We start from the raw sequence: 72,089 nt of genomic DNA on the forward strand, positions 1-72,089 counted from the left end.
ATTATCACATATTCAATAAAATCGTCTACAGGAGAAATCCTATAGCAACAGCTGGATCCTGGCTGATGTGGAAAGCTATGCAAATATAGCACGTATGCTCTTTCCTTTCAGCCAACCATGCTGAATATACAATGTTTGCAGGGAGCCAATATCATGAGAATTACATTCGTACAGCAAGGCATGGAAACTTAACTGAAGCTTTCACTTGTTGAGCATGCTGAATGTAATAGTGAGGGTCAAGTATTTTCAACAATTGAAATTCTAAGCCCTCCACATGGCTATATTTTATTATTTTCAAACTAGGGTGGTCATTGGCATCGGATCGAACAAATGAATTTAAATTAAAGAGAAATGAAACGAGATGCCTAGAGCATTGCAAGTGCTTGATAAGGGACACAGTTGACCACATACATTATTAAGGCCTATCTTGTGGCAGAAAGGGCAGCAAAGAGCAATATTATCTCCCCTGATTGCATCTGCAGATAATTATCCTGTAGGCTTGTTTGAGGTGACATGAGTAGAGATGGCTTGAAGATCCCCCTACAGAGTCATGCAGAAGAATTTGCACAGCATCTGTCAGACAAAATCAACCAAATTTGATGCTGGCTTTTTTGGGGAGATGCCCAGGGCAGTCTTGGCCTGTTATCTGAGAAAGATGCATTTGTTGCCAGTAGATTCTGAGGACCAATCAAAGTCCTGGTTTTGACTTTAAAGCCTTTCATAATATGGGGCTGGGTTATTTGAGAGATCACTTCTGCTTGATTACATTTGCTCAACCCATCACAAGAAGTAAGCTGTAGTCCCCATCTATGAAAGAGTTTTACCTTGGAGTTTTTCTGCCATGCCACCTGCCCTGTAGAGCAGGGGTGTCAAATGACATGTTGTCATCACAACTTTTTTCCCTTCACTAAAATGGGGGTGGCCAGCGTGTGATGCATTTGACCCATGGGCTGCGAAGTTGACACCCCTACTGTAGAGCAACATATGTCCAGGTGAGATTGACTCCATCTTTAACATCCTTCCAGAGATCCCTTAAAACATGGCTATGTCAGCAGATTTTCTTCCAGATTTATGCAGCCTAAATATGGTCCTAGTTTTACAGCCTTTTTGAGTAAATTCTTTTGCAAAATTCACCCAATCTTTTCCACTATGGATAGATTATAGGGGAATCTATGGCAGTATTCAATGCTATCATCATTCTTTCTTTAGTAAAAATGTACTTAATCCCTTTTGTGGTTTATTGCCAATTTCACGAATGTATTCAATAGTCTGGGGGCAAAGTGTATCTTGCCTTTCTTGTTGATTGATACTTTGATTCAGTTTATGTCCCATCTTTCTACATAAAACACCTAGGGAGGGAGAGTGGTCTTAAGACGAATAATAAAAATAAAATGCAGCAAAGCAATTCATGCATCTACAAGAAAATGATATAGAGAGCAAATTAAAACAAAAGAAATAAGCATTCAACCATAAAATACCAAATGAAGGCCATTAAAACATCTTATGGTAAACTGTGAAATAATAAAATCAGTGTATTGAGGGTAGAACTGCATTTCACTAAAAGTCTGGCCAACCTCTTACTGTACATTTTAAAAAGTATATTACAGGTCTGAATGAATCTCTAGAGAATATTAAAAGGTTCTGCTCTTCAAGATTTCAACTAATTTCCCTAAGAATGTTTGGACAGGGTTTTAAAAGCAATGCACAAATTTTTAATCGATATATTCTCCTAGTTTGAACATACAGGGCGAGTTATCCAATACCTGTTGAAATATTTCCACAGATGAAAAGTCCAACACATCTCAAGATATTCTGTTCTATGTTGAACAGTTCTTGCCACTAAAAAATCTGGGTTTTGAGCAAAAGAAATGCTGCTGCTATAAAGAATGAACACAGTCCTTGGCTGTGTCAACAGAAGCAAAGCATTAAGATCAAAGGAAGTCATTATTTGTCTTGGCTATGTACTGGTCACACTACACTTAATATATTTCATCTAGTTGTGAGCAACATATTTTAAGAATTACTGTGAGAAACTGGACCATGTTCAGAAGAAACAACTCAAATGATAAAGGGACCTAGAAGGAGAAATTTAATCAGTTGGAGTTGTTGGGTATGTTTGGTTTGCAGAAGAGAAGATTACAGATAGATATAATAAGACTCTGCAAGTACTTGAAAGGCTATTAATTAGAATAATTTTTCATTGTTGTTCCAAAATATAAGAAGGACAAGAAATAGATTGAATTACAAAGAACCAGATTTTTTAGTGGCAATTGTTGGTGACTGCAGACTGCCAGCAGTTTGGCAATTCGAGTGTCACCAGCTCAAGGTTGATTCAGCCTTCCATCCTTCCGAGGTCGGCAAAATGAGGATCCAGCTTGTAGGGGCAATATGCTACTACCTCTGTAAGCCACTTGGAGAGGGCTGTAAAGCATTGTGAAGCAGTATTTAAGTCTAAGTGCTATTGCTATTCCTAATTTTATTTATTTATTTATTTATTTATTGAATTTATATTGCTGCCTATTTGCGCATCGTGACTCAAGGTGGCTTGCAGAATACAAAAACCACATTTAAAACAATAAAAACTAACAAAAAGAATCAAATAAATTAATATAGTACAATATAACAAAATCACCCCCAACTCCCATTCTCCCACCCCAATGACAGATCACATGAGCCATTTAATGGGCTCCATTCTGCTCTGGGTTCCCCAGGCCCCCTGGCAGAACCAGGTCTTCAGCACCTTCTGGAAGAGTATTAGAGTGAGGGCCATTCTAATCTCTGGGGAAATGATGTTCCAGAGAGAGGGAGCCACCATGGAGAAGGTCCTTCTTCTGGGTCCCACTAGTGGTATCTCCCTCAGGGATGGGACCTGCAATATTCCCTGCTTCCCCCCTCTGACAGGTCAGGTAGATGTGACTGGCATTTACCAGGGTTACAATCCAGGGTGGGATTCAAATTTTTTTTTTTTTAAACAAGTTTTATTAATTTTCAAAACACACAAGTCATCATTTTCCATTACATGTTTAAACCTTTTTCCATTATAAATTTAACAAGTCAGGTAAACTATAATTCTATTTTAAACCATTTCCATATAAACATACAAAAACCTCTTATCCAATTTCCCTTTATTTCTCTTCACTCTTATTCAATTTTATTATTATTATTTCATCTGCTTCTTTCTGACTTAGTTACCATTATTCTCATTCTGTATTTCTACAAGGTTTTATTAATTTTCCCCCCAAAAAAACAACATAATCACACCACACACAAAACATATAAAAGATCTTTTTGGAAAGTAACTTGGACCCAGGTATCTCTCTTTTCATGGACTTAAATTATATTCAGGCTCATCTTACATATCATTACTTATTTTATTTACCATTCTAAGTCTTCTATATTAACTTCTCCACATATTTCACTCTTCTTGATTCTATCTTAATTAATCATCTTAATTTGAGTCATTATATTTATATCTTTTGTCCATTCTCTATTATACCTTTGTCTCATTCCTTTTAAAAGAAAGAAATTTCTCCTGAAATCACTAATCAGAGTATGATGCCTTTCTATCTCCCCACTAAATTAATCAAATTAATCTTTAAAATACCCAATCCGATTTTGCTTGGTACATTCTAACTGAATAATACATCTAAAACAATTAAATACATAGTTAAACAATAGATTAAAATATTAAAAACAAAATACTATAATGAAGGTTTTATAATAACATCAATACCATAATCTTAATAAACTCTTTAATTAAAGTTTAATATTCTAAATCTCCCCTCATATTATATTTTCAAACCAATCATTATTAACATTCCAACATTTTAATCTCTTATCAACTCTCAAGCCATTTAAATTTTCTATTTCTGATACAATACTACAATATCATCTTATGTACCTTGCAAAATCTCTTTGAAGAAATTATACTTATCCTTTATCTCTAAAAAAAAATTTTTTCTCATTTAATTTCAAAACTTTGTAACTTTTCTCCACCTTTTCTCTTTCTTTCTTCCCCCAACAAACCTTTCTAGCCCCCCTTCTAGCCCCCCTTCTTCTAGCCTCTGCCTTACTGGCTTCCCTTCTCTGTCGCATTCCTCTTCCCTTTTGTTTACCATCCTTATATTGATTTTGCACTTTGTTTTTCCCTTTCTTAAATGTTTTTTTAGATCTTAAGTCCTTTATTTCTCTTCTTTTTCCTCTTCCTTCCCTCTTGGTCGAGTTCTGAGATTTATTAAAGATGGCTTCCTTTCTTTGTTCTTCTTCTGCTGTCTTCATCTGTTGTAATGTTTGTTGATAATTAATAAGCGCCATTTCCAAAAAAAGGAAAGCTTCTTTCAAACCAGCTTTACCATTTTGTTTTGCTTGCTCATAGTCTTTTCTCAGTTCCTCGATAGAAGAAGCCATTATAAATCTTTTCTTTTTCTTTCTCTTACAACAGCCAGAATATTCCAAAGGAAAAATAAGACAATCCCAAAGTTCTCAGTCAGTCCAAACCAAGACAGAGTTCCCACTCTCTCCTCCTGGGGTAGTATCAATTAAAGAAAAGGAAAGTCCAAATCTGTTTCTTAAAGTCTTATTACAATATATTTTAGTCTTTCAATCCTTAAGGCATCTCCTCCAACAAAGTCTTAGCATACAAATATTTTTTTTTTAAGTCCCCTCTTTTCCCACTCACCGCTTAGAGCCAGTTTTCACCTAAAAAAAATAGGTTTCTTAATGTTCACTTTTTATTCCGTAAAAAAAAGAGGGTAAGCTATCCTTTCAGCACCATTAAACTGCCGCTTTTTTCCTCTTCTCGAAGGTATCATTCAGAAAGTCATGCTTTTCAGGAGTTTTGTTAAATATGTCTTAGAGTCCTAGGAACCAAGAAAAACTTTCTCCTCTCAAGCACTTTCTCCACTTCCTCCTGCACATTCTTACCCGGCTGCCAGCTTCTTTGTGGCGGCCATTACGGACCGCCGCTGCACCGTCCTGGGAAAAGGGGTTCTGCCAGCCGGGAGGGGTCTGCAACACCCCAAACCCTTCTCCAGATCCCCCTACCTTCAGCTGCCCCTGCAGTGCAGCCTAGCTCCGTACCCGTCTGGGTCGGAGCCCCAAAAACGGCTAGCGCGGCAGGGATCGCGCAGCTTCGCAAATCCCTGCCGCTCGCGAAGCCGACAAACCGGAAATCCATGGGTGGGATTCAAATTTTTTAACAACCGGTTCTGTGGACATGGCTTGGTGGGCATGGCTAGGTAGTCATGTGACTGGGTGGGTCAAAAGAATCTCCTTTTAACAATGCTCTTGAAGCAGGAGGTTGGACTAGATCGACCTCTGAGATCCCTTCCAGCCCTGGATTGCTGTGCTGTTTCAAAGCATCCTCTGAAGCTGTATCTAGTGCCAGAATTTGTGGTCCTTTCTTCCTCTCCTTTCTCTCTCTCTCCCTCTTTCTCTTTCTTTCTCCCTTTCCTCCCTTCTTTCTCCCATCTCTCCCTCTTTCTTTCTTTCTTTACACCCCCACGCCCTGTTTTGGACCTAGGAAGCCTCCCTGGAGCCCCCTGGGAGCCAAAACAGGGCATGGGGGGAGGGCCACACGCCCGCACCTCATTTGGGGCCTAGCAAACCTCCCTGGAGCCTCAGGAGAGCCAAAACGGGGCATGGGGCAGGATTCACCATGCACGCACACCGTGCCCCATTTTGGGCCTAGGAGGCCTCCTTGCACTTACCTGGGAGCCAGAACCAGGTGGGTGGGGACTCCTGGGAGGGATGAGGTGGGGCCAGCTGGTCTTCAGAACTAGCAGTTCACCGAACTGGATGTAAAATTAACATCTGGTTCACCTGAACCAGCCCGAACTGGCAGAATCCCACCCCTGCTTACAATGCCTATGGAACTCTTTGATATCAAGTGGTTAAATAAAGGGTTTTAAGATAGACATGAGCCCAGCAACGAAGACTTTATCAGACTACCTAACCATCTAGGCAACAGCAATTAGGGAAATGACCTTGTTAAGAATTCAAGTCATAAGTTCCATGAACTAAGACTTTCTGGGCAGATCTTTTGAAGTCTATTGTGGCAAACATCTTGAAGTTGCTTGTCATAGCTATCTCTGCATATAGACCTTGCAAACAGCACCAACACCTAGTAAAATGTGTACACACATTCAGGCAGGCAAAGCAGCACATATTTGCTCGCAGCTGTATTCAGAAGTGGGCAAGACTATACAAACAGTATACAGGTGTATGGGAATGTATTGTCAACAGCCTATCTTTGAATGCTAATGCTGGGCATCTTTTGTCCTTGTGATCTGTTTTGGTAGATAAAATTTAGATTACAAATACATGGCAATGACAAATAAGAGTTATTGTATTTCTTTGCAGCCATTTAATAGTTATATTTAATGGTTATGTGAGTTCTTCCACTTCTGCAGCCCAATATGAAAGTCTAAGTCATTCAGTTGATCTCCATGGTCAATTGGATCTGAGATCATTAGGAAGGTCCTGGCATGGAATTGTTGTGGCTAAAAGGGTCATGAGTAGCTCTCCTGAATTATTTCATAACAGCTGTTTAAAATGGGCTGTTACTTGAGACCTCTGCAGAGCTGTAAGATGATCATTCTAAAAGGAATGAATTAATATTACACCCTTACTTACACAGAAACATTCACACCATGAATATATGGCATGTGTATAAATCATGCAACAGGAGAAATAAAGGTGAAACATCCATCCATCCTATCAGCTGCTTCCTAACTTCTGTGATCTCAAGCACAGAAGTTACAATAGGCTATTGTAAAAAAAAACATGTTTTATGTCATCCTATATTAAGCCATCCTGTTCTTTGCTCTCTGAGAAAAATATTACTTAAAATATTTTTCTAATCTTGAAATGGTAATAAATAAATAATAATTTCAAGTGTTCTATGCATGTTTACCTGTTCTTAAAGAGGTATGCCCAGAAGTTTTCTTAGGAGAGCAGCAGAAACAATGCAGAGCTGGTAATATTAAATCAGTAAGAAAAATGTCATTCCTATTACTCTGCAGAAACTGGTTATAGCAACTTTACCCAACCTGGCAACTTCAAGATCTGATAGATTACAATTATATATCATCTCCAGTTAGTGATGCTAGCTGAAGAATATAGGAGGGATTGTCCTTCTTATGGGGACAATATGAGAATGCATGGCTTTGAAACATAGGGTTCTTCAAGGTATTAAACACTTCTATGATTTTTTTTAGACATACACAGGTAGCCACATTACAGAAAATACAAAGCAATCATTTTTCACTCTTTTATTCTTAGTTTAAATGTAATGGCATACAGTGCTTGATGATTATTGACTGGGCTGAGGAGATTTCCTCCTTGCCTGAAAACAGAAGCAAAACATATTTTTTTAAAAAGCCATCTTGCTTCAAGGTTTGAAGCAGTTACATACATTATTACTATACATATGTACATTACAAGTATATTGTATATAAATATAATGTATGTAATCTTGTAACCACAATAAATATTAGGAAGAGGAGTTTTTTTTTTGTATGTTTGTTTTAGGCACACAGCTTAGAAAAATGCAGAATCTGCACAGTTTCGTAAGAGTCTCAGAGCGACTCATGCTTATATCATTTTCACACTGAAAAACCAAATACAGTATGTAAAATACAGCCACATCATATGCAGTTCCCCAGAGGCTGAGGAATTCTGTGTTTCCAGCATAATCATACTTGGTAGTCTAATACTACTGCTCTATACAGCTATTAAGTGTAAGAAAATAATCTGCAGGGTAAATGTTGTTTCCTTTTCTTAAAACTCAGCAAATAGCCTAAGCAACTGTGATAGCTTAAAAAAAGTATAGGGTATCTACAAAACATATGTACAAATAAGTGCAGTAAATACAGGTTTGGTGAATTCTTTGGAACTAATTTTTCCAATACACAGAAGGGGACTTAAATTGTGGGAACAAAGGAAGAGTTTCCAATTACAGCAGTAGAGAAATATGAATTCACTTAAAAAATTGCTACAAACTGAGGTAACACCTGTACTTTAAAGATAGAAAAATTCAAATTAAATGCAAAAATAATTTTGTTTTAAAAATTGGCATTTTTTGACAAAGCTAGGCCATCACTAATTTATAGATATGTGCATTCCCTTCAGTACAAATGGAAACCAGAAAATCAAGCCAAAGGGAATTTTTTTCAAGCTTTCTGTACCACATGTCATGATATTTTGAAGCTTTCTGTACCACATGTCATGATATTTTGAAGGATGCAGTCATGGGGCACCTGAGATTGCACTCTAGGAAGGAAAGTTGATCACTTCTCTTAAGAGAACAAATGTTCAGTAGCTTAATAGAAGCAGAGACATCAATACTGCTTAGCAGCTACAAGTCAGACTCTGGCATATCTGACATGTTTGCCATTATGTAGCCAATACCATAACGACCGTTGGGGGCAGTGTCCACTACTGGAGAGCCAGACTGTTTTCGGTAAATGTTTTTGCCAAAGGTTGGAAAAGGCCCCTCACTTGGACTCTTTCCATGTATCAGGCTGGTATCATCTCCCTCAAGATTCACTGGTTCCTTGATAATGTGCCCTCTTTTATAGGAAACAGCTGCCAAACTACCTGAAGTGTCATCAATAAGGTTGCAGCGGCGAATCAAGTAGACAACTGGGACGGGGAGCATTGCCAGAGCAATTAGAGAGAAACAAACAACCAGCCCCCATGTTGGGTAGTTCTGCAACTCCTTGCTTGCCTGCATGGTCCAAGAGAAGTATCATTAGCACATGTTTTCATGATAAGCCAACACTTACACTGCCCTCTCTCTTCAACTACCATTTTATCAATGGTTTAGCCTCAATCCTAGGAAGCAACATTGACTTTTTAGGATGGAAAAGGTGAGGTGAAATGAAACCCAAATTATGACTGTTGTCTTGGAAAGGCATATGGGCAAGGCTTTGAAAGAAGATTTACGAGTGAGTAAAAATGCCTCATAACCTGATCCTACTTAACCTGATCCTACTGGCTAGAGATTTTTCATCATGGCTTAAACATGGGGTCAGCCAGAAAAGCTTACCTTATTACATAGAGTAAGAAGCAGAATCCAATCATACTGTGACTCCTTTTCAATGAAGAATTTTTCAACTGCTAAATTCCAGTTTAAATATGTTTTTTGTTTTTGTTTAAGGCTACCTTATGGTCCATTTTCTGAGAATTTTAAACAGAGTTCAGAGAACTCCTGAAATACACGCACGCAGTAACTAAGTATCCTAAGACTAAATGTGTGATGACTAGCTATTGTTTCAGTCATATAGTGTGTTCAATCACAAATTAATCCAAAGAATTAATTTTATGATTAACCCTAAAAATGTTTCCTACTGTTTGAGGCATTTTGAATATTATAAATTTTAAAAGCCTTGTCTTGCAACTGTGTGGAAAATAAAATGGTGCTTAGGAACTGCCTCACATGCCTGTATGAGTGGAAGTTCTGTCTACTGACACTATAGCAGTAGTCTCCAACCCTTTTGGCACCAGAGACTGGTTTTGTGGAAATTTTTTCCACAGACCAGGTGGTAGGAGAAGAGTGCCACCTAGACCCCTGCATGCACAATTTACAGTAGGGTTTGGTACGCGGTCTGGTTTCTAACAGGCCACAGACTGGTGATTGGGGACCCCTACACTAGAGCATCTCTGCCCCATCCAATTTATTTTACTAAGAGATTTACTAAGAGAGTTGTCATTGTTGTCGTCATTATATTTATCTTCATCTACAATTTATACCCTTTCCTCCTGCCCAGAGGACAATCCTAAGGACTTTCAGCTGGTTCTCAGTGAGGAATGTGTGTGTGTGTGTGTGTGTGTGTGTGTGTGTGTGTATTATTGATGCTCCATGTTCTTTCTTTCTCTCTCTGCCTCTCCCTCCCTCCCTCCCTCTCTTTTAGGCATCACTCACCTTGTCTTCAATCCATGCACTGTAACTAGGGGGACTTAATACCATCTGGACAATACTTGCTACCAGCAAAGATAATAAAACAATAGGGGAAATATATTTCCATGTATAGTAATAGAACTGATTTGGTGAAAAGCCAAGCATATCTTTTAAATCTTCCATAAATCTGGAAAACAGGAGAAATGGTTATTAATTCAAAAGCTATTTTAGTCTTTTCCCAAAATTCTAGTTTCCAATGAATAGCCACATGGATATTCTGAGAGTTGTCACCCTAACATACTGTATATGAAAGACTAAAACATATGAATTAAAGCAAAACATTCTAGTTAATTTAAAATTTAAAAATATTAACAATGACATATACCTTTCCCATTAAATATATAGTATATGTGGATAATTTCAAAAACACAGTGCTACCTTCACAAATATGCTTCTTATCTAAGTGTTCTTTATGATGCCTGGCATAAGACATAGGAAATTATGTCACTGTGTCTCATAATTAACTCATCAACTCCAGCACAAATGTTTGCCAGCTATTATGGTAGTTTCCTGAAGGAAGCTTTAAATATCCAGAAACCAAGCACTAAGTATATTTGAATGGAATGTAACCTCCATGCAAATTTGTTCAATAAATAGCCCTTTCTGACAATTGTGATGGGTAACAAGGTCAACAAATGCAGTATATATCTAGTACAGTTTTAACACTATCTTAAAGAATAATGTACCAAAGATCAGAAGAACATAAAAGTGAACTTCCATTATCAAGAACTACCCATGACCAGCTCAACCTTTCTCCAAATTGTATTCTGGATTGTAACACAATTCCATGAAAGATTAATGAAAGCCAGTTGGTCAGAGTCTAATACTTTTCGCTTTCAAAATAAGAAACATAAAAGAGCTCTGATTTCCGGTTTGCTAGCCTTTGGCGGCGGCAGGGATTTGCAACCGTGCGATCCCTGCTGCGTTCGCCGCCAAGGTTCCCCCGATCCATTTGGATCTGGGGGATATAGCTGCCCCGTAGAGGCAGCTGAAGATAGGGGGGATCCGGCAAGGGGTTTGGGGGTGCCGCAAACCCCTCCCCAGCCGGCTAAACTCCCTTTTCCGAGGCGGAGGAACGGCGGTCAGTAATGGCCGCCACGAAGAAAGCTGCAGCCGGGTAAGAAAGTGCAGGAGGGAGAAAGCTGGAGAAAGTGAAAGGTGCTTTTAACCGGGACAAGACAGGAGAAAGTGATTTGGAACCTTGAAAGCTGTTAAGGATATATTGTTCCTTGTGAGAGTCACAAGCTGCGAATACCCTAAAGGGGAAAGTTTTTTTTTCTTTGTTCTACTCTCCTTCCTAAAGTGACAGCGGGAAAAAAAATCTTTTTGGCTGTGAGTGGGAAGGGAGAGTGAAAAAAAAATCAGAGCAAAATTTGAAAATAAGGAGAAGATTGCCTAGAATTACAAAGAGTTTAAAAACTTCCAAAAATATATTTGAAAAGGATTTGTGATTACTTTAACCTCAGAAAGAAAAAGTGAAGAAGAAGAAGGTATTTAAAAGAAACAGTCTGTTTGGATTGTTTGGTGATTTTGGAACCTTTGGAAATTATTTCTGATTAAATCATCTGGGTGGTTGTTTGGAAAAACTTTTTCTCTACACAATGGCATCACCTGTGGATGGATTGGAACTTATATATCAAAAATATGAAAGAGAAAAACAAGGAGGGGAATATGGACTTGGCACTATTTTTCAATACTTAGAAATGGCGGTTTATATTTATGCGAAGCAGAATGAGGATGATGGGGACAAAGAAGAAGAAGAAGCCATCTTTGATGAAAAAAGGACTTTGATTGGAGACGGGAAAAAGCAAGAGAAAAAGGAAAAGAGATCTTTAAGATCTGAAAAAACATCCCAAAAAGAGAAGAATAAGGTGAAAAAGGGACATTATGTTAAGAAACAACAGAAAGGGGGAAAGCAGAATAAAAGGGAGATGGAGAGACAAGGGGTTAAAGAGGACAAGGAGAAGAAGAAGCAAGGGAGAAAGGAAGGGATGAGAAGCTCTAATGGTGGGGAGCAAGATATTAAGAAGCAAAAGTTTTTCAGAGATAATGGATAGATCTTATTGTTAATGGGATTCTAGAAAGGTACATAAGATTGCATTTTTATATCTGTATTTAGAAGTAATTATAGAAAATTAGAAATAATATGTAGCTTAAAATATGATCTAACATAAATAAGTGAAATTTTTGTTAAGAAAAAGAGAGTACTGTAATGAAATATGATTCAAGATTGTGATGTGGGGGGTAATAATCGTGGAAAGCATAAGTGTTCCCACAAAGGCATGATATTCAATTGAAATGGATAAAATGTTTAAGATATAAATGATTGTTAAAATTAATGATTAGAACATGGTATACTAGCAAAATCTTTTGTGAAATGAGATTTGAAGTAGAAGAAGGAGGAACATTTCAACGAAATATTGAGCTATAATATGTGATGTTGGGGGGGGATAATTATGGAAAATAGGGCTCTCATAAAAGTATGTGATTTAATTGAAAAGTAATGAGTTAAATGTCTAAGATATGAATGAATATCAATACTAATGAATAGATTTGTATTATTTTTGATAATATAGTATAATTTTAGAATGTACCAGACAGAATCCCAATGTATGTTATGTATTTTATATTAGGTATTATAAATATAAGGGAAAAAGATAAAGGCATCATACTCCATATAGTGTACAGGAGAAGTATTTCTTCTTTTTTTTAAAGAAGAAAAATAAATGATTGGCTGGAATAGAACAGACAAAGAATAATAAATATTAGGATATGAATTGAGAGGAGGGGAAAAAAAATAAAATAAAATTGAGAAAATTTAAAGGAGAGGAGAAGTTATATAGAAAATTGAAAATGTTAATAACATATGAAATGGTATGTAAAATGAATATGAAACTGAACTTGTGTCTGTACCAAGAGTTTTAACCCGGGACTAAGCAACTTTCAGAAAGGAGATTTTTTATGTTTTTATGTTTTGTGTTTATGTGTATTTATGTATTGTTTGTCTTGAAAATAAAACTTGTTGTTTTTTTTAAAAAAAAAAAGAAACATAAAAGAGCTCTCTGTGAAATGGACAAGGGTGTGGGTGTGGTAAGATTGTCTCGATTCTATAGGTTGACAGTTTGTGTGTTGCTTTTTGCATGCTATTTCTCCCATTATCTTTTCTACATTTCAAAATATTTCTGGATGAAAAAGGCAACAAGACAACTTTTGGTAAGTATTACTAATTTAATTGGCCTCTCTTTATTATACTTGACAAACTCATGTCAATTAGTGATATATATCTTCAATATAAGTTGGGCTAGAATTGAGTAATATATTAGAGAGACAACTACATACAAGCTTTGTTTCAATAAATCTATGTAATGTTGGTCTTGCAAACAGTTGACTTCTATGGTATTTGTGCCTACCAGAGACAATGATCCTTAGAGGGAATAAAATGTGTTCTTTATTCTCTCATTTTCCCTGCCTTCTGCCACCTTCTACTCACTCCCATAAACAGGACAATCCTGCCCTTTAGAACAAAATTTCAACCTTCAGAATTATTAGTAGTGTTGCATATTAAAGAATGTAGTATGTGCACTTACTTGTCTATTCCATAAACGTAACTCATTGCAATATTCTCCAAAATGACCACAATAAGTAGAGGCAGTGTAGCAGAGTAGTCATCAAACATTGTTACAAAGTAATTACCAGATCGCTGCACAAATATGAGACCAATGCAGAATGCTAGAAGACAGCAAGTGACTAAAAGAAAACAGAAAGAAAAGAAAGTGTAGAGGTTGTATATCCATTAATCCCTTTGATATTATTGTCATTATTTCTTTCTGAGATGCAACTACACCTTGGCTATTTTTCTTTTTGTTTATCCCATTAGGATAACAAGACTTATGATCATTTTGCCCACACAACCATTGCAGCATCCCCAATGGCCACGTGATCAAAAGTCAGACACTTGGCAACTGACCCATATTTATGATGGTTGCACTGTCCCAGGGCCATGTGATCACCTTTTGCGACCAACTGACAAGCAAAGTCAATGGAGAAGCCAGATTCACTTAACAACCATATTATAACTAAATAACTGCAATGGTTCATTTAACAACTGTGGCGAGAATGGTGGTAAAAGAGGGCAAAAATTAATAACTGTCTCCCTTAGCAGCAGAAATTTTGGGCTTCATTGTGGTCATAAGTCAAGGATTACCTGTATTTATTTTTAAACCCTATTATCTGTTCTGAGTGTTTATCTCAGTAGAAACACTCAGAGAAAACCAGTAAAATAACAGTAATATAATTTAGGCACTATTATGCTTAGAAACACCTTTGGCCTTATCGGATAATATCTAGAGTGATCTTTATTGAAAATAATACTTATGATCTCCATAAGTATTCTTAGAATATATAATTATGAGTCACCACAGAGGCTATGTTTACTTGCTCAGAAAAAAAGGGGATTTTTTTTCCTGTTGATATCTGTCATGTCAGCTATATTTTAATTAGGAAATTTCCTAGAGCACCTATTTTTAAGAGCACTTATAACAAGCAATCAACATCACAAATGCACCTATCCACCAAAAAGGATACCTACATTTGTGCTAAATACTTGGAAAAACTGGTTCTAATATTTAAAATTTCAATGGAAGAGTACTAATGTTAAAAAAAGAGAAATTTGCATAAGATGTGTGAAGAAAAAAAAGACAAAATTCTGTTTTAAAAGAAAGATCGTAGGATTGTGTGATAAGCTATCTTCAAAAATTGGATTCATGCTATCCTATAGGAAACTTCTTTATCCAAAAAGAGTCTGTGACACTTTAAAAGATTCAGTGCCGCTCACAAAGTTAGTTGGATGACTTGAGTCATTTTCTCTCAGCTCTAGAAAGACGACAATGGCAAATAACTTCTGAAAAACCTTGTAGAGGAAACTTTAAGGACTTCTCTAGGCAGTCACGCGGAGTGAGCCCTTACTCAGAGGCGTACTCATTTGCATACATAAAGAAACGTTGATTTTTATACTAATTCCAAAGCACCTCTTCATGGCCAGCCATGGTAACAATCAAGCAGGTCTAAATGTTCAGAACAAGGATTAACAGAACCTAAAAGTATGTTAAATAATTCCCATATGAATAATTTGACTTTCTGAAATTCCCCTTTTGTCTTCAAGCAGCTGTTCCATATTTGAGATGGACTATTCCATCCTCATAGGAAGTGTTCTATTACTGTTCTGACCTTGCTAGTAAATGCTAGTATGAGCACTTCCTTTGAAACCAGAACAGCCTATTGAAAATGTTGCACTTGAAATGCTTTGCACACCTCTAATAAAATACATGTGGCTGTCTGTTGACAGAATCACATCAATCATCAAAGGGAGGCAATTTTATCTCTGCCCTGCAGTAACTGGCACATGCTTCTAATCTTTTCTGAACAGTCCTGTGATAGGAAGGGTTTCAAAGAAGAGTAAAAGCACCTTTTTTACTGGTAAAAAGCATTCCATTAATATAAAAACAGTTTAGGAGGCTACTTTGTAGAGGCCATTTTCTTGTAGACAACTTCAAATACAAAGAAAGAAATGTATGCCAACTCACCAGTCAGAATTTCTTTTCTCACTTTGAAGGTATCAACTAGAGGTGTAGTGATTCCTTCAATTGTTCCAAACATGCTGCCAAGCCCTAGATTTACCAGCATCAGGAAAAACATCACTGACCAGAAAGGAGAAGCAGGGAAGTGCGTCATGGCTTCAGTGAAGGCAATGAAAGCTAAACCAGTTCCTTGAACAGCCTGTCAAGGAGAAATCTCAGTGATTAAAATTGGTCAAGAAGAGGAAGTTTGAAAAGAAAGTAGAGACACTGAAACACACTTAGTGAAGAGAACCAGGAATGGATGCTACTGCTTAGAGCAGTTATGACAGCTAAACTGAATCAGATGATAGTCTGATTATTGTTTTATTCCAAGAGTTTTCTTTGTTCATTACTGCCATAAGCCTGACATAATGGTTCATCCCACTTTCATTGGCAGAGGAAGTGTGCTGGGGGTCCTGTCGACCTGATTATTCTGGCTGGCGGGATCCAGGAGGAAGGCCTTCTCTGCTGTTGCTCTTGCCATGTGGAATCAATGTGAGGTGAGTCCCAACAGCTCCTTTCATAAGGACCTAAAGATGTAACTCTGCCAATTGGCTTGGGGCCCCAATGGTGAATAGCACAGTGGAGGTGTTTGATCAAATAACCACAGATTCCAGCACCTCTACTCCTCCCCCACCTTCCCCATATTCCTTACAGTTTAATGTTTGATTTATTTATGTTTTAATGTATATGTGTAGATATATATTTATGACTGTAAACTGCCCTGAGTTGCCCTATGGTAAGATGGGTGCCAATAAATTTTAGTAAAAAATAAGTAAATAAACAAATAAATAAATATAAGCCCCTAATGGCTTACTGCATTGAAAAATTAATGTACCAGCTATGGATTTTCTGTGTTCCTTAACATCAGCAGTAAATTGTTCCAATTATGAAGTGGATAGGTATGGGAATGGATAAAACATAGACAAGGAAACTTGAGGCAAAGTTTTGATTTAGTACATTCCTTGGAAATGAAAAGCAAAGCTATTCTCAAAGGGCTAGAGGCTTATTAAAACAATTGGTCATATGTAAACTTTGTATCATGGATTGAATTATCAGTCTAACCTTATTAAGTTCATCTTGAATTTGACATGGTTTCAAACCCAGAGGAAATTCATCTTCTTTAACTTTCTGAATGATATCATAAATCAGATTATAATCCTCTGCTGTAATACTTGATAAATTAATATGATGAGGTATGATAGCCTGGCTGAGATTTCCACTATTCAGAAGGCTGATAATTTGTTGGGAATTTCTACAAAACAAACACAAAAACGCAAAGGCATACAATCACACAAAAGAATAAGAATGGAAATTCCCAAGAGAAATATTCTACAAAAATTAATAAATAAATATTCATACTGGACAATGCATTTCTCATTTATGATGTTTGCTTTGAAGCCCAGAACAGCAAACACCACTAAAGTTGCCAGCACAGAAGTGAAAAAATTGATGAAGGACACCAGAACAGCATCGAAATGGCAGTTGTTGTCTCTCTTGTTGTAGCTTGAAAAGGCAATGACTCCACCAAATCCAAGTCCTAAGGCAAAGAACACCTGAGTAGCAGCTTCTCTCCAGACATTAGGCTCCAGCATTATTTCAAGCTGTTTGAAATCAGATACAATATAAGTCAACTATAAAATGCAGCATTTCTGTTAAACAGAGGCAACAAATAATCAGGAAACATTCTAAATATCACTTTCCAGTGATAACACACAGTTCAGCCCAATTTGATAATGATCAGTATTTGTCAACCTCAGAAGTTTTAAGATAGGTGAACTTCAACTCCCAGAATTCACCAGCTAGCAAGAAGAATTCTGGGACAAAGTCCACACATCTTAAAGTTAAGTTTGACAAACAAACACTGCACTAGATAATCAAGAGTATATTCTGTCCTCTATTTGTTTTGAAAAATAGCTAAAACATATTCCAAATGTTACATAAAGCTAACATTAAAAATTTGCCTAGTGTTTTCCATTTACATATATAAAAATTCCAATAATACTGTCAATATGGTTCTTAAGGATAACTGGAATTTGCCCAGAGAAATAACAAAGAACAATCCAGCAGAATTAAATTGATAAAAGACTGATTTGAATTATATATTATTAATTGCTGCTTAATCTCCAAATCAAAATCACAGTAAAATTATGATTCCTATATAAAGAAGAAAATCTTTTTCAGGATTTTGAGAAAAATGTGGTTTTAATATATGAAAGATTTATTCAACAATATGTGTAACATTTCTTGAAAACCCAAGATTTGGGGAATTTTTAAAATTATTTTTCACTTTTATATCAATTATAGAAAGTACAGACCTTGGACAGACCTTGAACGGAAATGTAAATTTTACTTTGTGAAAACAGAACAACTCATTAGCTAAAGGTAAAGCAGGACTTATGGCCACACATCTGTGCCTGTCAAATCTGATGAACGTGTTATTAGTTCGATGGTGTTTATTCCACTGAAAGCAGATCTAAGATCACAGCTTATGGAATTTGACGTATGCCAAATGTCAGTAGTATTATCTAGCAAACAGAAATTTTAAAGTAGCCCATTATTTCAGTATTCTTTTTGAACATAATGCATTCTTTTAATAAAAGCAAATTCAAATATTTTTCCAAGCTAATAGAGCTCTAAAAATGCACATTTCAATAATAGGAAATGCTTTCTATCTAAATACTTATATTGAGATTTATCACATGTGAACTAATCTTTCCAAGTTGACATACCATAGTTGGATCACTAGATGGCACTATATGCCCAATTTTTATTCTCACTTTCCAATTGCTTTTAATGCTGTTTTGAGTCATGTAATCTTACCCTAGAAAAATTCTTTCTAGTTTTATTTTCCCCCTCAACATGTCAGTAATCACATTTCTCTGAGTTTTGGGGTTCAAGTATTGCTTTTTTTACTCATTATTTGATGAAAAATGAATTTATGGACTTAAGGATGCAACTATATGTTCACTTCCTTAGAAATTGCAATTATAATTACCTCTAATAGGATGGAGGATTAACAGGTGTTATCAGTGAAAAAGCATCAATTTTGCCACAGATAGAATTATACTAGTCTTTGACCAGAATAAAGATTTGATTTGACTCAAGTAGGTTGGCAAAGACCTGAAATCCAAGGGACTGGCTGCTTGTCAATGTAGACAATATTGAACTAAGAATGGCTCAGAATTTACTTTTATAGAAGCATTTCATATAGTGAAAATACTGGGATGGTAGCTCAGTTCATTGCAACCATTATAAATTATCAGATATGACAATGAACTGCAAGTTTATAACACAGAATTTTCTTAGACTTGATATAGCTCTGTTAAATGAAGCATCTGATTTAAAGCTGAAATACATGGAAATAGCCATAATGATTCAAAATATTCCATTTATTGTAATTGAAACAAAAAAATTGTCAGACTGGCCCCTCCTATATTATAGATGTCACCTATTCCAGCACTCAAAAAAACAAGCAATGAAGGCTTTATTGTACACCTCTGATTTAGTGAAACATATTGTGTTCTATCCTAAAAGTATTTTTTCAAGAGGCAACTGGACTTTCTGATTTTTCTTTGAAGACGTTTCGCTTCTCATCCAAGAAGCTTCTTCAGAGCTGAAGAAACTTCTTGGATGAGAAGCAAAATATCTTCAAAAGAACCAGAAAGTCCAGTTGCCTCTTGAAAAAGCACCTTTGGGACAACCATGACCTGGATAACTGACAATCTCCCTAGACAAGGGCTGTCAAACTCCCGGTCTGCAGGCCGGATGCATCACATAATAGCCATGCCCATGTCTAGTTTAGGAAAGGGGGGAAAAGGCCTGATACGTCATGTGACATTGCTGTGACAATGTAAGTTTGACACCCCTGCCCTAGTCAAATGGTGTTCTGCATGGGAAGAAACCTGACTTTAAAATAATAGGTAGTTGAGAAAAATCCAGCCAAATTATTGCTTCCAAATTCTGAGGAGATATTCAGCTCCTACCTCCCTGTATATCTGGCAAGGCAACTGATCTGGTTAAGGTAAGTGATGGGCATAAAGGAGGGAAATAAATAACTGTTGGCAGCAGAAGATGAAGAAGATTACTGCAAAAATATTTAATACAAGGGATATTTGTATCTGACTGTTCTCAAAATGATTATTACATGTCTAAACAAGCTGCTCATCTAAAATGTACAATCACTGAGGGTCATATATAAAGGGATTACATAAATCTTAGTTCTTTCCAACTGCTGTTTCAGACTTCCCGGGTGACTTTTCCTAAATCTTTTCATCATTCTCTGGTTTACTTTATAATTATTACATTTTGAATAATGCTTCCAAGATTCTGCTACAACTTAGTGTTCAAGATAGATTTGTAATTGTCTTGTACAAATCAGATGTATACATTGCAACATGTTAATCACTTTTCAAATGTGTACTAAGATAATTTAGATTATGTAATAGCTGCAGCTGTGAAGGTCTTCAAAGGGGGCATTTTGCTTTGATCAAAATTTGATTGAAGTGCCCATTTGAAGTGGTACAACAGAATAAAAAAGCATTTTCTTTTAAATGTTGGGTTATCCTGGTTTGGGCAGAGTTAGTTAATTGTTCAAGTTGACGCATCACTTTGAATCGGATTGCTGTAGCCTTGAAGCTATTCCCCAATGTGGAGTTGGGCCACTCCTCACAGCTTTATTAAATATCTTCCTTTAAGCTTTCACTCCTTAACCCTATGAAAGAGAACGGGGCATACTGCTGAGTCCTATCTCCTTCTCCACATTTGGATCAATCCATGCATTAGAACACAAATACTGAAAAGGGAATCAGATGAGGGTATATGTGTGTCAAGGATTTATTTATTTAATTTTGAAACTTACATTATAAGAGTAACATAAATTTGTTATCCTGTTCCAGGCTAAGCTATCTTCTTTTCTTTCATCAAGCACGCCAATACAATGTTTTGGGTCCCTTTCTTACTGCTGTAAACTCAAACCACTGAAAGTGAGTATGAATCAAGAATCAAGGACAATACCTATTAGATGGAAAAGTCCTAATCCTGAGAGTGATAATGTAGTTTAAAAACATAATAATAATGACTTTATATATTTGAGCTAGAACTATCTTCCACAGCACATGTATCCAAAAGCAGTAGACTTCTAACTGATTACAAGTTTATTAAAGCTATTGAAAGGTAAATAGTAAGTGATATCAGAAGCGATCAAGCATTACCTTTGGAGTAAACATATGACGAATCCCATCCAGTGAACCTTTTAAAAGCAGCCCTCTGATTAGAAAGCACAGAAGTACGACATAAGGGAAAAGAGAGCTAAAGTACATTACCTGAAAGATATTAAAAGCAAATCATTTTAAAAACAAAAGAAACTTTCTCAACCATCCTGCCCTGACTGACTGTGCATAAAAATGGGTGGAACTCTGAAATCAACCAATTATACTTTCTGGATGTGCTACTACTGTGTTCATCCAGGAGAAAATCTACATGATCACTAGGAGTCAACGCCAATGGCACCAACATTTTTGCTCATTTTGCTTGATTATTTGCTTCCCCAGCATGGTTAATTAGGTGATTAATTTTAATAATTCTATTATAGCTCTCTTTTCCACTCTTTCTATCTTCTTCAAATAAAGCCATGTTATCTTCTATACTAGTGGGGGCTTCTATTCTGAGCCCCAATTGCTCAGTGGTCTCATTTTACATCAGCTCCAATCTTCCTTCAGTGATGCAAAACTGTTCAGCTCTGTCTGTTCACTCAGAGTTCCCTTAAAAGATTGTAAGTCTGTCTGAGTGATCTTTTTCTTGCTGTTAAGAGTCTTCCATACGATTATATCACAAATGTTTGATACTTGAACTTACTGTTTCCCTATTTCTCGGATTTAGTCAAAATCAAATTAATAAAGCAAACTGTGCTCAAAAATAGAGCTACTAAATCCACTCCATTCTTTTTAATTATGTGCTGAGATGTAATTATAAGTATTATTCATAGCAAATGAAAACAGATCAAGGTTCTCATGCCATGATAATCCTTTCTTTTATTCAGAGATGGTTTTTGTTTTTAGCAGACTATAATTTAAAAATTATTATACCAACATTTTTCTACTTGAAAGGATAAAGAAACATACACACAATGAGTCATATCTTCTAGCAAACCTTGGTAAAATAGGCAAAGGGGTGTGGTGAATAAGAACATAGGTGGTAATACTCACTTTGCCTGAAGACTGGATGCCTTTAATCATTGCCAGGCACACCATAACCCATGCAGCTAACAAGCAGATGGTCATTTTCCAATTCAGACCTCCACTCTCAGATATAGAATTAGAAATATTGAGTGCTTCTCTGTACCAGTAATATGTTGTAGCTGAGCTTTTTTCACATTCTGGCTCCACAACTGAGGAGAGAGGAGAGGATTAACTTCAATTAGAAAATAATACAAAATTATTTGTAGTAGTCAAAAGCCTTAAGGCAATTGCTGCAATTTGCTCTTCTATATTTTGGAAATATTTAGATATTTACCTTTGAGAACTCAGAAATGTGAGCCAAACTATAAATATTTTGTTGGCATGTTGTTCTAAACCTCTAAAATGCCAATAATTACAGTTAATCCCATATTGTCTTCAAAGCAGTTCAAGACTTTTTAAATGAACACCATGTCAAACTCTTTCTTCCAATTTACCAGATGGCTTCTTCTCCTATGCAAAAGGTGTTTATTTTCCTCCACTAGTCTCATATTTTTTTATATTTTGTTTCTGTTGGTGATATTTTCAGCTTTAACTCTCTGTCTCTGCTTCTTCATCTAGGAAGAAGGCCCCAGTTTATTTCTTGGTGTCTTCTCTTGGATTTATTGAGGTGTTGGAAGGGGTAGTAGCCATGGCCACTTTTTAATTATCTTTTAACTATGGTAACTGACAAGAGCTCTACATCTCATAGCTACAAGAGCCCTGCACCTCATTCAGAACAATTGTTTTTCCCTTCACTTGAATGAGAACAATGAAAGGGATACAGTGCTATTTTAAAAAGTAGCTGTGAAATAATCCAGATTCAAAGGGAAAAATAAGATTCAAAAAGTATTAAGTGCCCATGTGAAACCTGTTGGAAATACCTTAAACCAAACACAGTGGGGGGGGCGGGTTCCTAATTTCCATGGCAGCTACAAAGCCAAGTGCTTAAAAATATTGTTTTTTAAGGTATTCTAATACCTAAAAGCTGGAGACCTGAGTGCATCAGGACAAGGTGAGTTCCGTCCTCACCCCAGCTGCTGTCAAACTAGTAGTTTGAAAACATGCAAACACAAGCAGATAAATAGGTATCACTTTGATGGGAAGGTAACAACTTTTGTGATGTCATGCTGGTCACATGACCATGGAATGTCTTCAGACAGGCTCCTGGCTCAATGGCCTGGAAATGGAAATGAACACTGCCCCTTATAGTTGTCAACAAACTAGAAGAATAAAATGTGGAGGAACTTCTTTAACCAGGAAACAGTGGTCCAAAGTCACTAAATGGGAGTTGATTTCAAGTTGGGTCTCTCTGATCCTACTTCAGCACATTAATTCAACATACTGTATTTCAATATGTGATGGATGATGAAGCTATTGGACAACATGCTGCAGTGCCTTCTCTAATCCGCCAGCCAATTACAAACAGACATGTCTCATCTAACTGGCTTCTCCAGCTCTTAGTCATTCTTCTGATACTTAATGATGGGATACAGGGATTGATTAAAAAAAATAGTTTTATTGTAAAACTAATAATGGTGATGGGAGAAATCAAATTTATTTAACAATGCTACCTGATCGGAATATTGTGAACCAAATTATCTAGGCCTATTTATTTTTCATTTTGTTCTTTATTTTTTAAAACAAGATATCTTTTACAAGACGTCAGTAAAAAGTGCATTATTTAAAAGAGAGAGAAAAAACAACACATTACTACATTTAACACTTACAGGTATGTGACGAATTTTTCACCAAGGGACACTGATCCCATGGCAATGGATGCTGAAAGGATTGAGAAAAGTAAAACAAACTCCATCCAATGATGACATTGTAATACAGGGCCACAAAAAAGCATACCTGTGAAAGAAGCAAACATTTAAAATACAGTTTTCATAAATGCACATTAGTTCTGTGCATGTTTCAGAAGAACTGCTCCAGTGCATAGCACTTTTCTTAAAGCTAACATATCCACGCTGTTCCTTCTACTGAACAGATCCGCTCTGGGTTGGCTGTTTTTGGCAATCCCTGTGAAGTCTCCAAACTCCTCTTATTGAGGATGTGCCACATGTCTTAGAAGAACATTTATACCTTTTTCAGTCATTGGTTAGAGCTGGGCATAGGAAAAGGACAATCCTGCTTGATTTATCTTTGTTGGGGACTTAGTTGACACCCCTCCTACTCCTGTTTTCCATTTATCAGCCTTGGATACCATTGCAATGGCATCTTTCTGGACTGCCTGAACCTGATCAGGGATTGGAGTCATTGTTTTTCAGTGGTTCATTAATGAGCAATTTCAGTCAGTGGCAAGGCAGAAGAGATTAATTCAGTGGCCACTCTTTTGTGAGTACCTCAAGGTTTGGTCCAATCTCCACTGTTTTTTAATATCATTACAAAGCCACTGGGAAAGCTACTGTCAGTTAGGGGATGAAGTATAATCAATATGCAGGTGAAATTCAACTATGCTTTGCCATCCCAGAGATGGCAGAGATACCATTAAAGATAAATTCCCAAAGACTGTTGATTTGGAGGGGAAGAAACAGGTTAAATGGGAACCCATGTAACACAAAACTGATATTTGTTTCCTGTCATACTTGACAAAGAAGCGGTATCTCTCAAAGAACAATTCTATGATTAGGAGTTCTCTTAGATGCAAGGCTACTGTTTAATAAGTAAGTGGAAAGTAAGTGGAAAGTTTAATAAGTAAGTGGAAAGTGGTAGCTGTTGGACAATTCCTTGGCTCTGGATGGTGCAGTAGTTACAGTCCTATATGGAACAGAAAGATGTCATAATAGTGACTCATGTCCTTATCAAAATATATATATATATATATATATCTCAGACAGCCCATAACTATGTTAGGTTTTCATAGACCCATTAAGCTGGGAGAGTGGCTCCAACAGATCCCAGGAATGACATCAGAGCTTTCTCTAGAACAGAGGTCTCCAACCTTGGCAACTTTAAGCAAAACTGGCTGAGGAATTCTGGGAATTGAAGTCCACAAGTCTTAAAGTTGCCAAGATTGGAGACCCCTGCTCTAGAAGAGTGCAGTAATAGGAGGAGCTAAGATCCTGCACACAACCCTCAAACTTCTTAGCTCTCTGGTTAGGTTTTAATATTAATTAAAATACAGGAGTATTTTGAAGGTCTGCAAGTTTTTCTGAGTCAGACATGAATGGAGGTAGCTTTGCTATAAGTCTAGCAAAACAAACACTTGGATCATTGCAATGCAATTTATGTGAACTATATTTGATACAGAGTGCAGCAGCCTGTTGGATGGATGATACTCCCCACCATGAGCATATGACCTGCATTGCAGCTCACAGACAAATCAGAGACTAGCAGGTTTCTGTATCAATTCAAAGTGATGCTTTTGTTTTAATTTAAGTGCCCTTCAGAACTGCTGTTCCCAATTAGAATAATCTATCCAATACCACGCCGAAAGAGGAGACGAGGTAAACAAGCGGGAATTTTAAACAGACTAAGGAACAGGGGGGAAAAATTTCTCTCCCTTCAATCTTTCTGACTAATTTACTCTCACTGGCTAACAAGATGGATGAAATTCATCTCTTAAATAGATGGAATTCTGATTTTCATAATGTAGCTGTTCTTTGTTTTACTGAAACCTGGCTTAATCGACAAATTCATGGGGATAACAGTATATACATCCCAGGATTTCAGACATTTAGATCAGACAGAATTGAAGAGATACCAGGGTGGAGGATTATGTTTATATATCAACAACAGCTGGTCTCAGGATATAACTATAATATATAAGTTTTGTGATGAAAACTTAGAGTCTTTACACATCAACTGCAAGCCATTTTACTCTCCACGTGAGTTCTCCTCATTTCTCCTAATAGCTGTGTATGTTCCTCCACAAGCCTGTGTAAACAAGGCATTACGAACTCTTGCTGATCAAATTATGGAGGCTGAAGCCAAACACCTAGGTTCCCTTCCCATCATTTTAGGAGATTTCAATCAAGCAAATTTAAGGAAAGAGCTCTCAAAATATTTCCAGCATGTAAACTGTCCCACCAGAGGCAAAAATACTTTAGACAACTGCTACACAACAGTAAAAGATGCTTATAGGTCTTTACCACGAGCAGCTGTGGGACACTTTGACCACTGTATGATTCACCTTGTACCTGCCTACAGACAAAGACTTAAAACCATTAAACCAACAATTAAATCAGTGAAGACTTGATGAGGCAAAGCTGAAACTCCAGGCCTGCCTTGATTGCACTGATTGGAATGTTTTTGAAGATGCCTCTGCAGACCTAGATGAGCTCACAGATACTGTAACATCATATGTTAGCTTCTGTGAAGACTTATGTGTACCAACAAGGAACCTGAAAATATATAGTAACAATAAACCTTGGTTCACAGCTAAACTTAAGCAGCTATGTCGTTCCAAAGAGGAAGCCTTCAGAAAAGGTGACAGAATGCTATACAACCAGGCCAGAAACATATTAACAAGAGAGATCAGAGCAGCAAAAAGAAGCTACTCTGAAAAGTTAAAGAATCAATTCTCAACAAATGAACCAGAAAACATGTGGAAAACTCTTAAAAACATCACTGGCTTCAGCAAACCTCCTTCCTAGGCAGAAGGAAATCAACAACTAGCAGATGACCTGAATGTGTTTTACTGCAGGTTTGAAAAGAAACTACAGCCACCTATCTTCACAACCCACATCTCAAACACACCAACAACAGCCAAGCCTCCTACAACTGGCCCCAATCCATTGGGCTCACAACCTCTGGTGATCACAGAAAAAGAAGTACAAGATCTATTACACAGACAAAAGCCAGGAAAAGCACCAGGGCCAGACAAGATAATTCCTTCTTGCTTAAAAGTCTGTGCTGACCAATTGGCCCCCATCTTCACCCGAATCTTCAATAGATCACTAGAGATGTGCTATGTTCCTTCCTGCTTCAAATGTTCTACCATCATCCCAGTGCCAAAGAAGCCCTCCATCAAGGAACTGAATGACTACAGACCAGTTGCTCTATCATCTGTAGTAATGAAAATCTTTGAAAGGCTTGTGCTGTCCCACCTGAAAACCATCATGGATCCGTTGTTAGATCCCATGCAGTTTGCCTACCGAGCAAACAGATCGACAGATGATGCTGTTAACATGGCTCTGCATTACATCCTACAACACCTTGAATCTCCAAATACCTACGCAAGGGTCCTCTTTGTAGACTTCAGTTCAGCATTCAATACCATCATTCCAGACACTCTTCTAAGTAAATTAAACCAACTAGCGGTACCTGAACACACTTGTAAGTGGATCATAATGTTCCTAACAGACAGGAAGCAGCAGGTGAAGCTAGGCGGAATCACATCCGATACCTGTACAATCAGCACAGGGCCCCCCCAAGGCTGTGTGCTATCTCCACTTCTCTTCTCCCTATATACCAATGACTGTATCTCAAATGATCCATCTGTTAAAATACTAAAGTTTGCTGATGACACAACAGTGATTGGTCTCATTCAAGACAATGATGAATCTGCATACAGACAGGAGGTTATACAACTTACCCCGTGGTGTAACCGGAACGATCTGGAACTGAACACACTCAAAACCATAGAAATGGTGGTAGACTTTAGAAGAAACCCTCCCATACTACCACTTCTTACAATACTAGACAACACAGTATCAACAGTAGAGATCTTCAAATTTCTAGTTTCTACTACATCACATGACCTAAAATGGACACCTAACATCAAAAACATCATCAAAAAAGCACAACAAAGAATGTTCTTTCTGTGCCAACTCAGAAAGCTCAAACTGCCCAAGGAGCTGCTGATACAGTTCTACAGAGGAATTATTGAGTCTATCATCTGCACCTCTATAACTGTCTGGTTTGGTTCTGAAAATATTTACAGACCCCTCACATCCCGGACATAAACTGTTTAAACTCCTTCCCTCAAAACGACGGCCTAGAGCACTGCACACCAGAGCAACTAGACACAAGAACAGTTTTTTCCTGAAAGCCATCACTCTGCTAAACAAATGATTCCCTCAACACTGTTCAACTATTTACAAAGTGTACACTACTATTACTGTTAATCTTCTCATCACTCCTTGTCACCCATCCCCTCCGACTTGTGATTGTAGGACTGTAACTTTGTTGCTTGTATCCGTACAATTTATATTGACTGTTTCCTAATATGATTTGATTGTTGATTGTACCCTATGACTATCATTAAGTGTTATACGTTATGATTCTTGATTCTTAATGAATGTACCTTTTCTTTATGTATACTGAGAGTATTTACACCAAGGCAAATTCCTTGTGTGCCCAATCACACTTGGCCAATAAAGTATTCTATTCTATTCTTGTCTATTCTAAAAGAACTGCCAGTGAAGTCCTTTTTTTTCGTGTGTGTGTGTGTGTGTGTGTGTTAAGGGTATTACAAAATCAGTTTTCATTATGGATAATTTACTCTTAACAGCCTGTCCCTAGAACCTAAATCTGACTTTTCCATGGAAGCCTTCTGGAAATATGTGGAGATTCTCAACCATTAAGGTTATAGTTGTCCCAAAGGTGCTTTTTCAAAAAGCAACTGAAAACTAACTCTTTGCTGTTATCTAGCATGTACAGTACTTGGGTTTTTTGCAGTCTAACTATGGAACCCTTAATCGTTCTGTTATTCATCAACCTAGCCCAATTTGTTTTCCAGGTTTTTATAGTTTTTAGGGAATCTATTTTTAAGCTAATGCAGTGCTTCCATTAAGGGCACAAAAGCCTTGAAAAATGATGAATCGGTTTGTAGAATAGTCAAGAATTGCAGTGTTTATACATGGCCCAATCATTTTTGAGTTCTCAGAAAGTCTATTAGGCTTTTTTCTTCCAGCACTACACATCCTGTTCTGACAGAGCTGCAAATACTTAAATCTCATTGTATTGTTCCCAGATAGATTCATCTCTTCAGCTATGTTCTGTGACTCAGTACATTTAGTCTGGATCAATTATCTCCTGAATTGATGAAGCAACAGGTCCAGTACAGATCAAGAGTAAACAGATTTCTTTTCCCAAGGATTGGCAGCCATGCCTCATGTATTTATATTTTTTGATTCCAAAAATTTCTCAGATCACTTCACCAAAACCTTGAAATAAAATGATAATTTTTGGTGAAATATTTTATTCTTTGTTTCAAAGCAACTTTTATCTGTAGTGTGCACATTTGTATATATGTTTGCGCATTGATATAACATATATTTGTATATATGTAAAATATATACACATATATGTATCTCTGTCAGACCCTGGTAATTTTGATCCTTTGTATTCTGGGAATATCATTTTGTTAACCTTTCACTTCTGCGGCTTCTTGAGGACTCATAAAAAAAAGCAAATGGGAAACAATGCTGTTTTTTCTCCAATGAGAAACAGCTAAAATGTGCCACCAGGTGACAAAACTGTACAGCATCTTTATCAGCTGAGACACTGAGATAGGCAGCATATAAATTTAATAAATAAATAATAAATTACAGGGTTATTTCAGGATTAGTTCATCTTGTGATTTTTGAATACAAGACTGATCATTTGACAGCAGAACAACTTAAATGTAAAAAGTGATTGATTCCCAGCCTGTTTATTAGGACAAGAAGGATGGTACACTATTTATTTATTTGTTTGTTTGTTTGTTTGTTTAGGATGTGGGCATGCTGCTACACATTCTGTTTGTTTCAGATTGTTCAGCCATATGGAGAAGATAGTACTCTGCATAGGGCATCACCACCTCTGCACTGCTAAAGCTTTGGAGAAGATATCAAATTCCCCAGGAAGAATAATGATTTTCTCCTACTTGATAGAAAGAAATTAAGTTTTACATTTCAATATGTCCTGATTTTTATCTCTTATAAAACCATAGAGATATAAAGAAGCTACTTAGGCTATTCAATACAATCCTGATCTGTGTAGGAATCCAAATTAAATTGTTCCATACAGATACAAACAATCTAGCTTCTGCCTGGACACACCCAAAGAATGAATCTCATCATTTCTTTGAATAATTCAACGAAGTTAGAACTGATACTACAAGCTTGACATCTTAAGATAGCAAAAAACCTGAACATTCCATTATGTATTAAGATTTGGGAAGTACGTATTCTGAAGTCACTTACTATGCAACTTGCAAATCCAATTCCACCAAGCTTGGGGCTGATATAATTCCATACTCCAATGCTCCCACGGCGGATTCTTTGACCCACTGAAAGCTCCAGGAAAAAAAGTGGTATTCCAATGATCAGCAGCAAGATTAAATAGGGCACAAGATAGGCACCTGTCAAACAGAGGATGAGTAATATTCATATATGGAACAATCTTTAGAACAAAGTCCATGTGATATTATGACATTAAAACATAGATGAACATATTTTATATAATTGTTTTCAAATGAAACCTAATTTTGCTATATTGTGGTTATATTTAGGGTCTTAAACAAAAATAATAATTCTCATCTACCTAACCATCTAACATTCATTATTTTTATAACATTTTTCTTCTTTAAAAATACAGGAGATGAGCAGGAAGGGAATAGATTTTTCTCCCTTCTTTTGCAGTATCAATTAGTACGTAAGTCTTCCTATATAGTTTGCATGCAGTGATTACAAGATAATTACATTGCACAGCAAACAACTTATCATATCAATAAATATCTCTGCTAGCTTCAGTGTTGAACAATTCATTAATTACATGAAATCTAGTAACTGTGAAGAGCAGTAGGAAGCTATTGATGGTCTCTTTTGCAACTGAAGGGAAAAGTGCATGTAGTTTGCCAGGTGGATGTTTATTTTCAAAAAATGGTGAAATAAATGCCAACTAAAAAGATTCAGTCATTTATTTGGTGGAGGAGAGAATACATAGTATTTTTAAAAAAAACAAATTAAATTAAAATGTTTAACAAACCTTATAACTGTAACTCTTAAAAATCTGACAAATTCATGAAGTTAATTATGAATATATCTATATCAGCAAGTAGTTCTTCTATCAAAAGGATTAATATTGCAATACAACATAAATACAATGAAGCTAACTTTTGAGTAAACAGAATTATTTTTCAAAAAAAAAAAGATAGATGTTAAGTCAGGCCCCATCTATAATGTTTTACATGATTTCTATCTCCCCCTTAGAACATATTACAGGACAGGGTAGCTATAACATCTCTATACACACACACACACACACACACACACACACACACACACACACATGCATGCATAATGCTTGTAATGGGCTCTCATAATTTTCATGTGAGGAACTTCAAAACTTTCACAGTATAAACCATGAAAGCCTCTGAATTACAATAAACTTTCTTTAGTTATTTAAAAGAAAAAAATATGTAATTGTGAGAGATATAAACATTCAGAGATCAAACCAGATAATGTTTTTCATACAAGTATTTAACATGCAAACTTTTAAAAATAAAAATGCAAATAACTGATATTGCATGGACCACTTATTATCAGTAGTTCAGCTGGCAATCACACAAGAGAGTTCAACATTTTCCACTGCTGAATTTCTGCTGAAAATTGCTCTTTTAAAATTGCTCTTTGCATTGATGAGAAAACTCCTATAGGCACCAGTGGGGCATTTTCTCACCATATAGTATCAACTACAGAGGTGAGATTTTTCTTAGGTCTTTAACATAAAACAATTTGCTTGCTCATCTCGAAGGTGCTTTTTTCAGGAGGCAACTGAATGTCTCTCTTTTCATCCAAGAAGTTTCTTCAACTCTGACTGGATGGTGGGAAATGGAAAGATTTATATTCCTTGTAGACAACTGGTCATTTGCATTCTTTTAGAGAGTCACTGAGAAACTTGGAGGTTTGTCTGTGTCCTCAGGGTCATCTGTGTAGTGAAAATGGGTGTGGACCCTTGTTGGCTGCAGGATGTTTTTTGCCCTGTGTCCCTTTCCTGTGGAATACAGCTGTTGGGGATGAGTCTCTGTTGTCTGCATCTCAAACTGAAATGCAAAAGAAAAAAACTTCAAAGAAAAAGCAAGAAAGTCCAGTTGCCTCCTGAAAAAAGCAGCTTTGGGACCACCATGACCTGGATGACCGAGAATCTTCATAGACAATTTGCATAGAAAATCATCAATCTCACTCTCTATTGGCCAGTGCTTTTCGGATGTTTAAAAGAATCGCTTATTAGCAGTTTGAATACCTCAGTGCTAGGAATGAGATGGGAAAGTAACAGAGACCAATAATATTGAACTGTACAGAAGCTACCTCCATGAGTATAACAGACTTACCGCCACCATTTTTTTGACACAGGTATGGAAAACGCCACACATTTCCCAAGCCTACAGAAAATCCAACTTGGGCCAGAATATACTGAAGTTTGCTATTCCAGGCTGGTCGCTCATCTTCTACATCAGATCCCTCTTCTACATCTACATCTTTGTCCTCAGGATCATTAACTGACAATTCACTTTTTTTAAAAGCATCCTCAACAGAATCTTCATTGGATAAGAGGTCCTTGACTGATTCGATGACATCATCATCTATCTCTCTTTTTACTACTTTGCTGTTCTTAGGCATTTGCAATAAGGAAATGGAAATTCCAGAGGAGATTTGGTTTAGACAAGCCGTCCAGCTTCAGTCCGGATAGAATTTTGCAAAGTCTAAACTTCTTGAAGAAAAGGTCCACAGTAAGTCCTTTATTCAACCAGATCAAAATGTTTGTTATTGCTTCCTGTTTGTAATGGCTTGCTGTTAGCATAAATAGCTGCATGTAAGAGAGAGAGAGAGAGAGAATGTTATTATACAACAGAAAATACAAATTGGCCACGTGGTGTAGGATGGAAACTAAGTGACTGTGATCATCTCCTGTTCTTATTTCTATTTTAAAATCACAAATTTGAGATTCTAGAGAGTCAGTGCAATCAACAGCCTGAAAAGAGTGCTTGAAAAGAGTGTAAGATATGACAGCCCCTATCATTATTTTTTCTACAGCTGCATTGAACTGCAATCATGTTTTTTTTTTTAAAAAAAAAGCACAGGTTAAAATGGAAAGACCAGAGAAGAATAAATGGCTTTCTACTGATAACTCAATCAGATTGTGCTACTCTTGTATGGTTGTCTGTGGAAAAATAAGACATAGAATGAGGTGGCAGCTACAACTCAGGCCACTATAGTTAAAGAGTAAAACTTAGTCAGGGTGCTAGCATATAAATATTATTTTATTCAGCATGTTCTACTCAGTGACAATTCACCCACTCAAAAACAGTATAATTTCTCATCATGGAGATTTTCTTGGTATCTCTGTTTGAGGGGTCAGCTCTTGGAAAATACAATCAACGTCCACCCACAAAAAAAAAAGTGTTTCTTCACACTCAGAATGGAGACTTGTGGCAATGTATTTTTTTTATTCACCAATACACTGCTCATAGTATGTGAGGAAAAAGTGCAAGAGCCATCTTTGATGAATGTCCTCTTCCCCTCTGAACTGACCTGTGTAATGACTTCTATGATTTACCTTGTAATAAGGCTTGGCTTTCCAACTCTACTTGCTGGAGTTAAGCTCTGAGAAATACATATTTTGGTTTGAAACCTATAAGCGCTCTTTAAAAAGAATACACACACCCATACATAAGATTGCAAGTTGCAGCCACATGATGTCTCACTTAATGACCAAATGGGAAGTGACAACCTAAGTCTATCAGGGTCACACCATTTTCTGTTTAGTGATTGTGGCATTTAGTCATAGATTTGCTGGTCCCAATTATGGTCACTAAGTAAGGATTACCTGTACTCAATCTGCATTGACCATTTATTCCAATTAGTACTGGCCCAATCAAAAGGTTAAACAGGGATAAACTATTATTGATCCCATATTTGGGGGAAGTTCTGGAGGCTGAGGCAAGAAGGTGCTGCGCTGATGTTGTTGAACATTCCTGGTTGAGATCAGGTTATTCCTCTCTTTGTTAATATTTGTTTGTGATTTCAAGTCAGTTTCTTTTTTTACTCCTGGCATTTGCCTGGACAAGTCCCTGCAGTTTTCATAGCAGGGGTTTTCAGAAATGGTTTTCCATTTGCCTGCTTTGCAGGGTTGAGAGACAATGACTGATCCAACGTAATCCAGCTGGCTTTATGCCTAAGGCAGGACTACAACTCACAATCTCCCAGTTTCTAGCCTGAAGCTTTAACTGCTAGGCAAAACTAGGTGGCATCAATTATTTTAGATTATTCTGGAAACTGCAAGTATCAGCTCCAGAAAAGTTCTTGTTTATGATTCCATAGGTAACTTCTCCTGTAAAAGCAACAACTATGTACTTTTTAAATGTAATAGATATTCCACTTAAAGTATTAATTAAAATCTGCTATGAAAATCTGTTACACACAGATCTTATTCTCCTATATTCCAGAAACAAATTGTCCCTCAACCTGCTACTAACAGATGAAGATCCAAGCTGTATGCAGCTCGAACCTTCACTAACTATGTCAACTGATCTAGATAAAAACAGCACTTCTTGGATCTGCTAACAATTAAAGGCAATGTTGTAAAAATTAAATTTTTAGGATCTTTACAATTTGCAGTAAACTTATAATCCTGAACACTTTTAGATGAAAGCCTATATGCATGAGTGACAATTTAAAAGAACCATTTAAAGATGAGTATGCATATTTCACTATTAAATTTAAATGATTGCCACAGTTTTCTAGCCAAATAAATGTTGCAGTCCTTGTTTTATTAATGGTTTGCAATTTCAAAACATAGAAGTTTTTGTATACTAGTAAAAAGGCTATGTGAGTATAATTCTGGGTATTCCTGTATAAGCCAGTTTTAGGTTCGCCCCAAGCAACAGCCTGATACTAGATCCATGGTGTGGACAAGGGGGAAGTCAAAGTGATGCAATCGACATGCCCCAAGGGGGCAAAGCTTGTGGTCTGATGTGACTTTCATCACTGTGATGAAAACAATAAGATCTTGCAGGTGCTGCTGCTATTACCAAACCAAGAGATGAGTGGGAACTGTTCTCCCTCCCAAACGAGATGGGCTTATGGCCCATTATATTGTGTGGGTAGGAAAAGAAGCATGAGAATTTAATCTTGATTTCATCATAAATCAATCCTGCATTTGTTCCACAGCAATACCTGGAATTGTTTCATAAGGCATTCTTTAGCTTCTCTACAATACAGGTAGTCTTCACTTAACATCTACTCATTCAGCAAGTTATGACACTACTGAATAAGGTATGATGGGTTGTAATAGATGCACCCACTGCAGCATTCCCATGGTCATGTGATCACAACTCAGGTGCTTGGCAACTAGCTTGCAATTATGACATTGCAACATCATGTGGTCACATTGTCACCATTTGTGACCTTCACTGATGGCTTCCAAGAAGCAATTAATGGATAAGATGGCAAGAGGTCACAGGTGGCAACCCTGTGACTATGGGTGCTGCAACTATGTGGGTTCACTAACAATGGCAATTGGGACTACTCAAACTGCCACCATAAATTGGCACTGTCACTTGACATTGTATCTTACAATTGCATTGTTTTAGTGACAGAGTTCCCAATCTCAATTGCTATTGGTAAGTGAGGACTACCTGGAAATCTATTTTCCTGTATTTTTCAGTTCCTCTTTAGTAATTACCAATTCATCTTGTCAGGAGACCCCTGACACCTCTAAAAAGTTATTATTTCCAGAATGCCCAATTTAGGGATTTTGCAATTATTCTGAGGTTGTAAAATACTGTTTTATTACATCAGTTGTTAAATGTTATTTATAGAGATATACAGAGCATTTCAATCTCAAAACATTCAAATATCATTTTTCAGTGATCTAAACATGAACTAAATCATGAGCATTTTATTTTGATATCCAAAAACACATGAAACAAAGCTAGACTGTTTCAATAGGCAGTTTTGAATGTCCAACTCAGCAAGGCAATTGTTTAGTTACATTGATTTGGCTGCTTTTTCTCAAATATTTTCCACTCAATCACAACAAATGGTTACAATCTTGCTGTTATTAGTTTGGATGGGCTTGAGTGGAAATAGACTGTTGAGACCAATACATATTCAAACAGAGAGGTCCGATTATGTTGTATACTTTCATGCCCAATAAATTACTGTTTTAAAAATGTTATGGAGAAACAGATTGTAGATCAAGGGTCTTCAAACTTGGCAAGTTTAAGACTTGTGGACTTCAACTCCCAGAATTCTTGAGCTAACGTGACTGGAGGAGGAATTCTGGGAGTTAAAGTCCACAAGTCTTAAAGTTGTCAAGTTTGAAGACCCTTGTTGTAGATAGATAAATTGCATGATCTTGTGTCCTTTTGATTTTGGACTTCAGGATGTATTTAAAATACAAAGACACTACATTATGTCAGTTTGATTCTCGAACTTTAATGTGTAAGTTCACTCTATGCGTATTTTTCTGCCTTGTAATGTTAATGTTATTCATGCAATTAATAAACATCAACTTCTTTCTTTCAGCCAGTAATCCCTGTTGGATACAGATAAAAACACTAATGTAGGTGCTTTTGCTAACTTGCACCTGGCAAGTGGACTGCGAAAAAAAGAAAGACAAATCTGTTGCTTGATCTTGGGAAATAAGTGGGATGTTAGTGCCTACAGAGAAGTTGGCTAAGAAAATGAATAATAATTATTTTAAATCAAAACTTTAAGGAAATATGAGCAAAGAGATCTGCTAATTGAAAGGAACATAGAAGTTATTAGTTACTGAATTGGTTTCATTCTCTACAAACTGAAATACCTATTGTAAGAAACTGAAAAGATTTCTGTCTATTCTGAAGAGGGTCCCAATATTCCATTCCAGCAGCAACGTGGATGGACTCAGTTATAGTGGCAATGAGCACACACATTGGAAGATTTTGCAAGTATAGGTCAGAAATATATCATCACGGAAAAAGTCTATCTATGTGATTCTAGGGAATGAACATGATGTGATGGCACAATTATTGGGAGAGTGGATGGGCAGTCCTACAAATATGAAAGTCTTGCAGTAATTACTGAGCAGAAACAGAAACAGAATTAAAACTTTAGTATTTAATCAGAGAGTCATATTAGCCAAAGGTGAAACTCTAAGTAAGTGTGAGCTCCACAATTCCAAGTATTTCTCTGAATCTTGCATTGTATTTTACATAAAAATACATGGGGCATACTTTAGGAGAATGAAATTTAGTAAATTATGCCTTTGACAATTGATTAAGGGTATACAAAACACTTCTGAGATTTCTTCCAATCTTTTTTGAAAGTGGTTTGAATTCAAAAGGCTCTTTGGATTTTAAAGCTTGCAGACTCATGATGGGCAATTTCAAGTTTTAAACAGTGCACATTTGAAATATTTGTAAGCTATTGTATATATCAGTGTTTACCTAGCTGTATAACTTTTGATTTATGATTCCCACCATCCCTTACCAATATGGTTAACATCTAATGATAAAAGTGGTTATCCAAATTATTTAAAAGAATTCAAGTTAAGGTCTCTAAACACCACTTTTCAGAATATGACAATACTCTGCCTCTAGGAAAAGAAAATAATCATACTTATAACTTATGTTGAATATAAAGTATATTTACTTTGATGCCTGCATTCCAGAAACATTCCTTTGAGACAGACTCTTAGAAAGCTAATAACAAGTGATAATAGCTTCTGTGCAACCTAAGTAAGTATCAATTTACAGGAATGAACAAATGAGGAAAAAATAAATTAATTAATATTTCTTATGCAAAAGGAACGGTATCTGACAATTAGTAAGGATGCCAAATGCATAAACACAGGCCTGGGCTGGGTCCTGCTGGGTTTCCATTCTTACTTGCATTTATTTTATGGATGAGCTATTGACTATATTCTACTACCATTAACAATTTTAAAAATACACATAAAAGGAGGGATTCTATAATTGCAGGCTCTCTTGGCAGAAAAAAAGATTAGCAGGTTTGGTTGGATTATTTTGAGAGGCTAGGTATGCCAGGATATCAGAAATTCAGCAATTTAACTTCTAATAAAGGAGTATTTTGCAACTGACCATACCCTGTGACTGCCATTTTATGAAATTACTATTGTATATATTGTGCACTGAATGTTACATTTAAGCACCATTAAAAAGCTATTTTGACATGCACAGAACTCTTTCATCAGATAGTAATAATAGCAATCTTGGAGTAGGAAATCTGAAAATAAAATCTAAAAAGAAAAATTTATGTATATACACACACATATACATGCATACATATTACATTGTGTGTGTGTGTGTGTGTGTGTGTTTATGGTGTGCTTCTGCAGTTCTGCTCACCATGTTTTACCTATGAAGATAATATCAGTTGAAAATATACTTCAAAGTGTTCAAAATCAACTATTCAGGCGCAAAGGGATATGGCATATATTAACAAATTTTTATTATATTATTTCAAAAAATTTAAAGCATTATCAATTATTTTTGAGTTGTCAATAATTACTGTATCTATTATTACTTTTTAATTGAAATAATATTGACCATCTATTTTACTGAATAGATTTCTTCATGTATCAGTAAATAGGTAAATTGATGATCTGCTGATGCAATTGAATATTATTTTTGCATCATACTTCCTTCATTCTAAGTTAGTTTTTTTTTTCTTCAAGATAGTTTCTGTTTCAAGTTTTGCATTAAAAGATAATGAGGGATGGAGGCTAAAAACGTACTGCATAGTCATAGCATAAAATCTGATGAAATATCTCAATGCTCTATCATCAGTTTGATCACTCAAGTTCTAAATAAAACACATCAGAGAATGAACTAAATTGTCTTTTTTTCCATCAGTTTTTATTTACATATGAACCTTATCCAATCTCAATGCACTCAGAAAAATTAAGAGCTTAGCAATGCAAAACCGTGTCTGAAAGTACTACCAATTCACCATTACCCATCTTGCAAACTCAACACCTTAAAAATGAAAATGCAAAATCTATCTACAATTAAATTCTCTTTATTGGGAGTTTATTGGGGCCAAACCTTGTATCATAGGGCATTTTTGAACCAAGATATAGTATCTCAAATTGGTTAACTTACAGAATGCCTCCAAAATCCAGAACCCATGACTCCCGAGGGAAATTGTGGCTGATTCAATGCTACTAGCTGCTCTTGTGCTAAGGAGCTGCTGTGGTCACATGATCCTCATTTTAAATAACCCGTGACAATTTCCCAGCCAGATTCGCACTTCCTCACTCTATCCCCCACCCAGCAGAAAGGAATTGACTCATCATGTGACTCTTAAAGAAGCATCACATTTAAAGTGCTTGAAGAAAGGTGGGATATTTTTATGACTCTATGTACCCCTTCTCTGGCACACAAACATGCACATGTATTTATAACCTATCTTTGTTCAGGAACTCAAGGCACATATATAATCCTCCATCCTGCTATATTTCTTCACAACAACTCTAGGATGGACTGAAAGTCACCAAGTGAGCGGCTGTAATATACATGAAGTGTGCTGTCCAGCCAGCGTATGGGAATTGGGTAGTTAGGTAGCAATTGTGAGCTGTCCCCTTAAGGGAATGTATCATGGTAAATGTAATTAAGGTATCCTGAGATATGTAGTCCATATCACGTGACCACATCTGTAATCCTGATTAGTCACTAAATTGACCCTTGAAGGGTTGGAGGAGTTTTCCTCACTCTTGGCTGAACTCACGGACTCGTGGTAACTGTTCTATTTCTACCGCTACGAGATGAGAGAAAAAGGATAGCAGATAATCATCTTTTTACCTACAAGACAGATATGTAAAGGATTGGTCATTAAAGAAGAACTTTGTCACAAATGTGAGTTATGAGGATACCTGATGAACCAATAAAAGTACTTTGTTATGGGTGTTTTGTGGAGTTTATCTATCTGCATCTGTACAGAAGACAAATCTACCACTGTACAGAATACAGAACATGAAGTATAAACTGGATCTCTCTGGTGTCAGTCAAATACATTAGCTACTAGGTACCTTAAGTCATTGTCCATTCAGTTTTATTTTTCAATTGCTTCCTACCCTAAAACTGTGTATAGATCTTCTTTGGCCACTAGGAATCAGGTAAACCAATACTGCTCTAGCACTCAGGGGATCACATGATCTTATTTTTAAACTGTCTCTTCCTATATGTCTGTGGAGATTCTCAGACATCTAGGACATGGCTGTCCCAAAGATGCTTTTGTTTAAAGGTAACTGGACTTGCTTTGTTTTGTTTTCTTTTCTTTTTTCAAGCAAAACAAAGAAAATTCAGTTGCCTTTTGAAAAAAAGCATCTTTGGGATGTCTCTTCCTACAATTCAACAGAAAAGTTGGCAGGGATTCTAAACTGTTCTGAGGTGAGAATGGCAATGTACAACATTGTGGTAACATAAAGTTAAAAGTTCCCCTTGCACATACGTGTTAGTCGTTTCCAGCTAAATTAAAATATTATCTGCATAATTATGCCACATGGAAAGAGAAGGAGGATGATCAAGATATGACATCAAACATTGTTGGAATACAGCAAGGAGGAGGAGATTGAAGAAATGGAGGATGAAAGGCTGTACATGTCCAGAATCACAAGAAAAGGTACAGAATAAGGAGATAAGAAACACTGAAGAAGGAAAGAGAAAATCCACTTGAGAATATTTGGTAAACACTAATCACTGCAACAGTTCCTTAACATGATAATAGTCATCTTCAACAACAAGACTTCAACAGAGAAATAGTAAGGCAAAATGCACACCTTGCACGATGTTGGTGTCATTTGCATTTATGGCCACCAATCGATCTTTATATTTTGTTGATGTAATTCTTGTCTCGTTTTTAATCTTCCTTGTGTGTCTAATAGGTCTTTGTAATTCCTCTTTTTTCCCAGATCCATTGCATTTGGGTATATTTGTGCTTCCATAGTTGACAACCAGTTCAGTATTTTAGTATAATGATTCTTTTCAATCTTGTTCCATGTCCGAATTAATGTCTCTGAAAATCTGCATGCTGTTTACATTTCCCATCCCATAGGAAACTATGCCACCCTGACTGCAAGTTGTGACTCTCTATCGACAATACTCTTCTATTTTCCAGGTTGATCCAATCTTTAATCCATACCATAGCCGCAGCCTGATAATACATTTCTCAGTCAGGGAGTCCAAAGCCACGCCTTTCTCTTTTGTCCTGTAACAATTTCATTTTTATCCTGGCTTTTTTCCCATCCCAAACAAATTTACTTATTATTCGATCTAATTCTCTAAAAAAAGGTTTTATTCAATCTTACTGGTATAGTTTGAAAAAGATATAGTATTTTTGGAAGGGTAGACATTTTAATTGCCGCAATTTTCCCCAGTAGTGATAGCTGTAATTTCCCCATTTCCAATTCTTTTTTAATTTATATTATTAATTTGTCAGTTATCTTTTTTGATTGAAGAGCATCTTGCTGTTAACCAAATGCCCAAATATTTTACCTTTTTCACACTTTGCATTCCCAATTTTCCTTTTCCTTTTTTTTTTTTTTTTTTTGCTTATCTTTTAAATTTTTAGTCAATAATTTTGTTTTGTTTTTATTAATCTTAAGGCCTGCGACCTTGCCAAATTCCTCTATTTCCTTTATTAATCTTACTCCTGTATCCTCTGGATCTTCCAGAAAAAATACTATATCATCGGCAAATGCCTGTACCTTATAATGCTCCTTTTTAATTAAAGCCCCTTTGATTTCCACATTTTTCCTAATGTTTTCCAATAAGTTTTCTAAGGTAAGAATAAAGAGAAGGGGTGACAGTGGGCATCCCTGCCTTACTCCCTTGTTGATCTTGAATGTTTCCTTTCTGTCACCGTTCATTATTACACTGGCCGTCTGTGTTGTATAAATTGTCAAAATCAATTTAATAAATTTATTGCCAAATTGCATGCTTTTTAATTGTTGTATCATGAACTGCCAATTAACATTGTCAAATGCCTTTTACACATTGAGGAAGACCATTGCCAACTGTTTTCCTGGGTTTGCTTCATAATATTCTATTATATTCAATACCATTCTGGTATTATTTTTAATTTGTCTATTCAGTAAGAATCCATTTTGGTTGCTATGAATGATCTGATTAATGATGGGTTTAATGATGGGTTTTCTAATGCTTTACAATAGAATACAGATGATCATGGAAGAACTCCACAAGAATGACACTGTAGCAAAGATATACATTGGAGCATTCAAAAGTGACATTGTCGTGATTCTAAGAATTGCACTCAATTTATTAGAAGATAAAAATATCCTGCTTCAGTGGACACAGTTCACAATATAAACATGTTTTGCTCGCACTATACATAAAGCACAAGGGCAAACAATGAGGAATGTGTTGATTTATCTGGAAAAAACAATATTTCAGCATGGTCTGTGGTATGTCATTCTAAGCCAAGGAAAAACAATTGAAAATATTAGAGTATTCTTAAAGAATGACAGATCAACCACAAATGTTGTCATCAAAAGTGTCCTTTGTTAAGCAAAAGACATCTATATTTTTCTTGCTATGCATCTTTCTCCTTTAATAAAATGCTTTCTTCTGCAATTTTAAAACCAAAACAGCAATTTGCCCACAGTCGTTCTGTTTCTCCATTTAGGAAAGGAAATATATCTAAGGACACTCAACAGGTCATGAGTTGTCTAATAACTGCTAATAAAGAACCCAAATTCTTTTCCATGTCCTCAGTTTATTAGTCAGTTAAGTGTGTAACTCCAGTATCTATTTCAAAGTAAGCGGAATTGTGTTCAGCGAGAGTTATTGTTCTCCAAGTCAGCCAAAATTTGTGGTGTGGCTAATCAGTGCAGGAAGAGGTGGACAGTAGAGTTTGACTTCAGTGCCTTTGTGTTGAATGTATATACAGATAAGAACAGATATGGAAGTGCATCATATGCTGTACAATACATGTAAATACACTATTATTTTATGTAATTTATATATATGACTGTTGCTGTCTCTACAATATACAAGTGATCAATTAACCTCAAATCTTCCTTATGGAAATAATATTTGCAAATAAGTTAGATAAGCCTAGTAGACGTGTCACAAAGATGTCTAAGGAAAGGCCTTTCAAGTGCTGCAGACAATGAGAACTACTCATTAACATACCTACCCAAACATGCTGATGTCACTATGTACCAGGATCACACCCGCCTCTCCATTCCTATTCCAAGGCAGGGTGGAATTAGGGATGCACAGGGAGCTGAACCTTGGGTCCACCCCATACTGTGGATTGCCATTGGACAGCTCCATATGAGGAGCAGCAACAGCAGCAACATTCTACCTCCCCTCCGTTGTCAACCACCATACTGAAGTGAGTTGTTTTTTTCCTCGGCACCTTTTGTAGACATTGAACGAGCCAGACTCGTGTTTTTATTTTTATTTATTTATTTTTTCTCACACACACAGTTTCCCGCTCAGGGTTAATTGAAAGGCATCCTAAGCGCTGTTTCTCACGCTCTCCTGATCGGTCAGGATCTCTTTTAAAGTATTAAGATCCGTTTGGAACTAATACGCTGCACAAACGACCCTGCGGCGAATTCTCAGGTCTCACCTCTGATAATTGGGAGAAGCACCCGGAGACAAGGCGAGGGGACACAACAGACACAATAAACGTTGCGAATGCGGGGAGGGAGGGGGGAGAGCAGTTAAACCAGCACGCCGGAATCGACAAGCCATGCTTTCTCATGATGCAACATCCCACTATGCATAAACGCATGAAATGCCGCCTTTCTTCCCAATATCCCGATCGGCCGTGAATTAAACCGTCCGAGCGTGGAAGATTTCCTCCGAGAAGCCTCTTAAAGGAGCGCCGATTCCCCGGACAGGTCCCTCGCGCTAAGGATAAGGATGTGCAGAATGGGCCACTTCGCCTTTACCTCGTACTCGCCGAAGAATTCCCGATTTTTCCCTCTCCCCCCCCACCCATCTCAATTGCCTTTCCCTTCCCGTATCGGTTCCCCCCGTTTGTTTCCTCCAGACTGTCCCGAATTCTTCTTCTGTCTGACCTATAGGGTGTTCCCTGCCGGTGGTTTTGGTGCCATCTGTTTGCTTTCCGTAAAGCAGCCAGAATCGTCGATTCTCTTCCTTTTCTTTCTGCAATGTCATTTTTTTTTAAAGCCATTTCCATTTCAACCGCGAGGAAGTTTACCCCGATCCTCTTCCTAAGATGGGAAGGTGGGGAGAGGAAGAGGGGGATGTAGACAACGCTCAGCATTGATGGGAGCGTCCTGTAATTATCGATTCGTTCCGCTTTCTTTCCCTCCTGCGGGCATTCTTGGGTTTGGGTTGCCATCACCCGACCTCCTGACGCTTCCCTTCCCAATTACGCAGAAGGTGTCGGGAACGCTACTTCGAAAGCTGAGAAGACCTGAGATTTACCTACATGCCCATCCATTTCTAGGGATTGGCAGAACCCCGAATGCTTCCTCGGCTAGATCTCTAGTCCCTAATTGGGCGAGCGTGGAGGTCGGCTTCTCGTCTCCTTGCTCACTTTCCCTTTCGAACCGCACCCATGTCGGAACGCTATTTTTGTGTGTGGGAGATTCCCCCCCCCCCCCAGGCTTACCTGCTCTCGGAAGTGAGGGGCACCCAGCGTGCCTCGGGCGGCTCTCCCTCGCGTCCTCCAGCACCTCCTGCAATGTGGCGCAGGTCGGCGCACCGAGGAATCAGAGAGCGGCTGCACCGGCTGGCGGGCGAGCAAGCGCGCTGGTGTGTGTGTGTGTGTGTGTGCGTGCGTGCGCGTTAATGTGCGAGGCGAAAGGAGACATGTGCGCGGCGCTTCCGAGGATGGGCGTTTAAAGTCGGGGGAGGGGGGAGGTAAGAGGGGGAAGGCAGGGCAAGGAGAGCCGCACCTCCCTTGACGCAGGCAGCCTGCAGCGCAGGCGGCAACCCCCCCGCCGGGAGGAAGAGACAGCGTAAGGGGTTCTCCCTTTGGCCTCAGGACGACCCACGCTCCTCTTCCTCGCTCCCCTAAGATCCACCTGGTAGCAGACACGCCGGAGTGTTTGGCCAACAAAGCAGCGATTTTGCAACCAGCCCCGGTTCTCATACTCCGCCGCCCGGCTAAGTACCCCAAGAACCCCACCCTGCTGCGCGTCTTTCAAGTGGGACGTTGCGGCACGTTTCGCCTTCTCAGGCTTGCCATGTGCTCCCCGTAGAAATGCGACTGCTTAGCTGCCTCATTGCGCATGCCTGTCTTTGCTCGGCGCCGTCTTCCTCCTGTCAAACGAGCGGATGAGGAGGGGGACGGGGTGGCGGGGGGAGGGAAGCGCCGCTGGTAGAGCCCCAGAAAGTGGGAATGGGCGTGAAGAGAAAGGCGGTAAAAAGAAGAAAGGGAGAAAGGGAAAGGGAAGGAAAGTGCTTAAGGCTTAAAAATGGGTTAACGACGCTTGGCAGTAACCTAATTGATACCCACGATGATATTTTCACCCGGATCCCTGTTAGGTAGGAAAGGATGGAAGCAAATAGCAGGAAGCTAATTCATTCTGCCTCTTTATCTACAAGACAGGACAAAAGAATTTCAACGCTTTTTATTTGGGATGGGTTTATAGGTTTCTTTAGGCAAGTCTACATGCCAGAGACAAAGTTGGTGGAAAACTTCTAGTAATTAGAGGCTCTTGTGGCATCACAATTTATTTAAATTATACTCAAGATCAACCTTGCTGGGGTTAAGGATGAAGCTTAAGCCTGACTAACAAGGAAGGGATGCAAAATGCAAAGTGGCGTCATCATCAATGAGAGCATCCCTTCTGACCTAATGCTTTTTTTCAGGAACTGACAGCACTGAGCTTTTTTGCTATTAAAGAATCATCAAAGGACTTCTAAACGCATAAAGAACTGGACATGTGCAACCCAGGTTAAGGTTTAGAGACCCCGTATTCAAATACAAGGAGAATTAGAACTATTTCCTTAGACTGCAAGGAACACTTTTAAATTGTATATTATCAAGCTAATAGAATGGCATTTAGAAATACAGAAATAGCCATGCATTCGTACTCCAAGAGAATATTTTATTTTTCAAAGACATTTTACCATGTCTCATTCAAGATCCTGCCAAGTGCACATAACCATGCTTACTGGGTATTATATTAATTTGTTCTTTTCTGTCATGTGACCATGTCATGTGGACTGAAGTTCTGACAGAATATAAGTTGGAGCAGAAAATATACTAGCCTGCCATGAGGAATGGATTCTCTGCTTGAGACACTTATTCTTCTTCAACAGAGTCCTCCAAACAAGGCAACAGTCTGTCCAGATAGGTGCATTCTCTCCAGTGCTCATTCCATGCTGTCCATTGACCAAAGCATCAGGATCAGAAAGTGTTTCAGAAAAGTATGGTCTTAATGATCACTTTGAATAAATTAAGGCATCGTGGACAATACAAGTCTCTAAAGTATGTGCTGGGTCCAAATATCTCATGATTTGGTTGAGGAAGATACAGAAAACTCCCGTGCCATCATACTACATATGACTGTGTTGCCTACAAGATCTTATCTTAAAGTCTCCTCGTGTAAGTAAAAGTGAGAGAACTGAGATAGTGAAAGGAGAGAGAGCACCAATTAATCCTTGTGTTTCTTGACCTCTTGACAATGACTTACAAGTTACTACCATGGAAAAAGGAACAATAGAAAGTTCAGCCTTTACTCTTAATACCATGTTTTGCAAATGACATGGATGTGTCCATAAAGTAGCATTTTCTAGGCTTGGCAATTTTCAATTTTATGAATGTAAACTCTTAGAATTTTCAGTAATGGCTAGGCTGGCTGGGAAATTCTGGTACTGAAGGAAGTTATCAAGACTGGGATATGTTGCTTTAAAGTAACTAGGACTCGAACTTGACTTCAAGAATATTTTCATCTTTTCCTCCATTCTTCCTTCTTTCTACCGAGGCCTGAAGCCTTTTTATTCAATATTTTATAATAAATAATATGCACATTTATTAAAGTAAAAAAGTTTAATCCAAGGACCTTTTTAAGCATTTACTGAAAAAGCAAATCACTGTGACCCCTTTGTCTCTTGACTGTTTCAGGCAGACTAAACTACTGTACCATCATTAATCTAAACACATTTTATCCTTTAATGTTCCAAAGCAATTGATCCAACTTTTACTCCGTCAGCATTTTATAAATTCTCAAATTCTTGGTTCTCAAATGGATTAATAAGCCAAAAAGAATTCAGGCAAAGTTAGGGGGAGATTAAATAAGGAGATTACTGCAGCAAAAAGAAAAAAAAACCTTGGAAAAGTCTAGCCAATTCAAGAGGAAAATCATTGAAAAATCAGGATATAGTTTGTTTGATAGTCTGTTCTGATGCCGAATAATTCTGTCCTGAAAATGTTTTAGGAATGATCAGTTTCACATTATATTTCCACAGCTTATAAAGGTTTTTTTTGGCAAAAATAACTATGGTGTTAATATATATGTAAGCTTGTAACAGTTTATCTTACAGTGTCTGTGAACCCCTACATAGTTGGCAAATGCAAGAAGTGAGAACCACGTGGATTTCAGAAATGCTATTCAGGGATAAAAACATAATCTTGAAAACTCTAAGAGTAAATTCCCAGGCAGACTTATAACAAGCCAATTAAGGCAGAGTCTATTTGAAAGTTTCCTTCCCACAGTCTCAACATCTGAGATGTGTTGACTCTTCTCACATCATTTTAACTCCTCCTTCCCCATTTCCCTCCCACAGACTCTTAAACTATGAAACCTGAATGAGTAATTTTTGAAGTAAAGGGTAAAATTGAGATACCATATCTGAAACACAAAAATTCTGATTGTACCATTTAATGATCCTAAATGGATATGATACTGCCATCTAGTGGTCATTTGGATTTTGGGTTGTATTAGGTCATTCTAATAAAATGTTCCTAACTATCACCAAAATCTAGATCATCATAAAAATATCATTAAAAATTGGTTATAATTGGTTATAACAGAATATTGAGCAATCTAAATTTCTCCCTTGGTCTAGAATTTCCTCTTGCCTTTGACCACTTAAAAATAAATATTGATTTTTCTGTGCACGTGAATTTGCAATGGTGAATGGTAGGCCCTACTACCACTGCAAAATATGACTTCAAAGAGTGCTAGACCATATTTGATCCAATTATTTTAAATTTGCCTGATAAACTAGCAGAAAACTCTCCACAGCCATCAGGAAATTAAGCTGGTTATATAGTGATATTGATTTGATTGGTGCATTCAATAATATCTGCAGGTTGATTTATGAAAGATTATGGGCTGATTCCCTTCCATCCTTTTTCTATTCACAGAAGAAAACCATAAGAAACTGGGCAACACTCTACCAAAAATTCCTATTGTGTTTAGGAACCATTTAACACATGAAGAATGGAACTCTTTTAGAATATGTATAAAGAGATAATTAGTATGGAATTTAACCAAGAATATCAGCAGGAAGGCTGTTCAATTAGTGTGAACATCTGTTGATTTTGTGGTTTCTTATCTCTCAAATGCAGCAGTCTGTGTACACAGTGAATGCCCATCATACAACTGTAATTAATTCATAAGAATGTACAGTATATTGAAATTGTAAATTAACAAAAACAAGTGATGACCAATATTTTTTTTAAATTAAATGAACAAATATAATTGGAATATTTTATTATTCATTGCTTCCCATACATGGTAACCACTAGTAAATAAATATTTTGACCCTGGAAACAATTTGGGCAATACTCTATAATAACTAAATAATTTATTTTAAAAATGGCTCATAGATTCAAGCTCTCAGCATTTGAAGTGTGAAATATTTGTTTTGGAAAACAATCAGGATGTTATCTGTAATTTCCAAATCCAGATCTGATATGAAAATTTCAGCTTAGATTACATCTGGCTACTACTCTACGTAAAAGCTGAAATACAAGATAAAGCAAATACTGTGCCACTAAGTCAATGCAATACATTGAAAAAATAAATGTTTATCCCAGGCTGTTATCTATTGAGGGATGACACCAAAATCAATTCTAGCTTAAATGAGTATTAACATACCCCTCTTATATGTTTCCCGACATGTACATTTATCTGGGGGCAGTTTGAGTATCTGTAGGGTCATTCACTATTTTAATTCTGGTGGACTTCCCCACAGTGACACAGACCAAAACTAGATCTGGGGAACTGGAGCAATTCAACAGCAGCAGGCACAACATTCTACCTGATGCTGATGCTTCTCGGTTGCTCAGGGTAATTCTGTACTACAGCCTAAGCTGATTATCTCCTATGCTGCTCCATCTGTTTCTCAAGCCAATTTCAGTAATTCCAGTCCAGATCAAATTCCATTGGCAATAAGGCCAGGCTGGCACTCAGCTGGCTACTACATGTCCTGATTGGCCATTCCTTTCTTGATTGAGAGGCATGGACAGTGCTGATTCATAGAATGGCCAAGGGTCAGACATGACTGAATGGCTGACAACGATGATGACAATGGTCTGATCTTATGTAATGGAGTTGATTAATGTATGCTAGAAATTGAAGGTATAGACTTAATGAAGGGGTAAATATAAGGTATAAATTGGCATCATCTAGTTGTTGTGTGTGACTATAAAAGTAGTGAATGGTGATAATAGAAGAATGAGTTTGGGACAACATTGTGCAATGTTTTGAATGAATGCTGTTGAGGGGAAAATATGAATTAGGTGACACAAATAGATGGGTATAAATGAGACAAAAGGCTTCAGAAAAACAAAGATATTTATATTTGATGAATGTCCAATCAGGAAAATGTCTGTTTTTCTGTTTAACGGGGAAAACAGAGTGAACAATTTCAAATTAAAATATAAATGGTGAAAAATTAGAACTTATTACATAATTTGCATCCTTTGCTAAAATATTTATCAAGGTTGGTAAAAATGATGGGAGAAATTTCTGATGTGCAAATGCGGTTAGAAAGATAGGTAGAACATAGGTTATTGCAAGAAATAAATCTATGTCACTGAAGTGATTTGACCATATAAAGTAAACAAATGGTGCTAGTGTGAGGGAATCAAGAACAAGAGGTGGATCAAGAAAGTGATGGCTGAAGAAAGTTTATTCTAGATTTGTCTCTCTTTTCCCAAGATTATTGTCTGGTGACTACACAAATTCTGGTTGGAAAGATTTAATCTTGTTAAATTCATGCTGAACAGATGCCAAAGATCTATATATCATTAAAAAGATGGATAAGATGTATGAAATATTAACAATTGTTTAACTTGTTCCTATCATTTAACTTGACTTAGTAGCTGCTTTTTGTATAAGAAAAATATGTGATAATTTAGTTGGAAATAAATGTTCTGACAGTTTTCTATAGGAAAGATGACAATGTTACCAAATCTCTGTTAAAATGAAAAATACCAGTTTCTACTCTGTCTGCTTAATAAAATATTTATTTTGAAGATGTGTCTGTAAAGTGTTTTTTTCCCAGATAAAGATATAAGTCCCACTGGAGTTTTGACTGAAATTCTTATACCAATAATGTCATATTCTTCCATTACAGATATCAAATGAGATATTAGAATATAATGAAATATTTAAAAAAATAATTTTATTGAACACCCTAAAAAACACACATTTTTTAACATTTATATTTTTATTTCTATTCCAAAATATAAATGGAAGCAATTTGGAAATGGAAACAATTTATTAGAAATAATTTTATTTGCAGAATTTAAAATGGAGATCGTATATCAATGAATAAACTTTAATTAACTTTTTAATTAAAGATTGTTCATTAATATATGATTTGCATTTTTTAGTTTCAAGATTCTTTGCTGCTGTGTTACTTTTTTAACCAATACTATGGTTTTCATTTTTAAATACTGTTGAAAATGTAATATAGGTAGTTCTTAACTTACAACCACTCATTTAACAACAGTTCGAAATAAAACATGCATGAAATGTATGCTTTATAGGCTATACAGCACGTCATAAGGTGTGAAGTGGTCATGTGACTGCATTTCAGGTGCTTGGCAACCAGATCACCTTTACAACCAGATGCAGTATTCCATGAACATGCGACCATGGTTTGTGATATATATTTTTTACCAGTTTCCAGCATTTTTTGTCAGTTTCTGGCAAAAAGTCCAGTTGCCTCTTGAAAAAGCATTTTGCTTCATTGGATGAATAGGTTTTCACTTGGAACCATGGAATGTGCTTAATGATCAGTGTTTTGCCTAACCATCACAGCAAAAAATGTTGTAAAATCAGATGGGCACAATCAGATGGGTGCATTGAATTATGACCATATCAGCTTATGACCATAAGTACAGCCCCAATATTGGTTGTAAGTTGAGTACTACCTATAGTATAGTTTTTCAATATTTTACAATAGTTTTGGCAGCTAACAATATAACTTGAACTAATTTCTTATGTTGCACTACAGCAGATATTAGAAGAGAAATGTGTAATAAAAATACAAGTATTAATCATTAAAGAGTATTATGAACATTTTCCAATTCTTTCAAGTATCAGCTGAACTGAGTGACTTAAAGTGCATTGTCATCACAAACGACAATTTGTCATAGACCTGATTTCAATACTTACAACACAATTTAGAAAAAACATTGGTTAATATGATGCAATTTTTAATGGAGCAAAATAGTGGAAAAATTTCCATATTGTTAAGAAAGATACATATGTCCATGAAGTCAAATTTGACTCAATCTGCCTTTTATTATTTAGCAATCAATTATAATCAACCATAAATAGCTTGCCAAATAGATTAAAAATAATTTTACACTATAAAGTGTTTCAAGATGAGTCAACAAGTATACTTGTTGTGTCTACATCCCATATTGTTTTGAAACATTTAAGAGAAGCCATTGAATTTGATACTTTTTTTGTATAATATTGAGGTCTGTGCATTTTCCTGTTTATCTGAACTTACTATATTCTTTCTACTTCAAAGGATATGGAATTCATTTGTCAACTCTAAATAGGAAGTTTCATATAAATTATGAAACCCAATCATTTCAGAGAACACCCATGGTGGAAATGTCCATGAGATTCTAAGTTGTTCCCTTACCAGTACAGAAAACCTCAAAGGACTTATAATACAGTTAGTATAATCTCATTTTCATGACTTTAAGCAGCTTTGATTTTCAACTGCAACCTTTCCACCACAATTCTTTAGTTCTTGTGAACTGATGCATTGTCTTCTAATAATATAATAAAATATGTTCATATTCCTTAGCTTTCCTCATATATTTTAAGAATGCTTGTCAAGGCTGGCCAAAAAACTTTATAAAGACTGGGAGAAACATTTTTGATCTTATTAACAAGCTTTCTTAGAAATGTTTAGGAACACATTAAATGAATATTCTTATCAGACTGCTTTAGATCCAGAAGATAACGAGATAGTACAATTATATTGTGTTTATTGTATAGACACAGTAGAGCAGAAGCCATCAACCCAAAACCCTTTCCCCCAGAACACACAAACATGGATAATCTTTATGTCCCCGTTTTGTTTCTCCAAAGAACTATGCCACTGATTATGCCTTGACTGTGTGGCCAGCATTCAATTTGTTGTTTAAAAACCATCTTCTAATGAAACCTTATTTTATACATACATTTTTTTATTACCAACATTTGAAGTCTGCTTATTCATATGACTCTAGACAGCTTCCAATATACAGAGCCAAAACATTTATAATGTAGCATGTTAAAATGAAATCAGTTGCTGTTCTCATTTTTTTTTTTTAAAACAAGTTTTATTAATTTTTAAAACACAAATTATCATTATTCATTACATGTTTAAACCTTTTTTCATTGTCAATTTAACAAGTCAGATAAATTATATTTCTGTTTTAAACCATTTCCATACAACATACCAAAACCTCTTATTCAATTTCTCTTTACTTCTCTTTACTCTTATTCAATATCATTATTATTATTTCATCTGTTTCTTTCTGACTTAGTTACCATTATTCTCATTCTATATTTCTACAAGTTTTAACTAATTCTCCCCCCAAAAGACATATACACACAACACACAAAACATAAAAAAATCTTTTGAAAGTAACTTGGACCCAGGTGTCTCTCTCTTCATGGACTTCAATTATATTCATGCTCATCTTACATATCATTACTTATTTTATTTACCATTCTAAGCCTTCTATATTAACTTCCCCACATATTTCACACTTCTTACTTCTATCTTAATTAATCATCTTAGTTTGAATCATTATATTTATATCTTTTGTCCATTTTTTTATCATCCCTTTGTCTCATTCCTTATAAAAAAAAAGAAAATAAATTTCTCCTGAAATCATTAATCAGAGTATGATGCCTTTCTATCTCCCCCCTAAGTTAATCAAATTAATCTTTAAAATAATATCTAATACCCAATCCGATTTTGCTTGGTACATTCTATCTAACTAATACATCCAACATAATTAAGTACATAATTAGACAATAAATCCAAATATTAAAAAAAGATACTATAATAAAAATTTTATAATAACATCAATACCATAGTCTTATTAAACTCTTTAATTAAAACAATATTCTAAACCTCCCCTATTATTAAGTTTTAAAGCCAATCATTTTTAAACATTTTAACATTTTAATCTCTTGTCAACTCTTAAACCATTACAATACTACCATCTCATCTTATGTACCTTGCAAAATCTTTTTAAAAAAAAAAAAAAATTATACTTTATCCATTATCCATAAAAATTTCTTTTTTTCATTTAATTTCAAAACATTGTAGCTTTTCTCCACCTTTTCCCTTTCTTTCTTCTCCCAACAAACCTTTCTACCCCCTCTTCTTCTAGCCTCTGCCTTACCAGCTTCCCTTCTCTGTCGATTCCTTTTCCCTTTTGTTTACTATCATCATATTGGTTTTGCACCTTATTTTTCCCTTTCTTAAATGTTTTTTAGATCTTAAGTCCTTAAGTCCTTTAGTTTTCTTCTTTTCTCTTCTTTTCTTTTCTTTCTCTCTTCCTTCTTTCTGGATCAAATTCTGAGATTCATTAAAAATGGCTCCTTCCTTTCTTTCTTGTTCCTCTGCTGTCTTCATCTGTTGTAATGTTTGTTGATAATTAGTAAGCGCCATTTCTAAGAAAAGGAAAGCTTCTTCCACACCATCTTTACCATTTTTTTTGCTTGTTCATATTCTTTTCTTAGTTCCTCAACAGAAAGAGCCATTATAAATCTTTTCTTTTCTTTTCCCCTTCTTTCTTCTTACAACAACCAGAATATTCAAAAGAAGATAAAAAAAATAAAACAGTCCCAAAGTTATCAGTCAGTCCAAACCAAGGCAGAGTTCTCACTTTCTCCTTCTGGGGTAATATCAATCCAAGAGAAAGAAAGTCCAAATCTGTTTAAAATCTTATTGCAATATATTCTAGTCTTCAAATCCTTAAGGCATCTGCTCCAACAACGTCTTAGCATACAAATATTTTCTTTTTAATCCTCTCTCTTCCCACTCATCGCTTAAAACCAATTTTCACCTAAAAGAAATAGGTTTCTTAATATCCAGTTATTTATTCCGTAGGGAAAAGAGGGAAAGCTATCCTTTCAGCACCTTCAAACAGCCGCTTTTTTCCTCTTCTGGCAGGTATTATTCAGAAAGTCATACTTTTCAGGAATTTTATTAAATATGTCTTAGAGTCCTAGGAGCCAAGAAAAACTTTCTCCTCTCAATCACTTTCTCCACTTCCTCCTGCGCATTCTTACCCGGCTGCCAGCTTCTTTGTGGCGGCCATTACAGACCGCCGCTGCACCGTCCTGGGAAAAGGGAGTTCTGCCGGCCAGGGAGGGAGTCTGCAACACCCCAACCCCTTCTCCGGATCCCCTACCTTCAGCTGCCCCTGCAGGGCAGCTAGCTCCGTGCACCCGTCTGGGTCGGAGCCCCAAAAACGGCTAGCGCGGCAGGATCGCGCAGCTTCGCAAATCCTGCCGCTCGCGAAGCCGACAAACCGGAAGTCCCCAGTTGCTGTTCTCATTAAAATATTACATTTTCAAATGCCATGCAGTAGAGAACTGTCGTCGCCATTTTCCTGGAAAACAAAAAGATAGGAAACAAACTGAATTCAGAGGGCATGCTTTTTTTGAAAAGATGGGATGAACATTCAAAAATGACATTCTCTGAGTCTCAGCCACCTTCATCTCTGCTAAGATGGTGTAATTCTACCCAGAGATGATTCTGGAGGTAAAAAGGACTAAGCTATATAATATGTGATGGAATGTCTAACAGAGCCAGTGAAAGCAAAGGAGGAATAGGACCATTGTAAAAGATGAATGAAGGATATGGAGATTCTATGGTTCTTTTTAATGAGCAGCCCATTAATCACTGCATTTCTACAGGTCACTGATATATATTTTGTTGTAGCTACCAGTATCGCCAATTGCTTTGGTTCCTATCTGAATGGGCATTTTTCCTACAACAAGGATGAGATAGAAACTCAGAGAAATTCCACCTTAGTTATGCTTCAGCTTCTGAATTATCTTCAAGGGCACCCAAATAAAAAAATGTTACAGTAGTCTAGTGTTTGGTAGTAGTCTAGCTGAAAGATGAGCAAACAAAGGAGTCATTGTCTTCAGAGCCACTTAGTTCAAGAGAGGATGCAATTGGCAAACCCATTTTTGACTGATATCACCTGCTGTTTCAGCAGGAGTCATGAGTCCAGAAGGATTCCAAGATCCACATCAGCTCCTTTAGGGAAGTGCAAGCCATCTAACGTAAGAGATGGAATACCTGTAAAGCCAGGGAAGTTCTGTACCAACTATAATTCTGCCTTTGCTGGAGTTCAGCCTCTTCCGTTCCTCACCATACAATCCCTTACAACATCCAAGAAACTCATTCTGGACTTCTATTACAACTCTTTCTTGCTTGATTTTCCCACTGATTTGGAAAATATAGATCAGTATAGTAATAGCAATAGCACTTAGACTTATATACCATTTTATAGTGCTTTACAGCCCCCTCAAAGTGGTTTACAGAGTCAGCATATTGTCCCCAACAATCTGGGTCCTCATTTTACTCACCTCAGAAGGATGGAAGGCTGAATCAACCTTCAGCCTGGTGGGATTCGATCTGCCAAATTGCAGGCAGACGGCTGCTAGCAGTAGTTTGCAGTACTGCAGTCTAACCACTGTGCCACTGATGACACCTGACATAATACATATAACTGACTTCCTCAGTAGCTTCACAGTTATTAAATAAAAAAGAGGAAATATCTGGGCGTATCCTACACTGGAATGTCCAGTGTTGAGTTTGACCTCTCTTCCCCAGTACAAGTAATAGACTGGTGAAGAGATGAAACACTGCACAACAGGGCCTCCAAATCCTAACTCTTGGAGACGTCCCAAAGAGATACCATTGTAAAGTCCACTTTACTGTTTTTTTTATTTCTTTTTAATTGTTTTCTGTGTACTTTAGCAATTAAAACATTAATAAAGCTTTTTTTAAAAAAATTATATCACTGAAATTTAGCAACAAACTATCAAAATTATAAAAGGTATTTTCCACTGATTATCATTAGAAGATGAATAAAATAGTTGTGGCAATCTGCCAGTAGGTTTACCATATTGATACAACTTAAAAATACTTGCTAATAAAACAATAAAGCAAAGGAGTAAAAAAAAAAATCCCAGCCTTGCTACACATCCTACAGCAGTCTTCACAGGATGAAATCCTCCTCCTCCTCCTCTTCATCATCATCATGTTTCTGAACGCAATGACTGGTCATGCCTTAGGTAAAATACATTTGGAATTAGTGAAAGTATCTGAACTTTTTTTAAAAAAAATCATAATTTGAAAAGAAATTGAGGAAAACGAAAGACCATATAGGCAGTTTTTTTTCTCCTAGTACATAGTTTACATTTCTTCCAAGTTTTAATTAAATTTTGTCTGAGCTTAGGAATTTAAACACAGTGGGTTTCTTTTTTCTTACAGTACATAATTGGCCTGCCAGATAAATGTTTACAACTGCATAAAGCTGTAAACAAAGAAGTACACAGTGAAACAGTCCAACGAAATGTCTGAACAAAGGGCTGCTTTACATTTTAGCAGACAGCCCCTATCCTTGGCTCTTGCTCTTGCTCTTACATTCTGCTAGTCAAATCCCATAATCCCAGTAAAGTGTGAAGGAACTTTGAAACACCCATTGTTCCAGCACACTGTCAAATTCTTCACCAGTATCAGTACTAAACCTAGAAAGTGCACAAGAATGCTAGCTAATATACCTGAAATTACATAATTAATATTACTTATCCAAAAAAGATTAACAATCCTCATTGTAAGACAGGGCAAAATTATCATTTCTGTTTTAAGATTCTATCAGTCTTTAAGAGCCTGATTTAAAATGATAAGATGTTCAGATTTCATTTTCAGCTAGCAATATTTGGATAGAAGACAGAAAGACAGACACAGCTTTTGTGGAATTCTTGAAATCACAAACAGTGATTCCTCAAGTGGTTTGGGAATATTTTCAAGCCACTGTTTGATTATGTGCCATCAAGTCAGTGCTGATTCTTAGTGACCATATAGATTTTCTCAAGGGGATTTGTCCCCAACCCGCTCATTTAAATCTTCCAAAATTGTACCAGAGGTGGTATTCAGCAGGTTCTGACCATTTCTGGAGAACCGGTAGTGGAAATTTTGAGTATTTCGGAGAACTGGCAAATACCACCTCTGACTGGCCCCGACCCCATCTATTGTCTGACTCCCAAGTCTCAGCTGATCGGCTGGGTCTTCTTTTGTTGTCCTGCACAGGAGAACGGAGCTGGAAAGCAGGTTATTGGGGTGGGAATGGAGATTTTACAGTAACCTTCCCCTGCCACGCTCACCAAGCCACACCCACCAAGCCATGCCCACAGAACCGGTAGTAAAAAAAAATTTGAATCCCACCACTGAATTGTACTCATCACAAGTATAGTCCATCTGCCTTGCTGCCATCTTCTTCTTTTTCCTTCCATATTTCCCAGCATTATTGACTTCTAAAGAGGGCTTGGTCTTCACATATTGTGTTCAAAGTATGACAATTTGACCCTTGTCATTTGTATCTTGAATGGGAATCCTGGGTAGATTCAAAAGTGCCAACCCTTTTTCTGTACTGCTTTTTCAAAATCTAATTTTTGCTTTCATAGTGTCATAAGGGAAAATATTACCTGCATAATTCTGGATTTTTGTAAGTATAGACACATTATGGCATCTGAATATCTTTTCCAAGATCTTCAGGGCTGCTTTGCCAAGTGCTAGCCAATGCTATACAGTATATCTTGATTGCTGGTTCCTTTATTATTAATTTTCATTGTCAATTCTAAGGCTGGTTGCTGTATCTGTTATCATTGTATATTTAATCTCTAGATTTAATCAGTCATAGTAAATGCATCAGCATAGCAGGTTCTTGATATTTCTTCCTCCAATTTTATAGCCATGTTAATCTTCTTCCAACCTAGTTTCTCCTAAATATACAGTAAGTGGGTTGAATATAAGTTGATTAAAGGGTTGAATAAAGGAACAAATATGACTCCTTTGCAAATTTATTCTGCCATGTTCAATTCAGGCAGTGGGATTTCCATTTTTCTAAGCACATTCCATATTTGACTTTGTTGGAATGTGGGAATGGATAGGAAAAAAGCCTAAACACACAAGCACAGTGATTAAAGGTAGCGCTGTTTATTAGTACACAAACATAGTGTAAAGTGTGTTTAGAAGACTATGTGTGTCCCTGAAAGGAGCTAATGGTAAAGACTGCAATGACGACACTATTAAAGCCAGCCTCTTTAACACATTCTTTGGCTCAGTATTTGTAAACAGCAATGGATCATGCACAGTATTTTCTAGTTGAACCACAGACTAACTACAATGATCTAATACATATCGATTTTACAGTAGACAATGTTGAAAAAGCACTATGCAATCTAAAACCATCTCTATCTATTGGACCGGACAGAATATGTGCCTACTTCTTAAAAAAGCTATCCACTGCCATAACCGAACCTCTAAGCATAATCTTCAAAAAATCTTTCAGGACCAGCTCCTTGCCAAAACTATGGTCACAAACCATGGTCATCCCCATCTTCAAAAAGGGAGACCCCAGCCTAGTTGAAAGTTAAAGACCATCTCTTTATGCTGTGTCACCTGAAAGTCCATGAAAGTCATGGAATCAATTATTAATCAATCCATCATCCTCCACTTAGAAACAACCTACTCTCTAATAAACAATTTGGTTTCAGAAAAAAACTATCCTGTAATCTGCAACTCTTAACTGCAAAGGCACTGCAGGCAAACTAGGCCACAAGACTTCTGTAGCTGTCGTGGTACCGCACACTCAAAACAAAATCTATGGCTGGCCCGCCTGGTTAGAAGCTTCCTGCAAACAGACAAAAAGGGGGGGGAATGGGGGGGGTCTACAAATGGGAGGGGAAAAATCGTACCGTCACAGGTGTCCCCAAGGCGGTCTAGGTCACTCTCTTATACCATCCCCGGTGATCGCATCTCTTCGCTGATGATGTAAAGCTATTCAACACCACAGACAATACTGCTACCCTTCAAAAAGATCTTGACTATGTATCAGAATGGTCAAACAAATGGCAACTTCAAATCTCAACAAATAAATGCTCTGTCCTACATATTGGCAAAAAATAATAATCAGAAAATAAAATAGAGGCTGAATAGTCAAGACCTTGTTGATGATCCAAACTCTGTCAAGGATCTTGGAGTATTCATCTCTAATGATCTAAGTGCTAGAGCCCACTGTAACTACATAGCCAAAAAGGCATTAAGAGTTGTTAACCTAATCTTACATAGCTTTTTCTCTGGTAATATTACACTACTAACTAGAGCATACAAAACATTTGCTGGACCAATACTTGAATACAGCTCATCAGTCTGGAACCCACATTACGTATCTGATATTAACATAGTTGAGAAAGTCCAGAAATATTTCACAAGAAGAGTTCTCCACTGCTCTACTCGTTGCAGAATACCTTATGCCACCAGACTTAAAATTCTAGACCTAGAAAACCTAGAACTACGCTGCTTTTGGTCCGATCTAAGTGTAGTATATAAAATCATACACTGCAATGTCCTACCTTCAATGAATACTTCAGCTTCAACCATAACAATACAAAAGCAAACAATAGATACAAACTCAAGGTTAATTGCACCAAACTTGATTGCAGGAAATACGACTTTAGCAACAGAGTGGTCAATGTCTGGACTACTCTACCTGACTGTGGTTTCTTCCCCAAACCCCAAAAACTTTAAGTAGACTTAAAGTAGACTTTCTACTATTGACCTCACCCCTTTCCTAAGAGGTCTGTAGGGGGCGTGCATAAGCGCACCAACGTGCCTACCGTCCCTGTCCTATTGTTTCTTTTATTTTTCTTGTATATATCCATGTATTCATAACTCTGTTTTTACTTATACCTATTATCTTGTAAGCAATTGACAAACCAAATAAAATAAAATAAATAAAATTTATGCATATTTTTCTCAATCTCTATTATAATCTGTAACTCTATCTTTGTATTCTACTTTCAAACTTAACTTAATAAGGACTTAGCTAAATTACTTAAATTTGTACCAGCACCCTAGCACAGGTAGTCCTCAACTTACAACAATTCATTTAATGACTGTTCAAAGTTATAACAGCACTGAAAAAAAAAGACTTTTGCAGTGGCAGGATTCAATATTTTTTTACTACTGGTTCTGTGGGCGTGGCTTGATAGGCGTGGCAGAGGAAGGATACTGTAAAATCTCCAGTCAGAGGTGGTATTTGCCGGTTCTCTGAACTACTCAAAATTTCCGCTACTGGTTCCCCAGAACTGGTCAGAACCTGCTGAATACCCACCTCTGGACTTAGGACTGTTTTTCACACTTACAACAATTGCAGCACCCCCATGGTCACGTAATCAAAATTCTGAAGCTTGGCAATTTTATGACAGTTCATATTTATGACAGGATCATGTGATCACCTTTTGTGAGATTCTTACAAACAAATTCAATGGGGAAGCTAGGTTCACTTAACAACTTTATTATTAATAACTGCAGTGATTCACTTAACAACTGTGACAAGAAAGAAAGGTCATAAAATGGAGCAAAACTCACTTAATAACAACAGATATTTTGAGCTCAATTGTGGTGGTAAGTCGAGGACTACCTATAATTCAAGATACTTCACTGCTGGTATCTTTCTCCTTACATGCTTACTTACATGCAGGCTTAGGAATGCTAATGCTAGTGCTAGTTTCTTCCCTTAATATTCTTTTGTCTAAAAGTCTGTAAAGATTCTCAGTCATCCAGGTCATGGTTGTCCCAAAGGTGCTTTTTCCAGGAGGCAACTGGACTTTTTTGTTTTTTCTTTGAAGGTCTTTCACATTTGTCTAGTTTTCTAGCACTTGACCCATATGGAGTTCACCCTGTCATTGTTTAGAGTCCAGGGCTGTGTGTTCTTTCTGCTGGCTCTTTTCTACACTTTCTTCTTTCTTCCAGCTACTGTCAGGCACCTTCTTGGATTTTATCCCTCGCCATGGATCTTCTGCCTTCTCGTTCATCCAGTTGTTACTTCCTCTTCTCCATGCCTTATCCAGCTACCCCTCACTCCAGCAACACCTTCCAACAAACTTAGAAGAAAACCCTTCCCTTTTCTCTACCTGTTCTGGATTCTTTCTTTTGAAACATACATGTCAGCTTGCTGGTTCTCCTAGGGAGTTAAACACCCCTCCATCCCTCCCCCACTTTCTCAGCAAGTGCTTACATGCCTAAGTGGAGCAGCTGTCAGTAAAATCACTACAATGAAAAAAAAAAACTGTGACCTTGGTAATTGCATGTACCATTCTTCTATTTCAGAGCAATTTGTGCTACCATACAAATGCTCAAAACAATTGAATATACAGGCATGCCACTATATATAACTATTCTCTCAGTCTGATGTGATCTTTAAGAGCTTAATCATGCCAAGATTGCAAGATGCAATCACACAGATAAAATGCATTAAAGGAGAGCAAGGCTCCTGCTAATTGCCCACATCAGTCAGAAGGCTAGCAGATTCATGTCAAATTGGCAGCAAGTCTACTTAAACATTAATTAATAAGTTATATAGTGATAACCAAGTGCTGTCATGTATGGAAGGAACCTTTTTTTTTTGCTTGAGGGCAGATGATAAGACCTTCAACAAGAATGGCCTGATCTAGCAATGGGTAGAGCCAGAGCCAAGAGTGAATTGTGATACCCTGATCTGTGATTGAACTGTGTCTTAAATTGGTGCCCAAAGAATTACTTAGACAAATTAGTCTTTATTTACCTCATTTAGGCAATTATTTTCCTGCTTTTGTCTTAACTAGGCATGCAATATTTGCTAGCACTTAACAATTAAACTAATCCTTGGTAATATGTAATCTTTCTTTGCTGATGCCTAAAGAATGCAATTATTTCCTCATGTATTTTCCCCAAAAGAATTTAAGCAATTCCAGAAGGGATAAAAGTGGGGAGAGAGTTGAAAGGTTATAAAACTTGCCCAACGAAGACAACCCTTTATGGGTGGTTTGACTATGGCATGTTTCTCCATCTTTGCCTCATACTCTTCACAGATGATAAAGAAATTCTCTAGAATTATTTGATAAAGCTGTGTTAATTGCTTTTATTCTGATCATCCATTCATTTTTGTATATGATCTGCAGCTGCTTTATCCCTATTTTCTAGGAAACCCAAATGTTAATTTTTCATTGCCTATGAGATTGTTTAATCTCACTAACTAGAGTTCATATGACAACAATTGTCAGCACACCATATTCCCTTGAGCTAGCCAATGTCCAATAAGGCTAATTCAGCACTGATTAATTGGTTTCCAAGCCCAGTGGAAATACATATATTTGTGTGGGTATTACCCTCCCACTCAACTGGGCTTAGGAAAATGAAGCAGGTAGATGAATGTTTGTGACAGAGCCATGCAGCACTTGGAAAGGCAATGACATATCTTGCCTCCTCTATAGTCCTTCCCAATATCCCAGCTGAGGCAGAAGAGTCATTCTGTCACAAAGGTGAATCACCTTTTATATCAATTGAAATAAATTTGCAGACCACTAAATCTGTGTTCTTGGTTGTGCCTCAAAGCCTATTATAAAGAGATTGGCCTACAGTTTCAACTAGGCTGGGTTCTCCCTTTTTGAAGATGGGGATGACCATGGCTTGTGACCATAGGTTTGGCAAGGAGCTGGTCCTGAAAGATTTTTCAAAGATTATGCTTAGAGGTTCGGCTATGGCAGTGGATAGCTTTTTTAAGAAGTAGGTACATATTATGTCCGGTCCAATAGATAGAGATGGATTTAGATTGCATAGTGCTTTTTCAACATTGTCTTCTGTAAAATGGATATGTATTAGATCATTGTAGTTGTCTGTGGTTCAACTAGGAAATACTGGGCATGATCCATTGCTGTTTACAAATACTGACCCAAAGAATGTGTTAAAGAGGTTGGCTTTAATGGGGTCGTCGTTGCAGTCTTTACCATTAGGTCCTTTCAGGGGTGGAATGGATCTTGAGTCTTTTACTTTGTTGTTCACAAAATTGTAGAAAGCGCAGGTGGAATTGGTGTGTAGAAGGTTTTCCTCTTGTTTAATGTGATAATTGGTGCATTCAGTCTTTATCTGGTGGCATAAATTTTTGTATCGGCTTTTGAAGTTGGCAACGTGACCAGATTTGTTTTTCTGCCAAAGTGATTTTTTTGGGGGGGGATTGAAACTTCCTTACTGTTATGGGTAATTTGTTTTTTCTGGTTTTGGGAGTTGTTATTGGTACATATAGTTTGATGACTCTTTTGACTTCAAGTAAAAATATGTTGTAATGGTCTTCAACAGTATTGCATCCAGTGAATAGAAGTTGTCAATCAAGAGATGAGAGATCGTTGTCTATGAGATCATGGTTGCCTTTTTTGAAGTTATAATTTTGTCGTTGTGATTATTTTTGTGTGGACGTATGTTGAGACAAAAGTCAATCATGTTGTGGTCACTGTTGGAAAAGGGTTCTTTAATTTGTATTCTGTAAATTAAATTCAAACTATTGCAGAAGATGAGATTGAGGCAGTTGTTAAGTCTAGTATTGTTGGTTACTAGTTGTTCCAGTCCCAGATTTGTTACAGCATTGTAGAAGGTTGCATATATGGGTTCAGTTGTACATTCGTTTAGGGTCCAGTTAATATGAAGTAGATTGAGGTCACCAAGAAAGATAAAAGTGTGTGGGCAGGATGTTGCCCATGTTAGTAGTGAATTTAACTTGTTTACATGTTCGATGTCATAATCAGGGGCTCTAGTAAGAATCGAAATGTGACAATTCACAGACGATAGTAAATATTGCTAATCATAGCAGAGAAAGATTTATTTGTTGGATTATTTCCAGTCCTTCCTCTACATGCCTAGAGATGATATTAGTTCTCAATAACCATATTTTAAGTAGATTTCCAGTAACTGAATAATCTACCCTGGATTGTTTCTTCTATTCCAAGTTTTACCATCATTAACAATGATCAGGAACATAATTCAAACGAATAATAAATATAAACAGAAACTGTCAAGTTTGTTTATATTTGTAAACCATGAACCTTAATCCAGCAACAGACAACCCTTTGGATTTCTTCTGATTCAGAGCCCTGGCCTGGCCTGCAGCAACAGTATCTACCAATTGGCCTGGGTCACCTTTTCTATCCTTATCAGTTTATTAAACTTACTTCTTTTAAGAGATTTTGCCATAGAAATCTTGTAGCAAATTTTTATACATGATTTTATGTCCAGCAAGAAGAAGAATTTGCAAACTTGATTATACAGTAGTCCCAATAAGATATCCTGGCTATTCTCTTAACAGGGATTCTTCTTTGATTTAGACAAAAAAGGATATACTTTCAGCTATAGGAGGTCTTAGCAATGTATCTAAATATCTCACAGAAAAAAACAATTTTAAATAATAAAAGCTTTTGGATGGTGCTTTCAAAATTGCTGTTATAGGGATGCCTGGCTATAAAAATGCAAACAGATGGATGTTCCCTATCATTCTCATCTTACTTTTTTTTTTTTTCAGAAAGGACACTATTCTTCTGGGTTGTGGCTGCATCAACTTTTTATAAAATTCAAAATACATATGAATCCAGTGTGAAAATTTATATTACAGAAGTTTAGTTTAGTTTAGTTTCACCTGTGCCTACATAACACCTGTGTTCATTTTTAGTCATTCTAAAAATGAAAATGTTCACTATATAGAGAAGTTAAGCCCTCCTTTCCACCCTGTTATCACTGAAATACCTTCCTCTAGTGACCTATCATTCAGTTAGTTTGAATTTTGCTGGAGAGAATCCTTTGTGTTGCGATTTTAAATGTGCTAGTTTTGATAACCACATGCAGACTATGTATATTAGTCTTAAGCCATAAAAGAGGGACTGAAAGGTCCAGCAATATAGACACAATAAATGACAGAAAGATTTAGTTGAATACATATGAACAAGGACAATTGTAACAATCTCATTTCCATTCATTGGAGAGTGAAGTTAGAGACTGAACAGAAAGCTGCAGAAATTTGCAGACTTAGCTAAATATGAAAAAGATTAGGTTCTTGTCTACAAATCTAATCTGCTCAAAAAAAACACAATCTAGTACAAATAAAGCATTTTGGATTGTATCTTCTAGGGAGAGATGTTTGACATGGCTATTCTGTTTAATGGTTTTCTGTAGACATTACCAGTCCATTCTGTTCCAGTAATATGGAATAATCACTATTTCTGGCAGTCATATATTCATCAAGTCAAGAGATGCAATCATTTGATAATAACAAGACATAAGCCAACTAAGAGCAAGCTGTCTGAATGTATTAGATTTTTCAGTCTGTCATGTGACTGGTGGCAGCCAGTTCTCACCCTTTTCCCTGTAACCACTAGCAACAGAAAAGCATGTGATGGTTCTTATGCAGTACAGTGGTCCTGTAATTGGGAATGTAAATCTGTAAGCCAAATTAAGTACACAGGAATACTGTTTTGAGTTATAGGAATGTCTCAGTGAATTTTACAAAGATCTGAGAATAACAGCTGTCTTCAATAAATAGCCTGTTGTTCGGCAAAGTATAGTAGAAGGAATATCTCATTGTAAAATAACAAAGTGACACTCAGCAAAATAGAATATTTTATTAATAGAATAATGCTACTTTTTTCAGTAAAGGAGACATTCTTAATATAAGGTTATGCATAATTAGAGAAGACAGGTTCTGGTTAACAGGTTAATAGCAATAAAGCAGCAAAGAATAGGCATTTGGAATAAGGAAAATTTATATTAAAAGGTAATTGATATTTTAATTGTTTTAGAAAAAAATTATCCGCTGAAAATTAGTTGTCATTTTATTTCAATCTGTCTGATAATACGGGTTATCTATAGCTCCCTGCACATGTAGGTGAGATGCAGATGAGATCTTAATTTTAAAAAAGAAATGGCTACACAAAAGTGATATGCTCATATACACAGTTGTTGTTGCTCTTATAAGATTGGCTCCATACCTTCTCTTTCCTCCCTTACCTTCATTTAATCAAAGAGTCTCTGCTATTAGATTTTGTTTATTTGAAATACTACATTCTGAACTTCCAAACACTTCAAGTCAAACACTAATAACAACAGAAATACAATATCTAGAAATTATTTATATTTAGTAGTCATAACTGACAGAAAAATGGATCATAAGGACAGCAATAAAAATTGACAACTGAAGTCAGCAGTCTAGAGGTGGGAACACTCCAAAGTCACTGGTCAATTTCTCCAAAAGTAGTATAAGATTTTTTTTTTCAACCACAGTCTTAAAGACAATATTGTCCCTTAGCAGTAAAAATAACACAAGTACTGAAAAAGCCCAGTGAGAGGTCTTCCTCCCCAATACCCTTTTTTGAGACTAAATTCAATCGTAGGAAACTAATCTGTCTATAAACTGCTGAGGGAAAGGCTGTACAATGAGAGGCAGGAAGTTTTCATATGCCTCTATCTATAGGTTACTTCATAACCAAATAAGGGTAAAAAGATTTACTTTGAAATAATTTTAAAGGAAATTCTCTTCCATCAAGTTGAATGAAAAATGATTATAAAGCACAGGAGAGTTTCTTTTAATGCCCAAGTTGTGTCATCCAAGAAAACTTCTGGGACAGAAAGAGAGATATAAAACTCTACAATAAAACATATCCAAAAGAGATGGGTGTAAATTTCCATATGATTCCTTGTTTCAACCTTACTCTTTTAAAATGTTTTTTGCACTGCAGAAGGTTCTGGTTGTCATGAAGACAACATTCATTCATTGCCAATCACTGATGAACTGCATGAAGCTGACTCCTATTAAAATTCTGAAATTCTACAATTATTTTCTTTATTTTGTCACTTTATCTCACTATTTGTTTCTTATGAGAGCCAGCATGGACTGAACTTATAACTTCCAACATAATGTTACCTCTAAATTACAGCTTCTACTTACAAGCCATTAAAAAAATCTGCTTTTGTTTGTTTCTTCGTGAACCACAATACTTCCAATCAGATGTCTTTCTTCTAACCATACTAATGTGCAGAAATAGAGAAGGTGAGAAGTCTTTATTCTCACATATTCAAACAGAATTAATTTGCACATGTTCACTTAAAATGCGCCTCATCTTTTATTTCAGAAAAATAGCTTTTAGAGAAAAAAAAATAGTAAAAGACATAAACAAGAGAGAGAGAGAAAGGGAGAGAAAGAGTGGGGCAGGGAAGGGAGAGATAACAGAATAAAACACAAATGAATAAATAAGGAATTAAAAATATAAACATAGTTTTAGTGTATTATTATGAAAATTGAACATTATTTTAATGACCAAATGTTGCTATTAAGTTCTAGGAATTAAAACTTAATTAAGTTCACAGTCAATACCAGAGATGGTATTCAGCCGGTTCTCACCAGCTCTGACGACCCGGTAGCAAGAATTTGGCATGGGTCGCGGAACTGGTAATGACTTCTGGCTGGCCATGCCCCCGAACCGGTACAGTCGCCCAACGGTCACTCACCCCTTCCGGCTGCTTGCTCATCTTTTCTGGCTGCTCGATGCTCGCCCTGCCCACCCCCGCCCTATATATGTTGCCTTCGCCACATGGTCCAGCTAATCACATCGCCAATTGCCTTGTTGATACCTGGTCAGCTCACCAAAGGTAAGCAATGCATGCTGCCCCATGACCCTTTGCCTTGAGGAAGGGACTCCGGCTTTCCACAGAGGGAGGTGGTAGAACCTGGAATAGCAAGGGGAACAGAACTGCCAGCCAGAACAGGTGGGCTGGGGCTTTCCTTCCTCCCCACCCGAGCAGGCTTCTTGCTGCTCTTTAGGGAGGTAGGGCTATGCAGGAACTGACTCCACATGGGAGGAATGTTTGTCCGACGCCGCAGTAAGAGGTGCTCTGAAAGGAAAGGTAGGGACTCCCGGGGCTGCTTCCCATAGCCACGTCACCACCACTTTCCCCCGCCACCATTGCAGCCACCACCACCATGTGCTCCCAAAAGGGAGGGCAGATGAATGTTTTGGGGCTACTGCTTTCTTTGTTGTCCCGTCACTTGCTGCTCTAGAGTTTGCCCGATAAGTTCTTCCCAGACTTCCCAGTGCTCATCCTCTGAGAGGGAAACTTCAAAAAAAAAAAAAAAAGAGGGAACCCTTCAAAAAGACCTTGACTATATATCAGAATGGTCAAACAAATGGCAACTTCAAATCTCAACAAATAAATGCTCTGTCCTACATATTGGCAAAAAAAAAATCAGAAAATAAAATACAGGCTGAATAGTTAAGACCTTGTTGATGATCCAAATTCTGTCAAGGATCTTGGAGTACCCATCTCTAATGACCTAAGTGCTAGAGCCCACTGTAACCTCCCTTAGGACTGAAGGTTTGCTTGCAAGCAAATTCAGTGCACTCACGGCAAGCAAATTTGAGACTGAGCTAGCCGATGGCAGATAGATAGATAGATCACTGAATGATTCTATGAGCAACTCAATCTGCCTGCCTGCTTTGCCTGATTTTGGGTAAAAGTTGCTCTTCTTTATAAAAAATTAAATATTTACATGCATGGTGTGTTGTGAGTTAATTTTGTGAGTTTGCTTGCAAGCAAATTTTATGTGACAGACTGAGCTAGCCAATGGCAGATAGATAGATCTCTGAATGAATCTGTGATTCTGTGAGCAACTCAATCGGCCTCCTTTGCCTGATTTTGGGTAAAAGTTACTCTTTTTTATAAAAAAATCAATATTTATGTAAATATTTATAATATTTACATACAAGCCATGCCCAGCCAGTCACATGACCACCAAGCCACACCCAAAAATTAGGCCATGCCCACAGACTGGTTAGTGGTCTCTGGGATCTAAAATTATGAGTTTGGTGGTCCCTGAGGTCCAAAAAGTTTAGTTTTTTTTTTTTTTTAGTATTTATTTGATTTGTCAATCGCTTACAAGATACAGGTATAAGAATAAACATAGTTTTGAATACATGAGATAGATACTTATAAGAAAAATAAAAAGAAACAATAGGACAGGGATGGTAGGCACGATTGGTGCACTTATGCATGCCCCCTACAGGCCTCTTAGGAAGAGGGTGACATTTATAGTAGACAGTCTAGGGTTAAAGTTTTTGGGGTTTGCGGAAGAAACCACAGAGAAGTAGAGCATTCCAGACATTGACCACTCTGTTGCTGAAGTTGTATTTCCTGCAATCAAGTTTGGTGTGGTTTACCTGGAGTTTGTATCTATTGTGTTCTCTTGTATTGTTATAATTGAAGCTGAAGTATTCATTGACAGGTAGGACATTGTAATATATAATTTTATGTACTATACTTAGATCGAACTGAAGGTGGCGTAGTTCTAGGTTGTCTAGGTCTAGAATTTCAAGTCTGGTGGCATAAGGTATTCTCCAACGAGTAGAGGAGTGGAGAACTCTTCTTGTGAAATATTTCTGGACTTTCTCATCTGTGTTAATATCAGATACGTAATGCGGGTTCCAGACTGATGAGCTGTATTCAACTATTGGTCTAGCAAATGTTCTGTATGCTCCAGTTAGTAGTGTGATATTACCAGAGAAAAAGTTACGTAAGATTAGGTTAACAACTCTTAATACCTTTTTGGCTATGTAGTTACATTGGGCTCTAGCACTTAGATCATTAGAGATGAGTACTCCAAGGTCCTTGACAGAGTTTGGATCATCAACAAGGTCTTGACTATTCACTTATATTTTATTTTCTGATTTTTTTTGCCAATATGTAAGACAGAACATTTATTTGTTGAGATTTGAAGTTGCCATTTGTTTGACCATTCTGATATATAGTTGAGGTCTTTTTGAAGAGTAGAAGTATTGTCAGTGGTGTTGAATAGCTTTACATCATCAGCGAAGAGAACGCAGTTGCTCTTAATATGATCACAGAGGTCATTTATGTAGAGTATGAAGAGAGTTGGTCCTAGAACACTGCCTTGGGGGACAACACTGTTGACAGGTACAGAATTTGATAGGACCCTCCCAATTTTGACCATTTGTTGTCTGTTTGACAGGAATGCTTCTATCCAGTTATGCAGGTGTCCAGAGATACCATAAGATTTTAGTTTTAGGAGTAGTTTGTCATGTACCACTGAATCAAAGCCTTTACCGAAGTCTATGTAGATTGCGTCTATTGCTTTGCCCTGATCGAGTTGTGTAGTCCATATGTTTTTACAGTGTAAGAGTTGCAGATTACAGGATAGTTTTTTTCTGAAACCAAATTGTTTATTAGAGTAGGTTGTTTGTCTCTAAGTGGAGGATAATGGATTGATTAATAATTGATTCCATGACTTTACAGGTGACGCAGTATAAGGAGATTGGTCTGTAATTTTCAACTAGGCTGGGGTCTCCCTTTTTGAAGATGGGGATGACCATGGCTTGTGACCATAGTTTTGGCAAGGAGCTGGTCCTGAAAGATTTTTCAAAGATTATGTTTAGAGGTTCGGCTGTGGCAGTGGATAACTTTTTTAAGAAGTAGGCACATATTCCATCTGGGCCAATAGATAGGGATGGTTTTAGATTGCACAGTGCTTTTTCAACAATGTCTTCTGTAAAATCAATATGTATTAGATCATTGTATTTGTCTGTGGTTTGACTAGGAAGTACTGGGCTTGATCCATTGCTGTTTACCAATACCGAGCCAAAGAATGTGTTAAAGAGATTGGCTTTGATGGTGTTGTCATTGCAGTCTTTGCCATTAGGTCCTTTCAGGGGTGGGATGGACCTTGAGTCTTTTAGTTTGTTGTTTACAAAATTGTAGAAAGCACGGGTGGAATTTGTGCGTAGAAGGTTTTCCTCTTGTTTAATGTGATAATTAGTGCATTCAGTTTTTATCTGGTGGCATAAATTTTTGTATCGGCTTTTGAAGTTGTCAACGTGACCAGATTTGTTTTTTTGCCAAAGTGATCTCTTTTTGGATTGAAGCTTCCTTATTGTTATGGGTAATCTATTTTTCCTGGTTTTGGGAGTTGTTATTGGTACATATAGTTCGATGACTCTTTTGATTTCTAGTCAGAATATGTTGTAATGGTCTTCAACAGTATTGCATCCAGTGAATAGAAATTGCCAATCAAGGGAAGAGACATCGTTGATTATAAGATCATAGTTGCCTTTTTTGAAGTTATAATTGGGGATTTTGTCGTTGTGATTATTTTTGTGTGGACATATGTTGAGACAAAAGTCAATCATGTTGTGGTCACTGTTGGAAAAGGGTTCTTTAATTTGTATTCTGTAAACTGAATTCAAACTATTGCAGAAGATGAGATCGAGGCAGTTGTTAAGGCTAGTATTGTTGGTTACTAGTTGTTCCAGTCCCAGATTTGTTACAGCATTTTAGAAGGTTGCATGTATGGGTTCAGTTGTACATTCGTTTAGGGTCCAGTTTATATGAGGTAGATTGAAGTCACCAAGAAATATAAAAGCCTGTGGGCAGGATGCTGCCCATGTTAGTAGTGTATTTAGCTTGTTTTCATGTTCAATGTCATAATCAGGGGATCTGTAACATAGTAAGAACCGAAATGTGATATTTAAGGTCAGTTCACAGATAATGGTCTCAGGAAGAGCAAGCTCTTAGGTAACTTGGATGTTTTTTAGATGTAGTTGTAGATGACTCTTGTATTTTCATCTGGGCCTGCTGGGCCTTTTGGTTGACTTATGATGTTTTGAAAGGCTTTATTTGGTTTGAGCGCTATGGTGATGCAGTGTGGTTGTTAATAGTCTATTGGTGATTTCTGAGATGTTTTTGACATAAAGCAGTGTTAATCTTTTCATAGCCTGTATTGGTTGTATTACAGTATGTTGAATGATCAGGCACTTTTTGAT

At 36.8% G+C, this 72,089-nt stretch overlaps 1 protein-coding gene across 1 annotated transcript; it reads right to left on the minus strand.

The window, feature by feature from the left end:
- Positions 1–7,256: 7,256 nt before the first annotated feature.
- SLC6A15 (solute carrier family 6 member 15) lies at positions 7,257–44,545 on the minus strand. Its single transcript, XM_026667679.2, has 12 exons — positions 44,342–44,545; positions 32,056–32,531; positions 29,927–30,084; positions 23,522–23,648; positions 21,783–21,964; positions 20,790–20,900; positions 16,939–17,180; positions 16,642–16,831; positions 15,544–15,736; positions 13,549–13,708; positions 9,926–10,088; positions 7,257–8,728 (listed from the first exon to the last, which is right to left on the minus strand). The coding sequence occupies exons 2-12, from the start codon at positions 32,342–32,344 to the stop codon at positions 8,357–8,359; spliced, it is 2,187 nt and encodes a 728-aa protein (XP_026523464.2). The 5' UTR covers positions 32,345–32,531; positions 44,342–44,545; the 3' UTR covers positions 7,257–8,356.
- Between the last annotated feature and the right edge of the window lie 27,544 nt (positions 44,546–72,089).

Source organism: Notechis scutatus, chromosome 6, assembly GCF_049901735.1.
Source record: "Notechis scutatus isolate UNSWTSFEM ecotype Mainland chromosome 6, rNotScu1.2, whole genome shotgun sequence".
NCBI classification, from domain to species: domain Eukaryota; kingdom Metazoa; phylum Chordata; class Lepidosauria; order Squamata; family Elapidae; genus Notechis; species Notechis scutatus.

What these genes read in the sequence shown, in the direction of transcription:
- SLC6A15 (XM_026667679.2), bottom strand. Translation starts at nt 32,344, where the DNA reads ATGCCTAAGAACAGCAAAGTAGTAAAAAGAGAGATAGATGATGATGTC. An exon ending in TTGGATTTGCAAGTTGCATA is followed by an intron (nt 23,649 to 29,926) that starts GTAAGTGACTTC and finishes CTTCTTTCACAG; the next exon opens with GTATGCTTTTTTGTGGCCCT. An exon ending in GTGCATGGATTGAAGACAAG is followed by an intron (nt 8,729 to 9,925) that starts GTGAGTGATGCC and finishes TGGACCATGCAG; the next exon opens with GCAAGCAAGGAGTTGCAGAA.